Consider the following 72089-nt stretch of genomic DNA (forward strand, 5'->3'; position numbering starts at 1 on the left):
TTAATATGCAGCGATTCAAAAATCTAACTAGCGTACCATGCAGGTGAAACTAAATAATTCACCCCTGATTAGGAACTTGTAATATGTCACAAAATCGGTTTACTTTCCGAACAAACGCAAACGCGAGAACTGTGGCTATTAGATATTAAATTAACACGCAGGAACTCAAGAAAGTAAACTATTAAAGCACACAGATGATACTGTAAAATTCGATCCTGGCTAGGAACTCGTAAAAGTCACAATATCGGTTACTTCCCTGTTGCTGTTTGTGTCTTGGCAGGCTACTGCTGCCTGACGATGTATCTCAGTGCATCTCACTTATTTGTCGCTTACAGATGGAACGTAAATACATATTTCGCAGATATGTTAGTTGTTATTTACACAATAAAAAAAAGCATCGAACATAAAATGAGTGAGTGGATGTGCGTCACGAGAGAAAGACAACCACCTAAAGTAAGTTCAGCCAAAAGAGTGGTGGATTTGGGATTTCACATCATTTGCGGAGGTCATATTAATGATGTTTCTCATAAGCGGAGGCAGATCACAGCTGGTCAAAAGGCTTTTTTTTTGTCACCAGCGTTGCAACTGGTTTGATGCGACCCACCATGAATTCCACATCCGTGCCGTTCTCTTCACTGCAGTGTGGCACTTGCTGCCAACGTCACCAGTTCTTTGTTCAGTGTACTCCAATATCTTTCTTTCCGTACAATTTTTACCCTCTACAGCTCTTTCTGGCACCATATCAGTTGCACCATGATTTATTAACGTATGCTACATCAACCTGTCTCTTCTTTTTATCAGTCTTCTCCACATATTTGCTTCGTCACCGAATCTACGGAGAAGCTCAGTGTATATTCGGGGCTGTTTCTTTAAGCTTAATCACCGTTCATCTGGAGCAATGTTACTAAACTCGCCAAGTATATATCACACTGTTTGGAAAGAAATACACGTAGCGGCTCCAGTTGTGAGGATTATGGTGAGTGTCTAATGATATGAATAAAAAGAACCATAATTATTGATCACCAGTAACAACTTCAAACATGTTACTCATTTACAAATAGTACGTACTGAGTGTAACAGAAATACTTTGGAGGTGAGACTTCCAATCAAGTGGACATGGGATGGATCCGTTACTTACAGGTAAAAGTTAGCCAAAATGGAACTCTAGAAGTAAATGAAATGAATTATCGTACTACCTGCAGGCAAAATATCTATCGCGTAGGTATGGGCGTTGAGCACTCTTTAACGCCTGGAGTAGTTTCAATTAATTTTGACTCGCACGTCACTTAGCAACTGAAAGAAGAAAATACCTATGCGATGGTAAACCAGTAGTACCCGTATGAAGGGATTGTTAATGAGGAGAAGGTGTACTGAAAATCTAAACGCACCTTGTGGACATCTGGGAACAATTCAGCTGAGCTTGTAAATTAAGTAATTTGTACTACTATATAAAGGCAACACGTTTTTGCCAAAAATCTCGAGAATTTCTTAGCGAATTTATTTCAGATATCTGGAACACTAATAAAAGTTCATACGGACGTAGGGTACACATTTTAATACATATAGTGTATAAGTATATAGACTACGGAAAGAGGCAATTTTGTAAGGTCTCGAAAAGATCTTGACCCACTGACATTAAAATTTTACACAATATTCCAATAAACATCTGGACGGACGCAATTTCGCACAGTACTGTGAAAAATACAGACTGGCATAGCCCACAAAATTTTTCAACAACAATGCACAAATTTCCAGATAAAACCGATAGTGAGAAAGAAAATACTGCTGTGTTGCGAAAATGTGCGATTTCGTTTTATTTCTCGCTATCAGATTGAACTGAGATAACAGCATTTGAACCATTAGTTTCTGTCACCTTCTCATATATTTTTCTCCTTACATATAATTTAAAACAAAAAGTATTTACACATCTATGTGCTGCTTTGTTTTCTGCCTTACAGTTGTTTTAACAGGAAACAGAAAAGTTTTATTTGTGGCTTATCAGGCTATGGTTAGAACATCACCACAGAATTTGAATTGTCCCAGCTTTGTAATCCTACCCGTTTGCTGACTAAAACTATACGAAATGCTGTCGTTAAAGCTACGATCCTCACAGATTCTGCAGTAAAAGAAGTCTCTCGAACCCAGTACATCAATGCTGCAAACAGAGTTAACCATTTATTTTAAGTGACTTTGCCGGCCTTTGTGGCCGAGCGGTTCTAGGCGCTTCAGTCTGGAACCGCGCGACCGCTACGGTCGCAGGTTCGAATCCTGCCTTGGCCATGGATGTATGTGATGTCCTTAGGTTAGTTAGGGTTAAGTAGTTCTAAGTTGGTTGATTGTTTTGGGGAAGGAGACCAGACATTGAGGTCATCGGTCTCATTGGATTAGGGAAGGACGGGGAAGGAAGTCGGCCGTGCCCTTTGAAAGGAACCATCCCGGCATTTGCCTGGAGCGATTTAGGGAAATCACGGAAAACCTAAATCAGGATGGCCGGACGCGGGATTGAACCGTCGTCCTCCCGAACGCGAGTCCTGTGTCTAACCACTGCGCCGCCTCGCTCGGTAGTTCTAAGTTCTAGGGGACTGATGACCTCAGATGTTTAGTCCCATACTGCTCAGAGACATTTTTTTTGTAAGTGACTTTGGTTGGCAATAACAAACAAGGCTCAACGTGTGCGAGAGTGGGAGAGAGAACGTTGCCAGAGGGTGATGGGAGATGGGACAGAGAGGGAGGGAGGGGGTGATGGGACAGAGAGATGAAGAGAGAGGAAGTGGACATGGGATATAAGAGGAGAGAGTAGGGGGTGACCAGACATAGAGAAGAGGGGAGAGGAGGGGGAGATGGGACTGAGAGGAGAGAGGAGGGGCAGATGGGACAGAGAGAAGAGGAGAGAGGATGGGGAGATGGGACAGAGAGGAAGAGGGAAGAGGAGGTGGAGAGAAATAGGTTGAGGAGGAGGTGGACAGAGAGGGGGGGACAGACAAAGAGATAAATAAAGGGGTGAGAAGAATTACAGAGAAATAGGGGGGAGAGGAAATAAGAACGTACATCTAGTTGCCAAGCTCATTCAGTAATTGTGAGGCATTGCCTGGTTCGCTTGTTTACTACCTAGACAGAAGCACCCATCAGCTCGTGTTATGACGGACTTCATGCAGCTGCCGCGCGGTGTAGCCATGCGGTCTCAGGCGCCTTGTCACGGTTCGCGCGGCTCCCTCCGTCGGAGGATCGAGTCCGCCCTCGGGCATAGGTGTGTGTGTTGTCCTTAGCGTAAGTTTGTTTAAGTTAGATTAAGTAAGGCGTAACCTTAGGGACCGATGGCCTCAGCAGTTTGGTCCCATAAGACCTTAGAACAAATTTCCAAATGTACTTGATGCTGCATGATGCTCTAGAGCATATGCAGCAGGAGTCTTGTGTTGACTTGGCACAATGCGACAACTGGTGAAGGAACTAATTATGACCACTGCCCAAGGCGAGACAGAATGCCACCTGATAGCACGACCCATACTTGACCATGCGCATACTGAATGCCATCGTTAGTTGGGATTACAGTGGCCAGTGGATCATCGAAATTGGATAGTGAATTAATTGAAATGTGTCGACTGGTAGGGTAAAGCGCTTTTTTTGTAACACTAAGGTGATCCTCTTGTGTGGATACGCTGTCATCGAGGCTATAGGCTGTTCGAATTACGCAACGCACTACGGACGCAGGCCAGTACAGGGGTAGACAGTATTATTATACAGCGGACACTCACCTGGCCTGGCGCGGACTTATGGAGAAATCGAAAGCATCATGACAGTTGGGGACTACGTGAGCATAACAGTAGACCACCAGCACCCATTCACCCTTGATGTGTTCCCGACGGTGATTCCATCTGCCAGCACAATACTGTACGTCTTACAAGGCCGAAATCATGCTACAGTCGTATGAGGAGCACGATAGTGGGCTGATGAAGTCTTCGCCAACAAATCGCCTGATCTGACACCAATGTGATACATCAGGGGCCCTATCTGACGTCATTTTCGCGTGCATAAACCACTCACCCGTAATTTATGGGCTTTGTTCATCGACATATGGCGCCATATTCCTCCAGACATCAACCAGACAGTCATCGAATTGTATGAAGATGTTATCTGTTACCGAAAGAACAGATACCACTGATGACCGTGCAGCTTCTCTAGAATGAAATGATAATTAAATCGAAACCCTTAGCTGTCGACAGGTGTTGTTGATATACATCAATGGGGACAGCTGAAAATGTGTGCCTCGACTAGGACTCTTCAGTGCGAACGCGCACACTTTGCCTGAACTCTTACGGGACTCATCAGATTAGTTTGGCACGAGTAATGAGTGAATGGGCAAATATCTATTAGAAACACTACGAATGTAGGTTGTAGACAGTTGGAAATGTGTGTTTCTGACGGGAGGCGTGCCGGAGATAAGTCCCTGTAGTTGCGCTATCCTCTGTATCCTCGGTGGCTCGGATGGATAGGGCGTCTGCCATGTAAGCAGAAGATCCCGGGTTCGAGCGCTGGTCGGGGCACACATTTTCAGCTGTCCCCAATGATGTATATAAACAACACCTGTCGGCAGCTGAGGGTTTCGGTTTAATTATCACTTATCTAATTTATACCACACAGAATCCCTGTTGTACTGCGCTCCAAAGGTGAAGCAACACGCTATTATGCAAATGTTCATAATGTGTCTCTCATTATTGTAGGTTGTTGAAGGTGCCAAGATAACTCAAAGGTGATGAAGCATATTCGCGAGCCCACAGATAAAACTGTGCAGCCAACAGTTCGACTGACAATTGGGACAGACTCGTGAAAAAACTGGGCCAGGGTTTTAATTACCATACACATCATCCACCATATGGCAAACTTTGTTACCACTAAAAAAAACCAGTACATATACTAAGAGAACCAATTTCAGAGGGAGTTTGCTGTTCGGGATAACAGGCATAGTAATGGATTTATCCGCCGACACCAGGCAAGCGACTTTCAAGTAAAATGTCTCTCCTGTACGGCAATATATATAATACACTGAAGAGCCAAAGAAACTGGTACACCTGCCTAGTATCGTGCAGGACCACACGAGGACGCAGAAGGACCGCAACACGATCTGGTGAGGACTCGACTAACGTCTGCTGGAGGGAACAGACAACATGAATCCTGCAGGGCTGCCCATAAATGTACAAGAGTACTAGGGGGTGGAGATCTCTTCTAAACACCACGTTGCGAGGACCCCCATATGCTCAATAATGTTCAAGGAGTTCGGTGGCCGGCGAAAGGGTATAAGTTCAGAAGAGTGTCCCTGCCGCCACTCTGTAGCAATTCTGGAAGTGTGGGGTGTCGCATTGTCCTGCTGGAAATGGAATGCACAATGGACATGAGTAGATGCAGGTGATCATACAGGTTGTTTGCGTACGTGTCACCCGCCAGAGTCGTATCGAGGGTCCCATATGACTCCATATGCACACGTCCCACACCATTACAGAGCCTCCACCAGCTGGGACAGTCCCCTGCTGACATGCGGGGTCAATTATTTCGTGAGGCTGTCTCCATAGCCGTACACGTCCATCCGCTTGATACAATTTGAAACGAGACTCGTCCGAAAATGGTTCAAATGGCTCTGAGCACTATGGGACTTAACATCTGAGGTCATCAGTCCCCTAGAACTTAGAACTACTTAAACCTAACTAAGCTAAGTACATCACACACATCCATGCCCGAGGCAGGATTCGAACATGGAACAGTAGCAGTCACGGACTGAAGCGCCTAGAACCGCTCGGCACCGCGGCGAGCAGACACGTCCGACCAGGCAACATGTTTCCAGACGTCAACAGCCCAATGTCGGTGTTGGCGGGTCCAGGCCAGGCGTAAAGCTTTGTGTCGTGCAGTCATCAAGGGTACACGATCGGGCCTTTGGCTCTGAAAGCCCATATTGCCTATGTTTCACTGAATGATTTGCACGCTGGCATTTCTTAATGACCCAGTATTGAAAACTGTAGCAATTTGTGAAATGGTTGCACTTCTGTCACGTTGAACGCTTCTCTTCAGTCGTCGTTGGTCCTGTTCTTGCAAGATCTGTTTTCGGCAGCAGCGACGTCGGAGATTTGATGTTTTAGCTTATTCCTGATATTCACGGTACACTAGTGAAAGGGTGGTATTGGAAAATTACCACTTCATCGCTACCTCGGAGATGCTGCGTCCTATCGCTCGTGCACCAACTGTAACACCCCGTTAGAACTCACTTAAATCTTGATAACCTGCAATTCTAGCAGCAGTAACCGATCTAACAACTGCGCCAGACACTTGTTGTCTTATATACGTGCTGCCGACCGCAGTGTGGGATTCTGCCAGTTTACATATCTCTGTATTTGAATACGAATGACTATACCAGTTTCTTTGGCGCTTCAGTGTAGAAGTATGAGTACAGGTCGTATGGTTGACGACATTGGTATGGATATGTCCAAAGTGTCTAAGGCGACGTGTAATGCGGGAAATGCGGGTTCGAGTCCCAGGCCGACACAAATTTTCACTCACTGTCGTCGTTCCAGTATGCAGCCGATGGTTGTCAGTAGTCGAAAATGTGAATACATTTCATAACGGCTGTAGTCGCCACAGTGCCTGTTCTTTCGGACATGCATTTATATCTGAAGGAACACCGCATCGTCATTCGGAATAGCAGACACTGCCATATCATGTGAACAAGATTGAAGAACACATAGAATGCAAAAGATGGATCAAAATTTTTAATATCTTTAGGAACACCTAAAGATGGAAGAAATCGTTTCCCCGCACCTTTATATTCTGACAAATTGGTATAAATTTGTAACTGGGTAAAGCGAGTTCATCAGATAACAATAGAAACAAAAAATAATCTCTTTGTTCAGCATCTGTTATCTTCTCTCGGCCTCTCGTATTTCTAAAGTTTCTAACAGCCCCATCACTGACAATAGGTAATATGCTCGTGTGAGACTTGCCCTTCAGAACTTTCCATTCAGTGGGCTCTTAACATCATTTTACTACCGAGGTAAGTGGCATAAAGCACAGACTTGTTAAAGCCTTCATAACACAAGCGTTCAAGGTGAAATGCTATACCAACGTGTAGTAATTCTCGGGAAAGCTTTGTACAGAATTACGCGTCTCGGTATATGCCATGTTTACTACCGTAAAATGGAGCTATAATGTTGCATATGGTATTAAAGTTCCCCCGCCTGCCCTAGCATTTACTACCGGCGAGGAAATAAACAGTTTTAACAGCCAAGTCACGCCACTAGGAGGAGGAATCAAAATTCCCCACCCGTGCAGGTGGGGATATGAATAAATGGGCCATTATACATGCGCCACGTTCCGCCGATCGTCTGTTTCGGCGGGAGACACGGATATGGGGGGGATATCGACAGCTTCTCTTTGCCTCCCACGCCTAGCGTCATTGTGTGTGTTAAGCAAGTACTGTCAGAACAGTTTGTGCGACACTGATGTACGAGTAAAAGTGTTAGTGTAATTACTAAGCCGTCCTCTCTGTATTCAACCTCTTACAGTAGCTTACACTTTGGAAATAACGAAATGGCGGTATTCTACTGACACAAGCACACCAACATCTTTTATCATCTTTTCTTTGAATTATATGCGTGCAATGGGTATAAGTACACACATTTCTGTTGGTGTGTGAGGATCGTGAACTGAACTATATTGCAACAGTCTTTACATCTGGAAATGACTGATTAAATTCATTACCAGCTGTAGGTTTTTATGTTGGATAGTACCCCCAAGTAAATTTGGCAAGATCAAGCCATTACTGCTAATTTTCCCCGGGGGAGCAGGTAGCGTGTTGAAGTAGTGACGCGTGGATGTAAACAGTTAGTCTGCTCTGACAGGTGTGGTCCTCATAGTGTTGCAGTGCGAGCGTGCATAAAACATCAGCTGGTGAAGTTTGTGACCTGTTTGTGGGAAGATTGTTCGACGTAGAAAAAAAACAACAACCACACTATTGTGTGTACATATTAAGGTACGACATAAAAAATATCAGCACCCCATCACACCCCATATATTCAACCCTCACGTCACACAAATGTTAACAATAAGGGTTTCGATTTTTAGCCCGTAATTTATAGATGATTGTCCAAAAACAAGGAAAACATAGGATAGTAAAATACTAGGCAACTAAGTTACAAAGGAATCTACATCTACATCTACATCTACATCTATACTCCGCGAGCCACCTTACGGTGTGTGGCGGAGGGTACTTATTGTACCACTATCTGATCCCCCCTTCCCTGTTCCATTCACGAATTGTGCGTGGGAAGAACGACTGCTTGTAAGTCTCCGTATTTGCTCTAATTTCTCGGATCTTTTCGTTGTGATCATTACGCGAGATATATGTGGGCGGTAGTAATATGTTGCCCATCTCTTCCCGGAATGTGCTCTCTCGTAATTTCGATAATAAACCTCTCCGTATTGCGTAACGCCTTTCTTGAAGTGTCCGCCACTGGAGCTTGTTCAGCATCTCCGTAACGCTCTCGCGCTGACTAAATGTCCCCATGACGAATCGCGCTGCTTTTCGCTGGATCATGTCTATCTCTTCTATTAATCCAACCTGGTAAGGGTCCCATACTGATGAGCAATACTCAAGAATCGGACGAACAAGCGTTTTGTAAGCTACTTCTTTCGTCGATGAGTCACATTTTCTTAGAATTCTTCCTATGAATCTCAACCTGGCGCCTGCTTTTCCCACTATTTGTTTTATGTGATCATTCCACTTCAGATCGCTCCGGATAGTAACTCCTAAGTATTTTACGGTCGTTACCGCTTCCAATGATTTACCACCTATGGCATAATCGTACTGGAATGGATTTCTGCCCCTATGTATGCGCATTATATTACATTTATCTACGTTTAGGGAAAGCTGCCAGCTGTCGCACCATGCATTAATCCTCTGCAGGTCCTCCTGGAGTACGTACGAGTCTTCTGATGTTGCTACTTTCTTGTAGACAACCGTGTCATCTGCAAATAGCCTCACGGAGCTACCGATGTTGTCAACTAAGTCATTTATGTATATTGTAAACAATAAAGGCCCTATCACGCTTCCCTGCGGTACTCCCGAAATTACCTCTACATCTGCAGATTTTGAACCGTTAAGAATGACATGTTGTGTTCTTTCTTCTAGGAAATCCTGAATCCAATCACAAACCTGATCCGATATTCCGTAAGCTCGTATTTTTTTTCACTAAACGTAAGTGCGGAACCGTATCAAATGCCTTCCTGAAGTCCAGGAATACGGCATCAATCTGCTCGCCAGTGTCTACGGCACTGTGAATTTCTTGGGCAAATAGGACGAGCTGAGTTTCACATGATCTCTGTTAGCGGAATACATGTTGGTTATGATGAAGGAGATTTGTATTATCTAAGAACGTCATAATACGAGAACACAAAACATGTTCCATTATTCTACAACAGATTGACGTAAGCGAAATAGGCCTATAATTATTCGCATCTGATTTATGACCCTTCTTGAAAATGGGAACGACCTGCGCTTTCTTCCAGTCGCTAGGTACTTTACGTTCTTCCAGCGATCTACGATAAATTGCTGATAGAAAGGGGGCAAGTTCTTTAGCATAATCACTGTAGAATCTTAAGGGTATCTCGTCTGGTCCGGATGCTTTTCCGCTACTAAGTGATAGCAGTTGTTTTTCAATTCCGATATCGTTTATTTCAATATTTTCCATTTTGGCGTCCGTGCGACGGCTGAAGTCAGGGACCGTGTTACGATTTTCCGCAGTGAAACAGTTTCGGAACACTGAATTCAGTATTTCTGCCTTTCTTCGGTCGTCCTCTGTTTCGGTGCCATCGTGGTCAACAAGTGACTGAATAGGGGATTTAGATCCGCTTACCGATTTTACATATGACCAAAACTTTTTAGGGTTCTTGTTTAGATTGTTTGCCAATGTTTTATGTTCGAATTCGTTGAATGCTTCTCTCATTGCTCTCTTTACGCTCTTTTTCGCTTCGTTCAGCTTTTCCTTATCAGCTATGATTCGACTACTCTTAAACCTATGATGAAGCTTTCTTTGTTTCCGTAGTACCTTTCGTACATGATTGTTATACCACGGTGGATCTTTCCCCTCGCTTTGGACCTTAGTCGGTACGAACTTATCTAAGGCGTACTGGACGATGTTTCTGAATGTTTTCCATTTTTGTTCCACATCCTCTTCCTCAGAAATGAACGTTTGATGGTGGTCACTCAGATATTCTGCGATTTGTGCCCTATCACTCTTGTTAAGCAAATATATTTTCCTTCCTTTCTTGGCATTTCTTATTACACTTGTAGTCATTGATGCAACCACTGACTTATGATCACTGATACCCTCTTCTACATTCACGGAGTCGAAAAGTTCCGGTCTATTTGTTGCTATGAGGTCTAAAACGTTAGCTTCACGAGTTGGTTCTCTAACTATCTGCTCGAAGTAATTCTCGGACAAGGCAGTCAGGATAATGTCACAAGAGTCTCTGTCCCTGGCTCCAGTTCTGATTGTGTGACTATCCCATTCTATACCTGGTAGATTGAAGTCTCCCCCTATTACAATAGTATGATCACGAAACTTCTTCACGACGTTCTGCAGGTTCTCTCTGAGGCGCTCAACTACTACGGTTGCTGATGCAGGTGGTCTATAGAAGCATCCGACTATCATATCTGACCCACCTTTGATACTTAACTTAACCCAGATTATTTCACATTCGCATTCGCTAATAACTTCACTGGATATTATTGAATTCTTTACTGCTATAAATACTCCTCCACCATTGGCGTTTATCCTATCCTTGCGGTATATGTTCCATTCTGTGTCTAGGATTTCGTTACTGTTCACTTCCGGTTTTAACCAACTTTCCGTTCCTAATACTATATGCGCACTATTTCCTTCAATAAGAGATACTAATTCAGGAACCTTGCCCTGGATACTCCTGCAGTTTACCAATATTACGTTAACTTTTCCTGTTTTTGGTCTCTGAGGACGGACGTTCTTTATCAACGATGATAATGTCCTCTCTGGTAAGCCGTCAGGTATTTTATCGTTTCGCCCAAGGGGGGGTCCCTCTAACCTAAAAAACCCCCGTGTGCACGCCACACGTACTCTGCTACCCTAGTAGCTGCTTCCGGTGTGTAGTGCACGCCTGACCTGTCTAGGGGAGCCCTACAGTTCTCCACCCAATAACGGAGGTCGATGAATTTGCAACCATTATAATCGCAGAGTCGTCTGAGCCTCTGGTTTAGACCCTCCACACGGCTCCAAACCTGAGGACCGCGATCGACTCTGGGCACTATGCTGCAGATATTAAGCTCAGCTTGCACTCCGCGTGCGATGCTGGTTGTCTTCACCAAATCAGCCAGCCGCCGGAAGGAACCAAGGATGGCCTCAGAACCCAAGCGGCAGGCGTCATTCGTTCCGACATGTGCTACTATCTGCAGCCGGTCACACCCAGTGCGTTCAATAGCTGCCGGAAGGGCCTCCTCCACATTACGGACGAGACCCCCCGGCAAGCACACCGAGTGCACACTGGCATTCTTCCCCGACCTACCCGCTATTTTCCTGAGGGGCTCCATAACCCGCCTAACGTTGGAGCTCCCTATAACTAATAGGCCCGCCCTCTGTGACTGTCGGGACCTTGCCGGAGAATCGGCCACTGGCCCAACAGGCGAGGCATCCTGTGGTGGCTCGGAAACGATGTCATCACCACTAGGAAACACCCCGTACCTGTTGGAAAGGGGTAAGGCAGCTGCCACGCGGCCAGATCCCACCTTCGCCTTTCGGCCAGGCACGCGCGAGCCCACCACTGTCCGCCATTCACCCTGGAGTGATGGCTGACCGGTAAGATGCTCACTGCCGGAAGACGCAGCGACATCAGGGGTTCCATGTGATTCCAAGGCCACCGAAGTAGGCATAGATCTCACCACAGTTGCCCCAACGCCACTACGAGCCGACGCCTGCGCCTCGAGCTCGATGAGCCTAACAGACAAAGCCTCCACCTGCCCCCGAAGAGTGGCCAATTCTCCTTGCGTCCGCTCACAACAACCACAGTCCCTACACATGACTATGTTTACCCTAACGTCCATACACAATTATATCTACGTGTGTGTCAGCTACGAACATTCACGTTATATTTCTTTCCAATTAAAAGCACAAATTACACATTTTCATATGTGTTGAGCAAATACTCAGAAAAACTGACGAATCTTTGTAGTCTTAAATAATCAGTAAATTTCTTTTCAACTGCATTCGTATATCGTTCACGTGCACTATGATCAGGCTAGTATTTCACCAGCATTTCTTCGTCCTAAGCTATCTCCACCTGGTGTTGCAAATGTGCCATTACTCTCTTCAGCCTATGTGCGTGTCAAAATCTCTTCAGAGTCCCTGAGCGCCAACTTTGTCAGATAATTCATCTTCCGTATCGTCACTGTAGGCCAACAAATCGCTATTGCTTCATCATCAGAAATCATACGAGTAATGCAGCCAGCATCATCCTCATTTCAGAGCCAGCCACTTAGCAGTGTAACACCACCTCAGCTTACTGGGTGCTTCACTAACGCCTTGACATCAAATTCTGAAGCAATGCTTTTCTACCGTTCTTTATTCATCCTACTCTGGACAACTAAATTTTTTTTTCACTATCCATTTATTTCTCTTTGATGCCAATTTTCCATCTATAAAAAACGGGGGCGATACAGTACTTAAGTGGTTGGTAAGGAAATTTGTCTTCTGTAATTTCCATGCGTTAATTTGCCAATATGGGAATTTATTTCCAAAATAAACTTATTGCATTGTTCTTACCGATATTTTTCATGCAGAGATAAAATGATAATGAATGCAACCTATAATTTGAGACTTTGTATCTGCAAATGTATTCCTTTCTTGTAAAATTATGCGTTGTAAATTTTACGGCATATATTGTTTCATACTATGTCCATTAGGTCAAAATTTATGTGTGTGTGTGTGTGTTGTAATTGTAGGAGAGTGGAGACAGTTGAAGGTGAAGGCGATGGAAGTCTATTATTGTGGAAATTGTCCTGTTATGCTGTAAAAGAAATATTTTGAAGTAATATTTAGATTGTAGTTGGTGAAGAAATGTTCGGAAATAAACACTGTAACGAGATGAGTTAAAGTGAAGTATGAATGTAATTAAGAGTTCTGCAGGAGACTGTGTACTGGCGTCATCGTAGGGTTTGTTGGTGGACATTTATTGGCAGAGTTACGCATATAAATTCAATTCAATTCAATTCAATTCAAAGACGATGGAGGTGGCCCAAGAAAGGAAGAAGGCAGATGGACTTTCTTGAGGAATATTTTCGAGAAAGGACAAAGAATGCAATGAATAGAAGGTAGGGGAATTCGTTTAAGGATGGTAAGCAACTACATCGAGTTTGAAGGAAACTTAACTGCTTGAACTCTTATTGGAGATGTGCGGGTGTAAACAGGCAACAACAGACAAGAATAATTTTATTTGTCCTGTCTTTACAGAGAAAGACTTGTGCCTGAAGTGTCAAAACGTGGCGTAAAAATAAAAATTTATATTATCTTGGAAATTCTACAAAAAAGTTAGACCTGTTTATTTTGCGAGAGCATAGCAAATATTTCTGCTTGAAAGTAAAGCTAAATGAGTATGTACAACATATTCACATTTTGAAGACCATATCTACATATTAGTTAAAAATTACGTCGAACCCCAACACATATTAGTCGATGAGGAATTTAAAACATCACTTTCTAGTGATGGTGATATTCAGAACAGTATTGTGCATTGAAATTTTAGCTTCATTTAGCTAAATAAAACTGGAGTCTCTGCCATTTTTCCCAGTCTTCTCAGCTCGGCGATGACAGGGTGGTACAGGAATGCACAGCATCCAACGACAGAAGACGCACTACAACCAGAGGCAGGAGAATATTAGTTCATCTTTGGTTACCGGATATTAACTAAGAATAAAACTAGTTAGCAGAATTAACCAACTAAAGAAATATATGTTAATGAAGCTACACTGCGAAACATAGGGCCCTCTGACAAAAACATTCAAGTTCTTGGCTTGCCACACTGACATTATATGCACAGTCCTATCACATTAATGTGACTATCTGTCAAAAGCCTGAATAACCACCTTCTGCAGCGCATAATGTTGCGATCCACACAGGAAGAGAGTCAGCGAGGTTCTGGAAGATATTGAGCCCCACTGACTCCAATACAGTGGTCAGCTGTGCTAGGTTTCTCATTTGAGCATCCAAGCTGTGAACAGTACAATCGAAGTGGCCACGCAAATTCTCGACCGAGTTTTATTCAGGGAGTTTGATGGTCAGCTGCCTACAGTAAACTCAGCCTGGTGCTATTCGAACCACACACGTACATTGCAAGCTGTGGGTAGCGTTGCGCTGTCTTCCTGGTACAGGGCTTCGTGGGGAGGGAAAGCACATTGTAGGACTGGACATGGTCCACAGCAGTAGATGCACAATTGTATAAACCCCTCATGCTTTCCAGAACAGCGCGATCATCCAGAGAATGCCATCCACCCTGCACCTATCTGTCGATTCACCCTCCACTGTTAATGCTTCCACCTGGCATCAGTTTGATGGAGTAGAAAATGAGATACATCTGAAAAGGCCACCTGTAGCCACTCAGTGGATGTCCAGTTCAGGTACTGGCATGTAAATTCCAGCCTTCGTTGCCGATGAACGGCAGCGATTATGGGTGCATGGACCAGGCGCCTGCTGCGGAGGGTATATGTACCGTCGGTCTCTGATTGGTCGTTGAGGAGACACTGCTCGTAGCCCCTAGGTTCGTCTCAGCAGTCAGCTTCTCAACTGTGCACGTCTATTCGTCCGTAAACATCTCCACAGCCGTCGTTCACCTCTGTCATCCATGGCCCGTGGTGCACCGTAGTGACCACGGCGCCAGTTTTGGTTCAAATGGCTCTGAGCACAATGGGACTTAACTTCTGAGGTCATCAGTCCCCTAGAACTACTTAAACCTAAATAACGTAAGGACATCTCATACATCCATGCCCGAGGCAGGATTCAAACCTGCGACCGTATCAGCCGCGTGGTTCCGGACTGAAGCGCCTAGAACCGCTCGACCACAGCGACCCCAGTTTCGGATAGCGCCATTCTGCCACACATGATGTATTTTAGCCACGGCGACACGTGATCATTTCACTAACTTAGCTGTTTCGGAAATTCTTCCACCCTTGGCCCGAAAGTCAATGATCACTCTCACTTTTGAATGTCAGATAAGTCGTTCTGTTTCCGCCTTGCGACAAGGACTGGCATTCCCACCACGCGCTTTCTCTATACCCTCCGCGGCTAGTGTTGCCAAACGCCTTGTGTGAATGGATGTAGCACGTTGACGTCGAATACAGGCGGTGGTCTCCATGTGACTGGAATATGTAGCTACGCTTGTACTTGGATTTGTTCCACTGCGGTATAATAACGTTAATGTTTGATATTGGTTTGCTGCAGTGCAGGCAGTGAATACATATAGCAGCGAAATGTGCTTAAAATGGGAAAAACAACATACCAGACCACCTGGAAGCACATGCCAGTCATGCCAAGAAAGTCTAAAAACCGATATCGAAGTTTAGATCTCTATAAATTCAGTAGCAGGCTCCTGCCTCTCTCGACATTTGCGATAAACAAGACGTAAACTCACGGGCTGAAACTGCTATGATACTTGTTTCCGCGTTGGGTTTCAGCCACGACTCGGGAACGAGAGGCACTTGCTCTTGTGCAGCCACTAGGAACTCAAATCTGGCGAGAAGTCTTCACGCACCCTCGCAGGTGCTATTAGCCCTCCTTAAGGGGAATTTCCGCAGCGAAATTGCCCGTAGCCACGCGCATTATCTGAGAACAATAACCGCCCCGCAGGTAAACAGCGCGCCCGCATCTTCTCCTCCGCGCCCTTCTGGCTTATCTCGCGCGCCCTTTGTTCTGCGAGAACCTGCGAGCACTGCACGCCCCCTGCCCCCCCCCCCCCCCACACATACATACACACCATGACATTTCACTCTCGAGCGCGCTGTCTCTTCTTTCCGTCACACACACACACACACACACACACACACACACACACGGGCGCGCGCACACACAGAATTTGGGCATTACCAAAAAGGTACGAGAATCACTACCGAGCACCGCCACATGAAGACCTTTATAAATACTGTGGGATTGCCCAGGTCACATCAGTACACACATAGCAAACAGAAGCAATATGCTAAGCTGTAGACCCATGTCACTGTCATCGATTTTTAGTACGATTTTGGTACACCTACGGCGTTCGGAAGTTGTGAAATATCTCGAAGATAAACTATCTATTAACACATAACCAGCATGGAATCAGAAAGCACCGTTCTCATGAAACCCTGCTGGCTGTTCATTCACACAAGGTAACGAGTGCTAACAGCAGGGGATCTCAAGTACATTTCATATTTGCATATTTTCAGAATGGTTTTAAGAAACTCCTCAGATTTAGCATCTAAAGGAATTGTTTGACTGTTATCTTTTTGTGCGTCTGGATTCGTGATTTTCCGAACACAGTTCGTAGTAACTGAAACCAGCGATTGGAACGGAAGTTATACAGTAAATGGTCTTCTCCAGGGAAGTGTTACAGGCCTTCTACTGCTCCTAATCTGCTTAGGAGACAATGTAAGTAACCCTCCCAGTGATCAGATGATGCTGTCGTTTAAAGTGTAATAAAGTCATCAAGAAATCAAAACAATTTAGACAAGACGTGATGTGAAGAGAGGTAAGTGACCCTGAAAAGAAAAGTCAGAGGTCCTCAAAATGAGTACTGGAAAAAATGGGTTAAAATTTCGTTACACGATGAAACGTACACATTAAAGGTTATCGTTTGAGAGATTAGAAGTACAAAAACAAAAACCATCACAGAAAATGTTACGCTGAAGACGTTGTTTCACTGGCATAATACTTAGAAGATGCAACAAATGCACTGAAGCGACTGCTTACACTAAGCTTGTCCATTCTCCTCTGGAGTTTTGCTACGCAGTATGGGATCTTTACCAGATATGATAGACAGAGGACGTCGAAAAATTTCAGAGAATTTCGTTTCATATTGTCACGAATAGGGGAGATAGTCTCATGGATATAACACGCTAGTTTAGGTAGAAATCATCAAACCAAAGACTTCTTTGTTGCGTGTAGGTGTTTTCGCGAGATGTCGGTTACGAACTTTCTCTTTCGAAACATTTAGTTGACTCCTGCTTAGACAGAGATAAATGACCATCAAAACAGAACGAAATGAATCAGAGCTATTGCGGAAAGAATGACGTTTGTTTTCCCCCACGTGCTATTCAAGAATGGAACAGTCGAGAAATAGTCACAAAGTGGTTCTATGAACCCTCAGCCAAGCACTTAAAGAATTAACTGCAGATTATCTACACAGATGTAGACTCATTGGCTCTAGTGTGACACTAAAAGCACTCGGAAACGGTAGTTTATTGTATATTTGTCGGCTTTTAAAATGTGTGACAAAGTTGACGATCCTGTGCAATATGAGGTTTGCAGCTTAGTAAGATATCTGAATGCGGAAGTTCAGCCTCCAAAAATTACCGACAGCTAACCAAGTCCTAAAATGTTGTATAATGTTTAAAGGCAAACTAATGAATATTCGCGACGAAGAACAATCTGACCTTGAGTTGTGGCGGATGAACTGAAGGATTCAACAAAAAAATACACGGGGTTCATGTTACAATACAGATACCATGACTTTATACTTTCCTCAGATTCGTCGATCAGTTCATTATCAAACTGTTATTTGTGATTTGGTCGAAGTGTGTGCTATTCACGTCTAGCTGCAAACTCACGAAAGGGAGGCGTATGACATTGCATAAAATCAGCGTTATCTTCTGTACTGTTGGAGAGGAATGCGCTTTGTGCTGGCACCATTTCTCGCTAAATCCATACCAATAAAAAGTCAAGAGACCGTTGTATGATGTGGACATTGTAATGTGACCGACGGCCATAGGCGTAAACATATAAGAACTTGAGAGGTGGCATGAGCCCCCTCTCATATTTCTATCTTACGATTTTCGTCTCTAATTGCATGCGGTGAAAAGTTGCTATTCCTTCACACGCGGACTTCCCACGCAGCGTCTCTCGTCACCCAGGTGGGCCGGTGACAGGCGGGCTCTGCGGATCTCGAGAGGGCCACTTTCTGGCGGGCTACCAGCGAGGCGTGGGAATGACTTGTGTACCCAGGCAGTTGTGGCAGGAAAATTCCCGCGCTTTCTGCAAAATAGTAACTGTGATTGGCTTGCTCAGGGCATAGCTCCGTGACGTAGCAAAATCAGCGCAGAAATTGGCGCCAAGAATCTCCATTGGTGGAATGGTAGTGCTCCAGCAATGGAGTGGAATTTTCCAAATTCCGCCGGTTTTCGAGTTGCTGATTGGAACGTTTAACCACGGCCACTGTCGTGGGGGCGGGAATGTTGTGTGTTCGGCCTGTACGGGTGCTCTAGGTAGTCGGCTCTCGCCTTTCGGTCGAGGACGTCGAAGCAACTAGCCATCGCCTCCGGTACGCCAGATCGTGTTCTGGCAGTTAAGAAGACAGTTTGGTAATGTATGTCCGCAGCACCGGCAGATAGGGATTTTCCTAGGTGATAATCAGAGCTCAGCAGAGCGCGCCTGTTCGTCTTTTTCTAACTTTGTTCTGTCTTGAGTAGCAGCAATTAATGTTGGTTTAGCTGTGTGTCTCTCTTAAGATTTGAGTGGTAAGGAATTGGCTCCACATACCACTTCGTCATAAATCTCACAATCTAGTTTAGGGACAACTTCACCTTCACAGCGTTTGTTTGAGTATCCAATTTGAGCCAATTTGATGTATTATAAATGTTTCATGTGTTTTTGTTTATTATTTTGTGTTTAGTCTTAATAAATCATATTGTTATTTTGGACAGAACTTTCATTCTGTTAATCGGTAGAGCAACCCATCATTTCTCACTACGTTAGTGAAACCTTCCTTTATTTAACTTATTTATCAAATTAAAATATTGCAGGTGCCAAACTCTTTTCTGCTCCACTTGCAGGGTTGATTACAGTCAGTTCGAGTATATTTTTTAATCCATGTGCAACAGTAAAAGTCGGAGTTAGAATAGGGGGGGCTTAGAGCATCATTTACATACGTAGATTCTAGAAGAATTTAGTGTTAAATACACTGCTTCCCCGGCACCTCGCAAACTTACATCGTTGCAGAGGGAGGAACGATGCAGGGGGTAGGACGAAAGGAAGTTAATGGTTAATGAGGAGGGTGGCGGATAGTGGTGGGGGGGGGGTGCGGCATGCCTCTGCACCCAGTCTCAGGGCCGTCGACGTAACGCTGTGATGTGTGCTGCTGGAAAAGGAGGACTGTCACATGGCGGTATCGATAGCCTCTCCTTTTTCTGATGTCGAGATTGATACTGGAATCCTTTAGATCATGAGTACTCTTAACCGTTTTTGAAATGGGAAACCAAAACAACGTGTAATGTAAAACACAACGCTAGACTGAGTACACAAATCTTTTGGTACTGGCTGCCACGGTTGCTTATTGAGTATGCTGATGCTATAAACGAGCTAGTTCGAGGTGGGCAGACTGATACTGACATAGAGAAAATTCGATACACCGTTAGACAGACAACCCTACTTGCTTCTACCGCACCTGGTGTGAGTGGCGTAAGTTAGGTTTCCTATGTTAAGCGCATAAAATATTTTCCATGTCAGCCTGTACTGATAACTCGCACAACTACTGTTCAAAGTTTCTTGAAAGACATCATGTTTACGCCAGTGATTATTAAACTTTTTATTTCCACTATTGCAGTTTCGGCCATAGGCCATTATCAAGTGCAGATGTGCTGATGTGCTGTTTTACGATATATGGACATGCGTGCTCGCACTACTTACAAGGGAACCTCCCCATCGCACCCCCCTCAGATTTAGTTATAAGTTGGCACAGTGGATAGGCCTTGAAAATCTGAACACAGATCAATCGATAAAACAGGAAGAAGTTTTGTCGAACTATGAAAAAAAATAAGCAAAATATACAGATTGAGTAGTCGATGTGTAACATAAAACGCATGAAGGAAGCCGTAATTTGAGGAGCGCCGTGGTCTCGTGGTTAGCGTAAACAACTGCGGTACGAGAGGACCTCGGTTCAAGTCTCAGTCTGCTTTCGGCCGGTGAGCGGCGAGGACGTCTTGTTTACGTCCCGTCCGCAGTGTCGCGGTCCCGTCGGCAGAGTCGCGAGCGCGCGTAGTTTGTTTACTTCGTCGCCGCAGCTAATACTCGCGTCCGTTAACACTGAGTCGCCATGGCTCATTCCTACAGGAAAGCTACCATCAAGATCAGCTTCCAGCCCGACTACGCACGACCACGAGCCTTTGAAGTCGAACGATTCATCCGTGACGAAGTTCAAATACCAACACAGCACATCATCGGTATCCACCTATCCATCACAAGCAGCGTCGTTTACGTCAAGATGGTCGATGACGAGTTATGTCACGCAGTTGTGAACAGATGCGCGAACACTCTCAAGTTCAAACACTCCGATGGTCACATCGGAGAGGTTACTGTTGACCATGCTGGACTAGGATTACGCACACTAAGAGTCTTCGAACTCCCTTTCGAAGTACCACCGGACGTCGTTATCTCAGCTTCCCGCCCTTATGGGACGGTAATTAGCCACGTGGCCGAAAAATGGAATACCTTCGAGACGTACCAAGTCCTCAACGGCGTCCGACAAGTGAAAATTGAATTAAAGAAACATGTGCCGTCCTACTTAGTCATAGGTGGCTGTCGAGCAATAATAATGTACGACGGCCAACCTCGTACTTGTTCTGGTTGCGGCCAGGAGGGTCATGTCCGCTCAGCGTGTATTCAACGTCGGATTACACAACTTCCATTGCATGACACGACACCACCTCCTCCGCTCACGGCCCTCACCCTCAATTACGCAGAGGTGACACGATCGACCGTCATGACAGACGACAACCCCCCCGGAAGACAGGAAGCGTTAGAATGCGCACCTGTCACCGGTCCTGGATTGACCAACACCATTACGGTGTCTGCAGGGGTTGAAGAACGCCGCCCATCGACTCCACAAGAAGATTCAGACGAGAGAATGGAACTCGACGCTAGGGTTGTACCGACCTCTGCCTTTCTCCCTGAGGGGGATGCTATACGGGAACCACAAACTCTTTCGGACTCAGAAACCCACGTCCGCAAACAAAGGTCACCGAGAAAACATAAAAAGCGACGTCGCACACCCTCAGACGATTGCCTCCAGCGGACGTCTTCTCCAGTTGACGACCGGACGGCCGACGAAACGACGAGAAGAATGGATGACACGAGATCGCCCTCACTTGTCACTTTGTCTGATTTTGACAAATCCGTTTCCGCTCCCTCGGACAAACGGATGGCCAGCACAGCGCCCGCCGTTGGTACACAACCGGAAACAACTGCGGATTCCCCCTTAGTCACTCAGCCCACAAGTGTTCTGCCGCAGCCACCGTTAACTTGCGGACCTTGGGCGGATGACATTGAAGACGATTCTACGGCCGCTGTGGTGGATGAGGAGAGGGGTCTCTCCTCCCACACCTCGGCCCCTCCCGAGTAGCAACAGATGACGGCGCGGACGCGGCCAACAGATCACAGGCCCCACCTTTTACGGCGACACTGACGGCAGCCCCCACCGCAGGAGACGATCTACAAACCTATCGCTTAACGACCATCAACATTAACACCATTCGGACACGTACGAAGTTGTCGCTGCTCCAAGACATGCTCAATGCAGCAGACGTTGACATTGTCTTTCTCCAAGAAGTCTTCGTCGAAGATTTCCCGGGTATGTGTGGTTATACGGCTCATGTGTCCCACGCCTCGCCAACTAACAGTGGAGTCGCCATTCTCCTCAGAGAGGGCCTCGAGGCGGACGAAGTCCGATATCTTCCCGACGCTAGAGGAATGGCCGTAACGGTGCAAGGCGTCCGGTTTATCAATGTGTACGCCCCTTCCGGAACGAATCGCCGTCGTGACCGATCGCTCTTCTTCGCAGAAGGAATAGCACCGCTTTTTCAGGGCAGGCACGATGACTTGATATTAGGGGGCGATTTCAATTGCACCCAAGCACCTAAAGATCAGCTGCCACGCCATTCACCGTGCCCCGAACTTGGGACACTCATCGGCGATCTCCAGCTAGTAGATACATGGGAACATGTCCGAGGAAATAGACCGGGATACACCCATTTCACGAGTCACTCGTCTAGTCGCATCGATAGGATTTACGTCTCCCGTTCTCTCGCGGCAACGGTGAGTGACGCGGAGGTGTGGCCAGTAGCCTTCTCTGATCACGAGGCATATATATGTGCCGTCACCCTTCGTCGCCAACGGGTGTGGCGCAGCCGACATCCCTGGAAATTAAACCTTGCTCATCTCGCTTCTCCGGATTGTCGACGCGCCATCGAAGACACGTGGAGTTTGTGCTTCCGCCGCCTCCCAACGTATCCTACGTCGATTAGTTGGTGGTTAACCTGCGCCAAGCCGGCCCTACGGCGAACCTTTATTGCGTATGGTCGTGAGACTGCTGCTTGGAGGCGGCAGACCCTTGATTTTTATTTCACCGTCCTTCGCGAATGCGCCTCCTTGCCACCCACACCGGAACGACAGCTGACAGTTCAGCGTGCGAAAGCACAGATCGTAGCCCATATGCGCAGACACCTCGAAGGGACGATCGTCCGAGCGCGGACACAAGACAGACTCGCAACGGAACGACCCACCATGTACCACGTCATCCGAGAACGTACACTGCGAAGACGGGCGCTGATACATGCCATCACCACTGAGGACGGCCTTCATCACACCACACAACGCGATATTGCTGCAGCCTTCTTCGACCATTACGCACGACTTTATTCTGCTCAATGTTCCGACCCGATGACGGTGACAGCAGTCTCACAACTGGTTTACGGCATTGTCCCACAGGATTTACAAACTGAATTATTGAACGACATTACGGAAGACGAAGTTATCGACGCCATCGGTAAAGGAGCGGCGAATAAGTCTCCTGGCCCCGACGGGCTCCCTGTGGAGTTTTATAGAACTTTTCAGTATTTACTGGCTCCCAAGTTAACAGACATCTGTCGGGAGCTTATGTCCCCCGCGGTGCCGCTCCCTGCGACCTTCGTAGAAGGAATAATTATACCGGTTCACAAGCCGAAAGGTGGGGCTCGAATACAAGATTACCGCCCGCTAACACTCGTCAACTGTGACATGAAGATATTCACCAGACTATTAGCAAACCGTCTACGACCGACCCTACCTTACGTCATCTCGCCAGATCAGACTTCCCTAGGGGGTATCAACAACATCCACACAGCACTGTGTCGATACCGTGACTTAATAGCCCTAGCCAGGGCACGCCGCGTCCCGGGAGCGCTGGCATCACTAGATTTTAGCCAAGCTTTTGATCGAGTGGATCACGCGTACCTAACGTCCGTTCTCCAGCACATGCAGTACCCACAGCAATTCACAGACGTCGTGATGCGCCTCCTCCGAGCGGCGACTTCCAAAGTGCTCGTTAATGGGCGTCTCTCGCAGTCCCTCCCGATTTTCCGCTCCGTCCGTCAAGGCTGCCCCTTGTCGACGTCACTATATGCTCTGGCACTGGAACCGCTCCTCTGTGGTCTCCGTCAACGCCTCACCGGTCTTACCCTACGTGACGTTACATTTCGCTGTACAGCATATGCAGACGACCTGGTTCTCGTGTTCCGCAATCGCGATGATGTCAACAGAGCACTAGAATGGATTACCACGTACGGTGTGGCTTCCGGCAGCTGCCTCAACGTCACCAAATCGGTCGCCATGGCCATAGGAGACGGGTTGACCCCAGCGTGTGTCGAACCCCTACAGCTTCGTGGCACTATCAAATGTCTCGGAATAGAGTTTCACGACGACATACGGCACACCGCGGCTCTTAACTACCGCCGCTTATTACAACAAATTCGGGTCCAGATCTTCAACCTTCGTCTGCGGACCCTCGACATTCTCCAAAGGACACACTTCGTTAATGTTTACCTCGCATCGCGCCTTCCACACATAGCGCGTGTTCTCCCAATACCGTTACTGATGGCTCGACGTCTATTTGCGGCATTCGGAGCCTACGTCAGTACAGGCATGCTCTTCAAAGTCAGTTATGAGTCACTGACCCTTCCCCCAGAAAGGGGAGGTCTTGGCCTAGTCCATGTCCACGACAGAGCTGTGGCCCTGTATGTCAGCTCACACATCAAGCTGTGGCGCCACAACCCGGAAAGTTTGACAGGTTTGCTGTTGGAGTCCTTAGCTCCGCCGTCCATTATGCCCCCACTGACGACGCAAGACATACCCCCACCCTTCTACTACTTCGGGAACTTTTACATTGAACACAGCTATTTCCGTATCGCAGTACCACCGACGAAACAGGCGTCGGCGCGGGATATATATCATGTCCTACAGCAGAGGCGCCCACCAAACATCGTGGAGACGAAAAGCCCTCAGGTTAATTGGAAGGTGGTGTGGAAGACGATTCACGCGATTCCACTGGACACAGCCGTCCGATCCACATGGTACATCACAGTCAATGGTAAACAGATCACCCGATCACGCCTCCACAAGATAAACATGGCGGAATCGCCTCTCTGCGTAGACTGCGGGATACCAGACACGGACGAACACCGTCTCACATGTGGCGCGGCAGAAGACGTATGGCGCTTGGTGCGACAAATTTTGTCGTATTTTCTACGAGTGACTCCGGAACACATTACACCTCGGTTTCTACTATTTCCGGATCAACAGTATTTCCCGCGCGCCAAGACCAACTCTGTCACGTGGATCCGTGCGCATGCGGTACACTACTTATTTCACGATGGACCTAAAGATGTATTAGACTTTTGGAACTACCTACAAGAACGTCATTGCAAGATCGTACGGAACCCAAAATACAGACAGTATTTTTCTAATTACTTAGGGAGTGCCCTACGTGACCCTCCACGCAGCTGGATCATCAACAGGTAGGAGAAGATACCCATTGAGTGAGATGACATGACTAAGTTCGATTCTCGGTGGAACAACATGATATACGTGAAGACGTACCTGGATGATGAAGCATAAGGAGAGTAGCGACACACCCTTCTGTATCCTGTATGAAGCACTTTTTTTTTTCGTTTTCCCCATATACATTACCACGGTGTAGGAACGTGCCGAGATATTGTTTTCTTTTTCTCAGAGCACGATGCGGTGCTAGATACATTTATTTTTGTTGTGGTATAAAGTAAAACCACATTAAGAATGTATTAAAACAGTAAATAAAAATAAATAAATAAATAATAATTCCCACAAAAGATTTCCCCTTCCCATCCCTGATTCCTTGACGGACGAGGGGGACACTGCGACCAGGCCTCGGGTTACGACCCCTGATCGCTCTGCCTTCCGCGCCCTCCCCCACCTTCTTATAAAAAAACAAAAAAAAAAAAAAGGCGCTGCAGTCTGGAACCGCAAGACCGCGACGGTCGCAGGTATTTAAAAAAAAATATTAAAAAAAAAAGTCTTCCCTCGAGTAAAAATTTTAACTTTTTTATTTTCTAGCAATTGACGTGTGTCAATTATCAAAGTTCAGGCACTCACACAATCAACTTCGCTCTCGAAAATTCCAGGACATGTTCAGATTTGCTTGGACATATGCAGGATTTGACGGTCTACACACGGAAAAAATTGGAAAACGTTAAAAACATATGTTTTGACTGAGCACAGGGAAAACTGTGTGACTGTGAAACTGTTGCATTCATTTGTTGCAGTTTATGTGACAAACTCTTATGTTTTCATCACTTTTTTGGGAGTTATTCTCACATCCACAAGAAAACCTAAATTGGGCAAGGTAGAAGATCTTTTTACCCATTAGGTGGGTCGACAACATATTTTTGTCATGTGACGCACATGCCGTCACCAGTGTCGTATAGAATATAACAGACGTGTTTTCCTGTGGAGGAATCGGTTGACCTATGACCTTGCGATCAAATGTTTTCGGTTCCCATTGGAGAGGAACGTACTTTCGTCTACTAATCGCGCGGTTTTGCGGTGCGGTCGCAAAACACAGACACTGAACTTATTACAGTGAACAGAGACGTCAATGAACGAACTGACAGATCATAACTTTGCGAAAATAAATAAAGTAAAATTTTCAACCGAGGGAAGACTTGAACCAAGGACCTCTCGTTCTGCTGTTGTTCACGCTAACCACGGGACCACCGCGCTCCTGCGCTAACACTCTGCTTAATATTGCTTATCTTGCACATGGACTACTCAGTTTGTATATTTTACTTATTTTTTCCATAGTTCCACACAACTTCTTCCCGTTTTCTCGATTGATCTGTGTTCAGTTTTTCAAGGCCTGTCCACTGTGCCAACTTATAACTAAATCTGAGGGGGGTGCGATGGGGAGGTTCCCTTGTTAGCAGCGTTACGAATGTATATAACAGCAAATGACAACGACATATAAATGTGTCAGCTTGCATAAAGTAGACATGGCTTAAAGCCAAAACATCTGCACTTGATAATGGCCTAAGGCCGAAATTGCAATAGTGGAAATAAAAAGTTTGATAATCACTGGCGTAAACATGATGTCTTTCAAGAAATTTCACATGACTGTGAATCCCAGTCATGAAAAGTTAATTAACTGTTCAAAGTAATCCCCACCTATGACTTCAGTATTTATGTGTGCTCACGACGACGCCACTCTTTACAGTCATCCACGCATCATAGGTGCACACCTTACACTTGATAATAGGTGGGACAAGGACGGCGAACGACCTACACTACAACCGCGGACAGGACGTCAATACGGGATTGCTTGCAACTGCCGCCAAACTCATTTCCTTAATGTGGGAATAATATTGAGTACAAAGGTATACTTACATATTTACATAAATACATACATACCCAACGGTTACAGTCCCTGCAGACCACGTGCTTCTTCCACATATTTCCTCCATTCCTGTTTGTTTTGTGCCCGGTTACTGCACGTGTCTTGAACCTCAAGGGCTCCCTGGTCCTTCGACAGGCCATCCATCCAGTGCTGCCTTGCTCGTTCTGTGGGCTCATCTGGTGGTTCGTTTCCTCTCAAATGCTTTCTTCACCTATCGCCTAGCGCTCGGACTACATGGCCTGGCCACTGGATTCCTTACCTCTTCACCTTATGTATTATTGGTGGTGGTTGCATCAAGAGATAGATTTCCTCATTACTCTTCCTCCTCCGATATCCTTTAACAAGGGGAGGCCATGACAGTTTGGATCACCGATTCACTTCAAAATTTGTACACCAACAGTAGGCCATTAAGACAACGTAATCCGCATGCAGTGAGGTGCTCCACTGTGAAAACTCCGAAAAAATCTCAAGAGAAGTTTTACGTGTATCTTAGGTAGCTGATGTATCTGTGCGAAGGGGCTGGCTCTAAGAAATCATTATATTGTAACAGTTGTGTTACTAAACGTGACACTTCTGTCACTAAATGTAACTGGGTTTTCTCTTTTGATGCTGTCAATTGTCAGGATGAGCATTCTAAAGCATTCTGTCAGGGTGAAAATATTAAATAAATTAACTTTTCTCTCTTAACAACATGTGGGCAGGGTGGGTTTTTCCTTGGCTCGGGTATGAGGTCGAATGAAACATTTTTACATAAGATGACTTTTATTGAAGATTTGTACAACTGTATCTTACGGGATGTTCTGGGTCGGAGTGCGGCAGCTGTGTCGTTTGTGAAGTCTTCTGCTGCGGCAGCGGCGGCGGCGGCGGCGGCGGCGGCGGCGTCTGATTACGCGTAGCGGTGTGTATCTCGTGTCACCGTCTCGCCCAGTTGACTGGAGACGCGCAGCGCGAGGTGGCCCGTTTAATTATTGCGAGTGAAGTCGTGCATCGGATGGTGATACCTTGGATGTGGCGTCCCTGTGTTTCTCTTCTCTAAGCGGCCGCGTGTGTTGTGCGTCGACCAGCGGAGCGGCGCGGCGGGGCAAGGCCAGTGTCCCGAACTCGAACCACGGACTCCCGCTTGCCAGTCTTCGGCCGTCAGGTCTTCATCCCAGCTCACAGGTGACTGCTGAGGTGAGGCCGTCTCCTTCCCGTCCTCACGAGTCACCCGGGTACGTAAAAATCAGACTTCAAATACCTTTCAACTTCTGTCTTCTGGCGCCGCGGCTGCTGCTTGCTATTCCATTACAGCGGCGGACTTGGTGCGTCTGTGCATGATGCAGTCTCTTCTTGCATGACGGACTTCAGCACCAAAACTGACTGAAAACTACTGCTACTCTTCTTTTCTTCCTTCGTCTCTCGTCTTCGTCTCTGTCCCTGTCTCCGTCTTTGTGTTCGTTCCCGTCTTCATCTGTCGGGCCCACCACGTCTCGCGTATTTATTCACTTCAGTTCACTGGAGGTGAACGACTTCACGGCCATTTCCTCTTCTGTCACGTTGAAAAGCTTCTCGAAGAATCTTCTTAACGTCGGTCATTGGCTCTTGGAATGTAGGCGAGGGCCTTGGCTCACATGCGACAACTGAGAAACACGTGAGCCGGTCGGGCGATGCCCTGACGGCTGAATCGACAGCGCCCGCTTATGTGGAACTCGCTGACTTCATGGTCATTGTCTCTTCTGTTCTGCTGTTCTGCCCACTGAATGCGAGTATGTAACTCTCTAAACTAAACCAAGTTTTCCATTTATATTCTAATTTCTAGTTCACTTTGATTTCACTAATTTATTTACTTAAGTACCACTCAACAATATTATAATTACGACTCCAATAGCCAATTATGGACATTTATAGGCGGAAACTGATTCATATAAGGACAGAATTGTGCGAGGCATCGCAAACACAAGACCTCACTTGGCACCCAAAGCTTCCAGAAATGTATATCAGCCAGAATTAATGGTTCGTCGTAAGCGCATGTCTACACACTGGCTTCACGGCAAGTTGTGGTGTCACACGCCCTCCTCTTTGTCACAGTCGTTGTTAAATGCGTTCATATCACGTTCGGCACCATCTTTAATGTTCAATATAGATCGTCCAGGCAGTCTCTTGGCAATCGCCATCTCATCAAACGGTGTGCCTCGGAGAGGAAGTGACTGGTCCGTCTTTTGTGTGACGTCATAAGCGAGTGACTGCGTGTGAGATCGCTCTCCAAGTTTTTATATATTTTTAGGTTTCGGATACATATTTTAACGGTTTTTGTGATAATATTTACTATATAAGTGGCTTATTAGTGGTTTCTTCATTCACCTCTGCCTTTCTTGTGTTGTACCCTGATATTTGTGAGTGTTTCGTATCGAGCAACGTAACCTCTTACCTGTGTTTACATTCCGCGCTGACCAGTTTCAGCTGTAGCGGCGCATCGAAAGCTAAGTACTAATTAACTGTTTGTGTGTAGCGGTTTATTTAGGAACTTTTTTAGTCTTCAACCGGAGTTTGTGTTTTCTGGTGAAGTAATTTCAGAAGAACCTCTTGGGAACTGTTTTCAGCTTCGTTACTGTGTCATTAGAAGTTTGATTCTCTTTCTGTATTAGTCTTTTGTTATATTCACATTTGTTGTTTATTAATACTGTTAATAATAGTAGTTACTTCCCTTGTAGAGTAAGTTTGTGTTTATTGTAGTCAGGTTTTTTAATATCTTCTTATTGTAGTAGCGGAACTTAGGAAAAGTAAAACTTTACCATGAGTGAGAAGTGTGGGCTTTGCCATAGGTTCGTGAGTAGTGGATTGCGGTGTGAGACTTGTTCGAAGTATTTTCACTGGGGGGAATGCAGTGGGGAAGCCAGTGGGCATTCTGGTGAGATCCTCTCCTGGAACTGCAGGTTATGTAGCAAGAGTAAGTTGATAGAGGAGCAGGAGCGTAAGATCTGTGCCCTTCAGGTGCAGTTGAAAAACGCACAGGAGGAGCTAGATAGGATGAGGAGGGAGAAGGTGGTTGGGGAATGGGAGCTGGCTGTTGGCAAGAGATCTGCTAGGAGAAGAAGGTTTTCAGATAGTTTTACTATTGGTATTTACAATAGATATGACCAACTGTCAGAGTCTAGGGGAGAGGAATCTCTAGTAGCTGTAGATGTAGGAAGTATGCAGCAGACCTCAGTAGTTACGGTGGCTAGAACAGTTGCAAAGTCGAAGAGGAAGAAGAAGGTTCTGCTGTTAGGTAGTTCTCATGGCAGAGGTGTAGGCCAGCAGTTGCAGGAAGTGCTGGGGAGTGAGTACCAGGTCGCCAGCATTGTGAAGCCTAATGCAGGATTGGCTCAGGTGACTGTTAACGTAGGGGGGTTACGTAGGGATTTTATTAAAGAGGATCAGGTAGTGATTGTGGGTGGGGCTGGTAATAGTACTGATAGGCATGGGGAGTATGACATAGATGGTGACCTGGAAAAGATACCCACTCAGTGTGGCAACACGAATGTGTATTTCGTGGCACTGTTTCAGCGTCACGATCGGCCTCATCTTAATACAGCCGTCAGGCGTAATAACATGAGACTTGGGGGTGCGCTGATGACAGAAAGCATGGGTGACATTTCAGTGGTGTCGGTGGAGTCTATCAGCAGGACGGGTTTCACTAGACATGGCCTGCACCTCAACAGGTATGGGAAGGGGAGGTTGGCAAAGCTTATAGGTGACAGCATAGGTGGGGTTGGTGGGATCACTCATGGGAAAATTCCTGCAGTAGTGGGTGTTAGAGCTGCACCTTTTTTAGATTGAAGTCAGCTGATAGGTATTCCTGCTTAAGGGAAGTCTCTCTAACAAAGGAACCAGTTTGGACAAAGCTTAGGTATCCGAGTAATGAGGGATTTAGTATATTTCATCAAAATATACAAGGTATTGGAGATAAAGTTAGTGAACTGCTTATAGATGTTGACTCTGAAATTATTGGTATACCTGAACACTTCTTAAATAAGGAGATAATTCAGAGGCTTCCTTTACCAGGATACAGGTTGGCTGGCAACTTTTCGAGGAGCTCTTTGCGGTGTGGGGGAGTAGCCATACATGTGAAAAACGGCATCCCATTTGAGTCAATTGATGTTTCAAAGTACTGCACTGAAAAGGTATTTGAATGTTGTGCAGGTGTGGTTAAATTTAACGGAGCTAAACTTATAACTTGTTATTTATAGATCCCCAGACTCCGATTTCACAACATTTTTGCTAAAGCTAGAGGAGGTTCTTGGTTCACCTTATAGGAAATACAAAAAGTTAGTTATATGTGGTTGTGCAAGGAAGAGGATGCTGGTAGACCTCCTTAATTCATATAATCTTATGCAAACCGTATTCTTTCCAACGAGAGTGCAAGGGAACAGTAGAACAACCATAGACAACATTTTTCTTCAGTCCTCATTACTAGAAGGGCATTCTGTTAGCAAAAAGGTGAACGGCCTTTCAGATCATGATGCACAAATTTTAACTCTAAAAGATTTTTGTGCTGCAACACGTGTTAAATATATCCATCAGCTATTTAGCAAAGCTGATCCTTGCAGGGTCTTTTACCGGCCGCAGTGTTGTCGGAGATTTTATGTTTCACCGGATTCCTGATATTCACGGTAGAATTGTGAAATGGTCGTACAGGAAAAAACCCCCTTCATCACTGCCTCGGAGGTGCTTTGTCCAACCGCTCGTGGGCCGAATATAAAACCACGTTCAAACTCACTTAAATCTTGATAACCTGCCATTGTAGCAGCAATAACTGATCGAACAACTGCGCCAGACACTTGTTTGTCTTGTATAAGCGTTGTCGACCGCAGTGCAGTATTCTGTCTGTTTACATATCCTTGTATTTGAATACGCTTACCCATATCGGTTTATTTGGCGCCTCAGTGTAGTTTAGCATATGACGTCAAGGTCTCACCAAGAAGGTGCGTAACACACATCCTTGGAAACGAGTATCATTGTCTCTTGCCCTTGGCCGACCTTCACCAAAGTACCGTATTACTGAGCCTGTGATGCTCAGAAGTACGATTCAATGTTCCTGCAGGCATGTATGTGAGCAGAACTCACCACCAGACCCACTCTTCCATATGTCGTCAACCACCTGCACTGCTAGTTCCATTATGTATATTCCCGTACTGGGGAAACATTTTGAATGAAGGTAGCTAGCCGCGCGGGATTAGCAGAGTGGACTTGGGCGGCAGTCATGGACTGTGCGGCTGATCCCGGTGGAGGTTCGAGTCCTCCCTCGGGCATTGGTGTGTGTGTGTTTGTCCTTAGGATGGTTAGGTTAAGTAGTGTGTAAGCTTAGGGACTGATGACCTTAGGAGTTAAGTCCCATAAGACTTCACACACATTTTCTTTGAAGGTAGTGTCAGAGGATAAATACGATATTGCAGTGTCAGCATTACTCAAAATTTTGCTGCAATGCTCCTTCGAACATGCATGTAATACACGAAACGTATTAGCAATTGCAAATATATACAACCATCAGCTGTATAATGGAATAATGACTATGAAAAACTGTGTCGGACCGGGACTCGAACCCGAATTTCCTGCTTATCGCGGGCAGTCGCCAAACCATTAGGCTACCCGAGCACTCCTCAAGGTCAGACCCAAGTTTGCATATGTCGTCAACTATGTGTCTACAGCCTGCAATCTTACATCCATTACGTAAACTCCCTTGCAGGAGAGACATTTCAATTGAAAGTTACTTGCCCGGTTTTGGTGGATATATACGATATTGCAGTAATTGGTAGTCACTTCAAGCAGCGGACAAATCGGACGTAAGGAATGGCTGTACAGGTAAACCTTATTGTTTAATTTATTGATATTGCACTCTACAGTCAAGACCATCTTCATGCTTTCATTGCACAGAAGCAACTCATAGCTTCAAGGCTTCATTCAGCATCCATTGCTCACACAAAAGTTGTTTGGGCTATGGTGCTCACTAGTGCTCATCAACATCCAAAATTTCGTCGGTGGAATCACTCAGTATAATATGAAAACACTACACGTTTCTAAAATTTTAAAAGCTGTCAACGAATTGTAATGGAAAATACAAGCTCGCACCCTCCACCACTGGGAACCAAATCTAGGTGGAAAGTCTTACCCCAACACTTTTCAGTTTATTCAGTCATACACATAAACCAAGACTGGTTGAAGCTTCACCAGATATCCTACAGTTTTGTGTGCATGGAATGGCCTAAATTTCTTCATGTGTGTCAGAGCTGCGCTTACATACAACTATGTACTCATCTACGTACATACTCCTCAAGCTACCCTACGTCGTGTGGTGCACTAACTGTGCCACTAGTAATAACTTTTTCCTGTCCCACTAGCAAATACAGCGAGGGGAAAACAACTATCTGTATGTCTCCATCACGGTACTAATTCCTCTTTTCCTATCTTTGTAGTCCTTATGCGAAATTTACGTTTGCTTCAGAAAAAATTTTTCTGCAGTCAGCTTCAAATTCCGGCTCTCTAAATTTTCTCAGTAGTGATCCTCGAAAAGAACGTCGCTTTCCCTCCAGGAATTCCCAATTAAGTTGCCAATGCATCTCCGTAATTTCTTCGTGTTGTTCGAACCTACAGCCAGCCTCTGAATTACTTCGGTGTCTTCCTCTGATTCGACCTGTTGCGGATCCAAAACACTTAACAGTATTCAAGAATGGGTCGCGAAGTGTCCTGTATGCGGTTTCCTTTACAGATGAACCACGCATTCCTAAAATTCAGCCAATAAACTGAAGTTGACGATTCACCTACCCTACTACAGTTCTTACATATATGTTGCATCTCACATAACTTCGCAACGTTACGCGGACATAATTAATCCATGTGACTGTGTCCAGCAGCACACTACTAACGCTGCATTCGAACATTTTCTACTCATCCGTATTAACTTACATTTTGCTACATTTAGAGCTGTGTGCCATTCATCATAAAAATTAAAAACTTTTGTCTGTGTAATCTTGTATTCTTCTACAGTAACTGCATGATAACACCTTCCTTTACGCCACAGCATCATCGGGAAACAAGTGCATATTACTAGTGACCCTGCCTGTTTGATCGTTTCGGGTCTAGGCACTACAGTCGGGAGCCGCGCGCCCGCTACGGTCGCAGGTTCGAACCCTGCCTAGGGCATGGATGTGTGTGATGTCCTTAGGTTAGTTAGGTTTAAGTAGTTCTAAGTTCTAAGGGACTGACGACCTTAGAAGTTAAGTCCCATAGTGCTCAGAGCCATTTAAACTTTTTTTTTTTGCTTGATCGTATATGTATAACAAATAAACCTGTCGGAGGAACATCCGCAGCCGTGCGATATACCAGAGGTTGAAAATACCGCTACACCAATATTTATGTATACAGATGACAACGGCGGTCCTATCACGCTTCCCTGAGGCTCTCCTGACGGTAGTATCATCTCTACTAAACATTCGCTGTCGGGGACTACATACTGGGTTCTATTACATAAGAAGTCTTCAGACGACACAGCTCTCAGCCTATCCCCTATGCTCGTACATTCGATAATAGTCTGGAATGGCGCACCATGTCAGTACAGGGATATGTAGACAGGTTGTATACTGCGCTGCCGTCGGCAACGCATATACGAGGGCTGTTCGGAATGTAAGGAACGATTGGTCGCGAAATGGAAACCACAATGAAAAGCAAAACTGTTTTAGTTGCAACGGTTAGCTACTTCTCTACACAGTCGCCGCTCAGACTTGACATCTGTCGTAGCGTTGTACCAAATTTTCAATTCTCTCGTTGTAGAAGACAGCTGCCAGTGCTTTTCGCCAATTTCCTACTCTGGCCTGCAACTCGTTGTCTGTGTCAAAATATTGTCTTAATAGCCAGCGTTTCATCTGAACAGACATGAACCTCAGGGGTAGCCAATTATGGGCTGTATTACAGGTGATCAAAAACTTCCCATCGAAAACGCTGCAGTAGCGTCTTCATTGCCCCTGCAGAGTGCGGCCGAGAATTGTCGTGTAGAAAGAACCACATGACAGTTATGTGGATTGCATAGCTTCAGGCGAAATCTTTCGCCAGGCCCTCATACTTGGTGGGAGACTCTAATTTCTAGCCATCTTTACGTTCTCACTGTGAGCTCAGAACTGAAAAGAGCGACATGATGCGATCAACGGGCGTACTAGGCACAGTGCCAACGCATCTGTGTAATGCTTCATCAGATTTTCAATGTATTTTCCTTTTCGCGACCGTTCGTTGCTTAGTTTCCGCATAACCCTCGTATAACACGAAAAGGTCTGGAGCCGTTGTTAGATGGGTTACTGCTGCTACAATGCCAGGTTATCAAGATTTCGGTGAGTTTGAACGTGGTGATATAACCAGCGCTCGAGCTCGAGTGATGAAGTGGGGAATTTCCCGTGCGGCCATTTCATGAGTCTATCGTCAATGTCACGAATACGGTAAAAAAAAAAATGAAACTTCTGACATCGCTGCACCCGGAAAAAGATCCTGCAATAACGGGACCAACGACGACTGAAGCGAGTCGGTCAATGTGACAGAAGTGCAACCCTTCCGCGAATTGCTGCATATTTCAATGTTGGGCCATCAGGAAGTGTCAGTATGCGAACCATTCGACGAAATATCATCGATATGGGCTTTCGGAGCTGTACGTTTGATGACTCCACGACACAAAGCTTTACACCTCGCCTGGGCACGCCAACACAGACATTGGACTGTTGACGACAGAAAAAATGTTCAGTGACGGACGAGTCTCGTTTCAAATCTTATCGAGCGGATAGATGTGTTCGGGTATGGAGGCAACCTCATGAATCCATGTCATGCATGTCAGCAGGGGACTGTTCAAGCTGTTGAAGGCTCTGTAATGGTGTTGGTCGTGTGCAGATGGGGCACCCGACACGGCTAGATACGACTCTGACAGTTGACACGGACTTAGGCATCCTGTCCGATCAGTTGCATCCATCTATTTCCATTGCGCAGTCCGGCGAACTTGGGCAGGTCCAGCAGGACAACGCGACATCCCACACGTCCAGAATTGCTACAGAGTTGCTCCAGGAACAGTCTTCTGAGTTTAAACACACCCGATGATCACCAAATTCCCCAGACAGGAGCTTTATTGAGCATATCTGGGATGCCTTGCCACATGTTCAGACTCGATCTCCTCCCCCCTCCCCCCTCCCACCCTCCCACTCGTACTCTTACGGATTTATGGACAGCACAGCAAGATTCATATGTAAATTCACTCCAGCACTACTTCAGACATTCGTCGAGTCCATGCTACGTCGTGTTGCGGCACTTGTTCGTGGTCGCAAGAGCTGTACACGATATTATACAGATGTATCAGTTTCCTTGGCTCTTCAGTATTGCTGAATAGAGTGATGAGAATCATGTGTCCCGGTTATCTGCAGTCATATCAAGAAGCAAATAGCTTACGAGCGGAAGGAGGCAAGGCAGTCGGGTTGTAACCTTTCAAGGGCGCTCTAATCAGCGCACCAGTTTGACGATCTAACGAGACCATTCGACAGAATTTAGCACGATATCTCTTAGCTAGATATTAAAAAATTCTGTCAATCAATGCCAAGCCAAATAACTGCTTACATAAAGGTCAGAGGTAAACCATTACGTTATTGGCTTGTTCAGTTTATGAAGGTTTCCTTCTTTAATACACTACCGTCCATTAAAACTGCTACGCCAAGAAGAAATGCAAATGATAAACGGGTATTCATTGGACAAATATATTATACAAGAACTGACTTGTGATTACATTTTCACGAAATTTGGGTGCATAGATCCTGAGAAATCAGTACCCAGAACAACCACCTCTGGACGTAGTAACGGCCTTGATACGCCTCGGCATTGAGTCGAACAGAACTTGGATGGCGTGTACAGGTACAGCTGCCCATGCAGCTTCAACACGATACAACAGTCCATCAACAGTAGTGACTGGCGTATTGTGACGAGCCAGTTGCTCGGCCACCATTGAACAGACGTTTTCAATTGATGAGAGATCTGGAGAATGTGCTGGCGAGGGCAGCAGTCGAACATTTTCTGTATCCAGAGAGGCCCGTACAGGACCTGCAACATGCGGTCGTGCATTATCCTGCTGAAATGTAGGGTTTCGCAGGGATCGAATGAAGGGTTGAGCCACGGGTCGTAACACATCTGAAATGTAACGTCCACTGTTCAGAGTGCCGTCATTGCGAACAAGAGGTGACTGAGACGTGTAACGAATGCCATCCCATACCATCACGCAGGGTGATAGGCCAGTATGGCGATGACGAATACTCGCTTTCAGCGTGCGTTCACCGCGATGTCGCCAAACACGGATGCGACCATCATCATGGTGTGAACAGAACATGGATTCATCCGAAAAAATGACGTTTTGCCATTCGTGCACCAAGGTTCGTCGTTGAGTACACCATCGCAGGCGCTCCTGTCTGTGACGCAGCGTCAAGGGTAACCGCAGCCATGGTCTCCAAACTGATAGTCCATGCTGCTGCAAACATCGTCTAACTGTTCGTGCAGGTGGTTGTTGTCTTGCAATCGTCCCCATCTGTTGACTCAGGGATCGAGACGTGCCTGCACGACCCGTTACAGCCATGCGGATATGATGCGTCATTTCGACTGCTAAAGACACGAGGTCGTCGGGATCCAGCACGGCGTTCCGAATTACCTTCCTGAACGCTCCTAGTCCATATTCTGCTAACAGCCATTGGATCTCGACCAACGCGAGCAGCAATGTCGCTATTTGATAAACCGCAATCGCGATAGGCTACAATCCGACCTTTATCAAAGTCGGAAACGTGATGGTACGCATTTCTTCTCCTTAAACGAGGCATAACAACAACGTTTCACCAGGCAACGCCGGTCAATTGCTGTTTGTGTATGAGAAATCGGTTGAAAACTTTCTTCATGTCAGCACGTTGTAGGTGTCGCCTCCGGCGCCAACCATGTGTGAATGCTCTGAAAAGCTAATCATTTGCATATCACAGCATCTTCTTCCTGTCGGTTAAATTTCAAGTCTGTAGCACGTCATCTTCCTGATGTAGCAATTTTAATGGCCAGTAGTGTAAATCATCCGATTGGTCTGAAATTATAATCAACTCTTTGTATTTGTCCAACACATCTAGGAATTTTCGTCTCGTTTGAATAATTTCTTCGTGGTGCTTCGTCTTTTTTTGTCGTCTTAGAGTGTATAATAATGCGATAAGTCACCGAAACAATTGTACATGAGTTTGGTGAGGATTTTTGCAGTTTGTACTCATGTAAATAAAAAATCACTTGACAGTATTTTAAGGAAAAATGTGAAGAGGTATTTGTCGTGTCTATTGCTGTCAGCGACGCTTGTTCCCGGTTGTGTACAAATGTACACCGGTGACGTGGGTCAGACACTGTATGAATGGGAGTGGTTGGGGGCGGTGTTGGAGGGTGGGCAGGGGGTGGGTGGACAGCGGTGTTCTGTCCAGCCGTCTGTGGTGAACAATCGGCCACAGCTGATTTACACAGCGCTTCCGCAGTGATGAACAGAGGCCTATTGTACAATGCCGTGTCGGACGCAAAACTGGAACACGGGCCGTACATTCAGCTCTCTCTCTCTCTCACCAAGAGAAAGGACGGACAAGGTAGACTGTGGAAACCAATACGAGGATGTAACAAATGCGTCTTTGAGGACGAGTCTTTACTTGAGTTATCTGAGCACGGGTGTTATTTAAAGAATAGCCAGTGACAAATCGTATATGAATAATTACCCACATCTCGATGGCGCCATCTACTGCTCGTTTGTATGTACTCGTCGATTCAGTGGTGAACATTCTTGTGTCTTATTGGTGTACGTAATTTCTAGCTTGTTTCCCCCTACCGAAGGACGACGGTTCAAATCCGCGTGCGGCCATCCTGATGTAGGTATTATGTGATTTTCCGAAATCGCTTCAGGCAGATGCTAGGATGGTTCCTTTGAAAGGGCACGGCCGACTTCCTTCGCCATCCTTCCCTAATCCGATGGTACCGAAGACCTCGCTGTTTCTTCCCCTCCCTCAAATTGACCAACCTAATCATCTTTCCCTTGTTCAGACTATTATTTTTTTCCGGTGTTCCCTTCCATACAGTCATCTATTCAAAATCTACATTCTCTGTAATTACTTAATGAAATTATGGTCTACATTAGACAGTACCACATTCGTTTCGAGTTGAAACGAGCGTTTCTGTTAGCATGTACGCATGGATCTTTATTTACAATCATTCGTTGATTTTCCAGTATTATTGTGTAAAATATCACGTATGATTTTAATGTACGTCTTGTGACAAACTGCAGAATTATATTCTGCTATCCAAAAGCGTAAATATCATATATATTATTTGTCAAGTCAACATCCCTTTTTCTCAGCACATAGTCATCACACACGGATAAATGAGGTACAGTTAGGAGGTTTATTTACCGGTTTCTGACATGGCTGCCTATTTTCGCTAAAACGGACTACTAGTGGGAAACTTCAACATAAAAGAGACTTTTAAATATAATTGGGAAAAGGACATCTTGAACGCCCAGCGTCATACATAATACTTACAAAAGGTTCAAATGTGTGTGAATTCCTAAGGGACCAAACTACTGAGGTCATCGGTCCCTAGACTTACACACTACTTAAACTAACTTAAACTAATTTATGCTAAGAACAACACACACACACACTCATGCCCGAGAGAACTCGAATCTCCGACGGGAGGCATAATGCTTACGATGCTAACTTATTAATCACGAATGGTATTATCTTATTACAAGTAATATTTTATTTGTTTTAAAGCACTTATTAACTCCATAATTTGTACACATTGACATAGACAATATGACGGGAAAAGGTAATGTGCAGTGGTCACTGTCATAATAACAGCGACCACTGCTTAGAACATTTTCTCTAATCGTCGACAAGGTGAAATTTCTAAACGAATATGTTTTCGAAATGACAAACATACTGTGCCCAAGAAATGAAGACTGCACTACAATAAAAGAAGAAATTGTGAAGAACATTCTGGAGGGCAATGAAAAATTTATCGAAGTCTTGACTCTGTACAGTCCGACGAGGGAACTGACAATCAGTTGTGTCCTGTAGAATTCTTACATCTATTAGATCTGTCGGGATTACCGACTCGTAAACTTGTACTAATGAAAAACACTGCTGTCATGTCGATAAGAAATCTAAATGCTAAACAGGACATAGTCGATGGAGCACACATGGTTGTAGCAAAATTCAATGATTTTACAATTAATGCTGTTCTACTGATCACGGCAAAAGTGTTGTAATACCAGCGATAAGCATCTGGTCGAAGTATGCCTTTTCAATTGACAAGAAGACAGCTGCCCATCAAAGTCGCATTTGCCGTCACTATAAAAAGTCGCAGGAACAAACGCTTTAAAGAACAGTGTTGTATTTACCAGATCCAGTCTTTACTCAAGGACAATTGCATGTAGCCTTTTCAAGGGTGACTAAATCAGTTACCATTTTTGTATCCCTTGAAGAAAATGAATAAAAAAAAGTACTCGAAAATTACAGGATGCCGTGTTTAAATACGGGCAAATGAATATTTTTTTCAAATTCAAATTTATTAAAACAAAATACAATGAAAAATCATTTAATATATAACTAGTGGTATCATTTAGGAGTAACGTTACTCGACGTAACCCCCTTCAGCAGCTGTGGCCGCATCGAATCGCTTCCTGAAGCAATCGCACGAGCCACGCGAAGTGGCCGCGCGGTTTCAGGCGCCATGTCACTGACTGCGCGGCCCCTCCCGCCGGAGGTTCGAGTCCTCCCTCGGGCTTGGGTGTGTGTGTTGTTCTTAGCATAAGTTAGTTTAAGTAGTGCGTAACTCTAGGGACCGATGACTAAATATTTTGATCCCTTAGGAATTCACACACATTTGAACATTTTGCAATCGCACGTGCTCTTTAAAACAGCGCTGTCCGCATTCACGAACGCTGCTTCGATAACTGTGGTGTCACCGCCAGACACCACACTTGCTAAGTGGTAGCTTAAATCGGTCGCGGTCCATTTAGTACATGTCGGGCCCGCGTATCGCCACTGTGTGATTGCAGACCGAGCGCCACCACAAGGCAGGTCTCGAGATACGAGATAGCACTCGCCCCAGTTGTACGGACGACTTTGCTAGCGACTACACGGATGAAGCATCGCTCATTAGCCGAGCAGATAGTTAGAATAGCCTTCAGCTAAGTCAATGGCTACGACCTAGCAAGGCGCCATTGGCCTTACATAGTTTGATAGTTATCGTATGAAATGTCTCATCAAGAACGTTGTAAACCAACAAGGATAATTAAAAGTTAAGTATTCGAGGAGCTGCATACTTTCCTTAATAGAATTCACTACTTATCCTGTTCCAGAATTCACGCCCGTCTGCGTTAGATAGCGTGCATTTCGGCTTCCTCTACCTACAAGGTGTTGGCACATTTGCCAACACATCAATAACGATGAGTAAAGAAGCGACATTTGGGTGTCTAGTCTCTTTGGACGACGCTCCAAACATTGTAGACGAGGGGGTTCAAATTCTGGATGTTCAGGGGTCAGACTTCCTTTGACCAGAACATGTCAACCTCAACAGAGAGCCAGTTTTGGACTAAATGACTATCCGAGGTCACAGTTACTATCCACGATTACAACACATTCGTCAAAACTTGTAGATAAATCTCTTTTGTGACAGTTTCATCCTTTTCAAAGAAATATGGGGGTGTGATATAATCCTCACTGGACACAAGACCTAGGATGTGAACCCCAAACTTCTCCGAAGCATTACACTTGGCGCGATATCGTAAATGGTTGATCGTAGGAACACGAAGGATCAAACTACCTGAATTGGCGAAGGCCCGGTGCAAAGACTTTCGATGATTGCGACTCCTCGATTCTACTCCACACTTGTCCGTAACACGTCGCCAATTTTGAGGTTCTGACTGTCTACAATATGCCTATAACTTCCAGGAACGTCAATCGCGACCTTCGGTGTAACTGCGATATGGCGGGAAATTCGAACTGAAATTAGTCCGGATTTAACCGTCAGACCCTGTACATTCTTACGTCAAACATCTCCGTTTTCATCGAGGTTCTGTAATGCTTTCGAAAGAAAAAAAATAGTTGAAAATGGCTCTGAGCACTATGGGACTTAACATCTGTGGTCATCAGTCCGCTAGAACTTAGAACTACTTAAACTTAACTAACCTAAGGACATCACACACATCCATGCCCGAGGCAGGATTCGAACCTGCGACCGTAGCGGTGACGTAGTCCCAGACTGAATGGCCTAGAACCGCACGGCCACACCGGCCGGCGTTTTCGAAAGAATTTTGTTCAGAATTATACATGTAACTATCATTAATTTACGATTATTATTTCACGGATTTCGCTTCATTTTTAAAAATATTTTTTTCTCTTCATTCACCCAACTACCCATTTCCCAACGACTGCACTTATTCCAAATTCATTTAAAACTATAAAAGTGGAGATGTTCCGCACTGGTCCCCTAGTTGTCCATATAGTAATAACTATATGATATAACAGTATCATTCTACACTGAAACGCCAAAGAAACCGGTATAGCCATGCGTATTCAAATACAGAGTTCGTATACGGGCAAAATATGGCGCCGGGTTTGGCAACGCCTATATAAGACAAAAAGTGTCTGGCACCGTTGTTAGACCGTTTACTGCTGCTACAATGGCAAGTTATCAAGATTTAAGTGAATTTGAAAGTGATGTTATAGCCGGTGCAAGAGCGGTGGGACACAGCATCTCCGACGTAGCGATCAAGTACGGATTTTCCCGTAAGACCATTTCACGAGTATATCGTGAATATCAGGAATCCGGTAAAACACCACATCTCAGACATCGCTGCGGGCCGGAAAAAGATTCTGCAAGGACAGAATCAACAACTACTGAAGATAGAGAGACAAAAGTGCAACCAGTCCGCAAACTGCCGCAAATTTCAATGCTGGGCCATCAACAACTGTCAGTATGTGAAATATTGAACGAAACATCATGAATGTCTACTTTCGGGGCCCAAGGCCCACTCGTGTACCCTTGATATCCGCACGACACAAAGTTTTACGCCTCGCCTGGGTCCGTCAACACCGACATTCGACTGTTGGTAACTGGGAACATGTTGTCTCGTCAGACGAGTCTCGTATGAAATTGCACCGAGCGGATGGACGTGTACAGGTATGAAGACAACCTCATGAATGTTTGGACCCTGTAAGTCATCAAGGGACTGTTCAAGCTGATGAAGGCTCTAATGGAGTGGGGTGTGTGTAGCTGTAGTGATATGGGTCCCCTGATACGTCTAGATACGACTCTGACAAGTGACACGTACGTAAGCATCCTGTCTGATGACCTACATCCATTCGTGTCCACTGTATATTCCGACGGACTTAGGGCAATTCCAGCAGAACAATGCGGCACCCCACACGTCAGAATTGGTACATAGTGGTTCGAGGAACACACTTCTGAGTTTAAAGACTTCCACTGGCCATCAAACTCTCCAGACATGAGCATTAATGAGCATACTTGGGATGCCTTGCAACGTGCTGTTTCAGAGGGGACCTTCACCCCCTCTTACTCTTACGGATTTATGGGCAGCCCTGCAGGATTCATGGTGTCAGTTTCCTTCAGCACTACTTCGTACATTTTTGAGTCCATGCCACGTTGTGCTGTGGCATGCTCTCGGGGGCTCTGTAGGATATTAGGCAGGTGTACTAGTTTCTTTGGCTCGTCAGCGTACATGCAAGGTAATGTAATGTAATGTGTCAGTTAGAGATATATCTTATCTATGTACAATATTGTGGGACCGACAGATTGTGAATTGCCTTCCCGGGAGATTGCTGTGAGATTATTTGCTAATGGATTTTGGCTTGAAGTGTGAGTAGTTTAGTAAGGTGATCCGCAGAGACTACATGAACTATTTTCAGATGTAGGCGGAAATATTTGTCTTTATCGCAGGGCCATTCGCTGTGTGAACGTCCTCATCTTCAGAAATCCTCCAGTGCCGTGAATCAGTTCCTCGGCTGTGTTATCATTGTCGTCTGTGTTCGTGGTCGAACTCTTTTCCGATGAGCATCAGCCGCGACTTTGCGGGCTTGGTCAAATTGGTGGCACAATTTCACTACTGCGGGACACTTAATTGCACTTGCAAGTTAAATACCCATTGGGATGCTTCATTTCGGTGACTCCTCTTGCCTCTCACAATTTGGGTGCTTGACACCAGTTTGATGGGAACAGAAAAGAATTAAATACATATTATCGTTCCTGGATCATGCTAAACTTAGTTCCGAACCAGGCAGTAAGACAGCGAACCACATTGTACTGCCGCGCGGGGTAGCCCGCGGCCTTGGGCGCTTCGCCACGGTTCGCTCGGCTCCTCCCGTCGGTGGTTCGAGTCCTCCCTCGGGAATAAGTGTGTGTGTTGTCCATACCGTAAGTTAGTTTAAGTAGTGTGTAGGCTTAGGAACCGATGACCTCTGCAGTTTGGTCCCATAAGACTTTACCACAAATTTCCAAATTTCCCCATTGTAACGTACAATCAAATTTGTAATAATAAACTAAATTTTGAAAAAAAACGTCGGAACAGAAAGGTTTATATTTACCTCTTAAGTTAAATGAAGAATCAAATGCGCTGGTTTTTAATTGCAATAACAGGCACGCTTGGTAGTTGTTGTAGAGAATCCGAATATGCAGTAAAAATGGCGAGTTCCCATTCAAAAATGAAGCTGATCCGGCCCACGCAGTGGGGAGTTCTTAGGAGAAGGCCAGATGTAACACAGACAGATGTCTGCTCTACTAATATTAACTTTTCACTTAGAAGATTTTGTTTTCGTAGGTGTTGTTTTCGAGATATTTAGCTGTCTTAAGTTAAAAGACACACCGGTATATGCACGGTCGTCAAAAACAGCCTGGAAAGTTTCTAAGGACGATGTAGGGTAGTGTGTGCTAAAGAATAATTGCCCAGAAAATATTTCCATACACTGCACCGTTTACGACTGTATTGGCGTTCAAGTTAGCCGTTCAGCCCATTAGGCACGCAAATTCAAGTGGCCCGCCAGAGACGCTGTCGCCAAAGGCTCAAAATTTACAGAAACCAGAGAAGAGAGCGACACAAAGGTAGTAACGATCGAACGCGTGACAGAGTCTGATCAGTCCCGTGCGGTATCGTCTTCGCTATAACAACAACTGACACTAATTGTGTTTGGCGATCCGCTTGAATTTGCATGCGACAGCCTGGGCTAATTAACTCGGAAACGGCGGAACGTAACGAATTTCCTTCTGAAGAGTTATTTGTCACCATAACCCACACTGCAATACCCTTACTAGCTTTTCAGATTCTTCCTGAACACACTACACAGGGTGATTGGTTGCTCCTACCACTGTCGTTTCATACAGTCCGCAATGTTATATCTAGTCTTCATAAACTATGCGATCTTTTCACATTCTCTCGCTCGATATGCGTTAACTATTAGTCCTACAGAAAAAATGAACAGTATTCCTTTTGTAGGAAATTCCCCATTCAGCTCCCACCCCTCAGGTTTTCAAGTCTGTTGTTCATTGCAGTCCCTATTACCGCTGTACAAGAATTTCCAGCTTCACGAATTATTTCACATATTCGACATAATTTGGTCTTCACTGACTGGCCTTATTATGCCATCAACTTGGTCGAGCACTTACAAAGTGTAAAATAGGCGTGTCTGTAAATTTTACATAATAATTGTCAGTTTTTGTATCGTTGCATTCATCAGGCTTTCTGATTACAGAACTACTGTGCTTGTAAGCGTTACACTTGGATCGAATTAGCTGTAGCGTAAGGTTTACTAAAGTCGTGTTTCGTCCATTAGCCTCATGGTCAGCTTTAAATTGATAATGCAGATGAAGCTGAAAGGTGGCGGAAGTGACGGTTTCGTTGACATTCACAATATCGATATATACAGAATATTCCTTTATTTTTACTGAACATTATCCGATAGGGATTGCCAATAATGAAGCGCTTGCAGGCGTCCTATTCCACCATTTTTTTTTAAGTCTGTAGGTCCATAATTTAGCGTTAATAAAAAATCCTTGCGCAACACATGAAAGCTTACAGACTCTATTAGTTATCTATATACCGATACAGGGTAATTGCCTAAAGGCGTAGGCGGTGGGTTAATACAAAGTAGCCGACTATGCTACTGGCGTAATAGGGAAATTAATAAGAGACCAAAAAAGTCGAATATCGGAAAATGTTATTGTAGTCGGAGGTTTTTATAAGAGTGGTAGGAGACAGTGCCTCGAATAACGTACTATAAATCATGACAAGTGAGGGATGAGTGTTGAGTGGAGGTGTGTTTGAAGCTCACTTTTTTACGTTTTTCTTGAATTACTCTAAATGCGTGGCCTACAGTACAAGGACGTCCTACCAATTTTTTTCTGTAGGGTTAACAGTTTGCGTATATGGTGTGAGATAATACGAAGACCTCGCGCTTGATTTATGAACAGCGGCTATACCTTTTCGATTTGCTTAAAACGACAGCGGTAGGGGCAACTGAATCACCCTGTATGTAGTACATTCAAATGAAACACAAGTATGTCACAATTACTACTGCAAACAATACTCAAGAGTAAACTAATTACATGAAGCGATAGTGCAGTGGTGGCGTGTAGAAAGTTCACCTTCTCTAAAAACAAACTACAATCAGAAATCAAAAAAAGATACTAATTCCTTACACAGATATGAACTCTATTCTAAGCACAAAATTTATAGCTGATTTCAGCGAAATCTAGCCTTTCGTTACATCATCTTTTTTATTCTTTTATTTGTGTGTAGTGTGAGCTGAAGAGATCGTCCTTGATGACTTATTCTTCAACATCATTTCCCACCCAACTCCCTCTTAAAAGAGCCCACTGCTCTCTTGGAGCGCTGTAGACGGTGCAAAAGTGGCGCGTGTTTTCTAGTCGCTTTTGGGTCGCGCAGTTAAGATGAGTGATGTGGATACATGATCGAATGACAGGGAGAAACTGCTGTTTCTCGGTCCTCTAGAGCACACTATCAGTAAAGTAGCCCTGCTTACTGGGGTATCAACGCAAAACTGTCCAACGTGTCTACAAGAAGTAGTGTACCACACATGGATATGTGGCACACCGTGAGAACTGGTAGTAAAAAGATTGTTGTGTACATAGTTCCGCGCAGTCAGCGCGTACACAACTTTCCCACTAGAGCGCGGCCCGCTAAGCACAACAGCGCAGGCGCAGCGCTCGTCCGTCTCCGCACTACGATATGGCGCTGCCTTAGAGACGGACCAAATTCTGCTTCATCCGATCTGCGTATTAATATGTAACACAGCCAATTAGATTGCTGCTAATGTAGAACCTTTCCTCCTCGCGGATCACACTCACGCGGTGATACCTGAACGCTCGAGGTATTATAATGAGTGTACAGACCTCCAATTAGTCAGTCTGCATTAGTCTGTACCAGCCTGCATTAGTCTGTAGTCAAGTTTCAGTCTGGTCTGCATTAGTCTGTACCAGCCTGCATTAGTCTGTAGTCAAGTTTCAGTCTGCGCCTAATAAGATTATCATATTCCTGTACATAGCCACGAAGAGGAATGTATAGACACTTTGTCAAGTATCAGCGATACATGAGAATAAGATTAACGTACCAAGTCAAAAGGAATTTCAGATTGTCAATTGTAAATAGCATCCAGAACCAACTTAAGTTATTTCTATGCTTTTCATTATTTTAATAAATGTGTGTGAAAATTAATCAAGTTCTGTTTAAAGTTGGTCACCGTCAATCTGCTACTCTAAGCGTGCAAGTAGCATTTCTATCGTCTGACCTAACGGCAGAAGATGAACGCGCCACGATAAGACCAAGAGACATATTTCTGACAAGCGCCTATTTCGCTAGAGCGACAAGTCAAATAATCTGATGGTGTGCGTACCGAAGGTCTTACAGCACGCACACCACAAACATACTAACCGATCGGGCCAGAAACGTGTCCGAAACATTGTAAACGACTATCACCTCTAAACTAGGCAGGAATTTCCGTAGTCGGTGAGTGGAGGTGCAGCTCAGCCTATTTCTGAACATAGCGAACGGAATTGCATACCGCGGGCATCTGTAATAACAAATGTCTATTGCCCGCAGCGGCACATAAGGATGCAAGTTCTCAGTGCGTCGAATAATACCTACGCTGTACAGCAAGTGACTGGAGTTATTTCGTACGGTAAACGAAGGCATTAGGACAACGAATGATGAATACACGAATGTTCTTCTGTTTGTATGTGATATTGTGCTTACTCTAATGAAATGAAGATGATCTCCACTGATCAGTATACCATCTGAAAGAGGTATGTAAGGAAGACACTAAGATGACAAAAGTCATGCGATATCTCCAAATATCGTGTCGAACCTCATTTTGCGCGCCGTAGTGCAGCAACTCGATGTGGCATGGAATCAACATATCGTTGTCCGCCCCTGGCAGCCTGAGTGGTCAGCGCGACGGTATGTCTCACCTAACGGCCCGGGTTCGATTTCCGGCTGGATTGCAGATTTTCTCCGCTCAGAGACTGGGTGTTGTGCTGTCCTTATCATCATCGTTTTATCCCCATCGACACGCAAGTCGCCGAAGTGGCGTCAAATCGAAAGACTTGCACCTGGCGATCGGTCTACCCGACGGGAGGCCCTAGCCACACGGCATTTCCATTATGTCGTTGGAGGTTCCCTCTAGTAATATTGCTGTCTCCATAGCCGTCCACAATTGCGGAAGTATTGCCTGTGGAGAATTTCCGCACAAATCGTCTTCTAGATTATGTCCCATAAATGTTGGACGGTGGACGGAATTCGGGTGAGGCGATTTTTCATTTTTTTGTTTTTGTTTTGTTTTTGTTTTAGGGTGCAAAATCAGCTAGGGTCATACGCGCCCATGTCAGAACCTTAGAACACTAATACAAAACAGGAGTTAAAATGACTACACGTTAAGTAAAATCGATGGGAAGGAAGAGCTAAGAACAAGGACTTCCTTTTGGAGAAATATTCCGAACTAAAGATGAAATAAATTCGTCGTATTGCTGCCTCGAATAAAAAGTTCAAATGGTTCAAATGGCTCTAAGCACTTAACATCTGAGGTCATCAGTCTCCTAGAACTTAGAACTACTTAAACCTAACTAACCTAAGGACATCCCACCAATCCATGCCCGAGGCAGGATTCGAACCTGCGACCGTAGCAGCAGCGCCGTTCTGGACTGAAGCGCCTAGAACCACCCGTCCACAGCGGCAGGCTGGATAAAAAGTAAAACGCGACTTTCGCTAAAACAGCCGATAACTCAGACGGCAAACATACATTAGAACGTAAGTGGTTAAAAGAAGGGCGTTCGGTAAGGAAATGGCGAACTGTCAAAGGATGATGACAGTGACACAAAGTGGTGGGGACCACCACTTAAATGGCGATGGCTAAAACGACAGTGTCCAACACGCAAGCTAGCTAAAGTGATCTCCTCCCATGAAGGGAGGACCAGCGGTGATGCCGAAGTGACGCCGCCTGCTGACAAAGGAATGGAAGAACCAGCGGACCGAGGTAGGAGGACTTCAGCCTTGGGAGCAGCGTCAGCAGCCTCGTTTACCGTCAGACCGATGTGACCACGGATACATATCAACATCACAGTGTCTCCCTCACGAGTGAGCAAGTGGAAGTTTTCCTGAACACGTTGCACTAAGCGATTGACTACGTACAACACACAGAGTGTTTGGCGGCGGGTAAGAGTTAATCATTTGTTTGTTCGCCGTTATTCTCACGCGGGCGTGGCAACTAATTTTGTGATCAGCCGGAAAGCGAAGGGAAGTAAAATGATTTTAGTTTCCACATTCTGCTCCAGCCCACTGAAATAAAAAATTTCTGTCCTCATTTTTCTTTGCGGGATCAGGACTATGATTTTAAATAAAAGTATGAAGTCCCAATCAAAATTGTATTGCATGAAGTTTCTAACATACAACACTTGGAAATTCACTGTTTTCAATCAAATAAGTATTTCTATTCTAACAGCACATTTAGCAGTTCAGAGGCGACCTCTACGGTACGTTCCTACCACCCTGACTAAAATTACTCAATGAAAGTTTGCAATAAATGTTCAACCCTAATGCTCGTCATAAAAGTGGAATTAAAGTCACCACTTGCCACGCGGAATTGTAATTCACACGGACGGCACTCTATCAGTTACTTAGGCGAATTCTAAGCGATCCAGGACGGTGTACAGTCCTCGCGAGTTCACTATCCGTTTTTACCGCAAAATACGCGCTTTGACACAGTTCGGCTCTGACATCATCCGAGGCAGTACGCGATACGACGTTTTACAGACGTGGATGTTACCGTCGCTGGGTGCGAAGCGAACCATACTACTGCCTCTCGGGCTGCATTTAGGTGCATATAAGTGCCGGAGCGGACGGCCGAGGGAACATCTGTTATCTATGGCTATCTGCATACTGGAGCAGCCCCCGAATGATCGCTTTCTCGGACACATAAACGTTGATTACATGGTTACAAATTAATTCAGAAACTTATTAATTTTTAATTGTATACAATTAAGCGGTTTGAAATCACAGAAAAAGTTTCAGCATGCTAGACTGAAAAATTTACCTTCTAGAATTTTCAGATTCTTACCTCTGAACCATATCTTTACTAGAACTTATGTCAGCATTTATTAATACTACAACTCTCAAATTTGGTATAGCTCTATCAATTGGTATGTTTTATCATTCATTTCAACCAAAATTCTCTATCATTAAAATTACAGATACTTAATCTACAACAATTGGGTTCATTTTGGCTACAAAACTGGATTTTACTTAATTACTCAAAAACTGTAAGAGGCAGCTTAAAGTAGTCTTTAAGTTATTATTTTTGGGGTGAACTAAAGCATAAAAAAAATTTCATGTTTCTAAGTCCATTATTTAGAACCTCTGATTTTTCCTAAAAACGTCGGTTCCGGCGTTATTTTTGTAATATGGTTTACGAAACCTGCCCCATTTATTTATGAGCTCTAACTGCACCTTCTGACCAAATTTCGGCTTTCTAGCTTAATTATTTAGTGCCACTTATTTTTCTCTTAAGACAGCATTTTTACGTAAACTATTAAGTCTAGAACATAAAGACTTGGTATTTGGAACATTATTGAACTGAATTATACCTAAACAAAGTTTTAAACATAAATTTTCATTTTTAATTTAATTGTGATGAAATACTTGCGCGCTACGTGCAGACGCGTTAAGTTGACGTGGTGCTACTGGCAGGCCGGCCGGAGTCGCCGTGCGGTTCTAGGCGCTACAGTCTGGAACCTAGCGACCGCTATGGTCGCAGGTTCAAATCCTGCCTCGGGCATGGATTTGTGTGATGTCCTTAGGTTAGTTAGGCTTGATTAGTTCTAAGTTATAGGCGACTGATGACCTCATATGTTAAGTCGCATAGTGCTCAGAGCCATTTGAACCATTTGCGACTGGCGGTGAGCTGGGGTAAGTCCCGGCACACACGCTCGCCTCTGTATCACACACACGATACAGCGCTTTGCTTGCTTCAAGATGTATGAAGAGCACAGGGAGTCCGGCGATCTGGGTGGTGAAATCAATCGTTCATGTTTTCCAGTATGTTCTTCAAACCAATCGTGGCCCTATGACATGGTTCCTTGTCATCCGAGAAAAAAAACCTTTGTGTGGGAACATGGAGTCCATGAATGACTGGAAATGGTATCCATGTACACGAACGTAACTACACTCCTGAAAATTGAAATAAGAACACCGTGAATTCATTGTCCCAGGAAGGGGAAACTTTATTGACACATTCCTGGGGTCAGATGCATCACATGATCACACTGACAGAACCACAGGCACATAGACACAGGCAACAGAGCATGCACAATGTCGGCACTAGTACAGTGCATATCCACCTTTCGCAGCAATGCAGGCTGCTATTCTCCCATGGAGACGATCGTAGAGATGCTGGATGTAGTCCTGTGGAACGGCTTGCCATGCCATTTCCACCTGGCGCCTCAGTTGGACCAACGTTCGTGCTGGACGTGCAGACCGCGTGAGACGACGCTTCATCCAGTCCCAAACATGCTCAATGGGGGACAGATCCGGAGATCTTGCTGGCCAGGGTAGTTGACTTACACCTTCTAGAGCACGTTGGGTGGCGCGGGATACATGCGGACGTGCATTGTCCTGTTGGAACAGCAAGTTCCCTTGCCGGTCTAGGAATGGTAGAACGATGGGTTCGATGACGGTTTGGATGTACCGTGCACTATTCAGTGTCCCCTCGACGATCACCAGTGGTGTACGGCCAGTGTAGGAGATCGCTCCCCACACCATGATGCTGGGTGTTGGACCTGTGTGCCTCGGTCGTATGCAGTCCTGATTGTGGCGCTCACCTGCACGGCGCCAAACACGCATACGACCATCATTGGCACCAAAGCAGAAGCGACTCTCATTCCTGAAGACGACACGTCTCCATTCGTTCCTCCATTCACGCCTGTCGCGACACTACTGGAGGCGGGCTGCACGATGTTGGGGCGTGAGCGGAAGACGGCCTAACGGTGTGCGGGACCGTAGCCCAGCTTCATGGAGACGGTTGCGAATGGTCCTCGCCGATACCCCAGGAGCAACAGTGTCCCTAATTTGCTGGGAAGTGGCGGTGCGGTCCCCTACGGCACTGCGTAGGATCCTACGGTCTTGGCGTGCATCCGTGCGTCGCTGCGGTCGGGTCCCAGGTCGACGGGCACGTGCACCTTCCGCCGACCACTGGCGACAACATCGATGTACTGTGGAGACCTCACGCCCCACGTGTTGAGCAATTCGGCGGTACGTCCACCCGGCCTCCCGCATGCCCACTATACGCCCTCGCTCAAAGTCCGTCAACTGCACATACGGTTCACGTCCACGCTGTCGCGGCATGCTACCAGTGTTAAAGACTGCGATGGAGCTCCGCATGCCACGGCAAACTGGCTGACACTGACGGCGGCGGTGCACAAATGCCGCGCAGCTAGCGCCATTCGACGGCCAACACCGCGGATCCTGGTGTGTCCGCTGTGCCGTGCGTGTGATCATTGCTTGTACAGCCCTCTCGCAGTGTCCGGAGCAAGTATGGTGGGTCTGACACACCGGTGTCAATGTGTTCTTTTTTCCATTTCCAGGAGTGCAAAAGTATCAAGTAAATAAATAATCCTAATCCTGCAACAAAACCGCTGTTATCTCAGAATCTGATGATTTGGTTTATAAGATAAAAGGTAAATCAAAATTGTGGTCAGCTTGTACTGGGGTGTCACTAAGCGCTCTTCAGTCGCATTGAAGGCAGCGTGCTCAATTTCGGTCCCCGCGGACTCTTGTCCCTTTCTTCGAAATAAATTAAAAGTGGCTGCCAGCTCAGCGAATTTCGGGACGAACTTACGAAAGAACTTTATCATACCGACAAACTGGGCGATTCTCTGTTCAGTTCTAGGAGGACGATAACCGTCACTAGCCCGTGTTCTGGTAACGCCCATTCTAATCCTGACAAATGAAACTGAATGTCAAAAAAATAAAATCTCTGACTGCAATAAGTCAACCGTTCAAGGTTTAACAGTTGAGATCGCTTCTAACAACCTCACCAACACCTGTCCGCCTCGGAAACGCAGTGGTAGCCTTACTGCCTACCACGGAAGAGGGGCCGGTCTCAATTCCCGGCAGGGGACTGGGTGTTGTGTGTCTTTCATCATCATTGACACGCAAGTCGCGAAGTGGCGTCAACTAAAGAGACTTGTAATATGGCGGCCGAACCCCGAAGGGGATACCCCAGCCAATAAATGCGATACCATCATTTCATTCTCGACTCGCGACACCTGACGCAGGTCACACCAGATGTTCGGGAAACGTCCTGCTGTAAATGATCATACAAATAGCTCAAAAAATGGTTCAAAATGCTCTGAGCACTATGCGACTTAACTTCTGAGGTCATCAGTCGCCTAGAACTTAGATCTAATTAAACCTAACTAACCTAAGGACAGCACACACATCCATGCCCGAGACAGGATTCGAACCTGCGACCGTAGCGGTCGCTCCGTTCCAGACTGCAGCGCCTAGAACCGCACGGCCTCTTACAAATAGCTGTAATGAAGCTGGATCCTGATATCATCCAAAACACAGTCGAGCAAGCAGGACAGAATCGCTGCTCCAGTGGACAAGCCGAAAGGGACACGCCTGGATTCGTACAAGTTCCGATCTGTAACAAATGCCGTCGCAGCCTTTGATTCCTCAGTCAGGGGAATTTCATAAAGTCGTTGTTCGAGGTCCAGGACGGTGGAATACCTTGCCCCGACGAACCACGTAAAAAATGGTGCAGACTGGGCTAGGGAACAGATTCCAGAGCGACCTTGTCATTCAAAGCACGGTGATGAACGAAGGGCCTAATTTTCCCAACCTGCGCATGAGTCGCTTTCGCTTTAGCAGTGCCAATGACGTCAGAGGCCACACGCTCAGGTCACAAATGTGGTAGACTTCTCTGCAAACAAAACTCGCGAGCTATCTTCTTCATTAGTGCCCTGCATGATGGTAGTCACAACCTCTTATCAAAGCTGCACACAGAGAACAAGGGCTGCAGCACGCACTTCAAAAATGGCTCTGAGCACTATGGGACTCAACATCTTAGGTCGTAAGTCCCCTAGAACTTAGAACTACTTAAACTTAACTAACCTAAGGACATCACACACATCCATGCCCGAGCAGGAGTCGAACCTGCGACCGTAGCAGTCCCGCGGTTCCGGACTGCAGCGCCAGAACCGCTAGACCACCGCGGCCGGCAGCACGCACTTGCCACATGTTATCGGTAAGTGTTTCGTCGACCTGCTGCATGCGGAAAAATATTGGTTATCAGCTCGTTCCGGACCGGGTCCTATATCTCTGCCTAGGGATCACAGAACGAGCAAATATTTTTCTCTTGAGGGCAGGCTGAAATAAACCGCTTTCAGCTGTATATGAACTTTTAAAGGAACACGACCGGTTTCGTTATATCAAATCACATCTTCAGGTGTACATTTACAAGATAGGAACCGAACAGTCGATCTTATGATTAAATAAGCACCTATCCTAAGCTATGCTCGTGACAAATAATATGAAATACTCACACTTCACTATAAAACTTACGCCCTGATACGGTCCGGTCAGCCGGCCGGAGTGGCCGAGCGGTTCTAGGCGCTGCAGTCCGGAGCCGAGCGACCGCTACGGTCACAGTTTCGAATCCTGCCTCGGGCATGGATGTGTGTGATGTTCTTAGGTTAGATAGGTTTCATTAGTTCTAAGTTCTAGGCGACTGATGACCTCAGAAGTTAAGTCGCATAGTGCTCAGAGCTATTTGAGCCACGGTCCGGCCGTTCAGTGGTGTCTGTCTGGACTCCAGGTTACATCGGAATCCTAGGCAACGAACTTGTCGACAGCCTGGCCAAACCGCTTATGGTGATCGGCTTCTCTGCAGCTTACCTGCGTTCAGTACTACGCTGTAAGGTTTAGCGACTTTGGGAGACGAAATGGCATAACCTCAGTACGCACAACAAACTGCGTGCCATTAAGGAGACTACGAATGCGTGATAGTCCTTCATGCGGGCCTCTCGCAGGGACTTGGTGGATCTCTGGTGGCTCTGCATTGCCCTTGTTTGGGTGACACACGGCTACCTCCTGCGCCGTGATGACCCACCTCAGTGTCGGTGCGACGCCCGGCTGACAGTGGCCCATCCATTGGTGAGCTGTCCTTGGGCTGCGCTGCCACGAACTCTTCAGTTACTGGTCTCGTTGCCATTAATTTTAGCTGACAATGCCTCATTGGCTAATTTAGTTTTATGTGGGTTTGATCATTCTATAAAGGTTTTAGCGCATGACCTTTGTCCCTCTGTGTTCTCCATTCTAATGATTTTAGGGTGCATGTTTTAATGTGTCGCAGAGTGACTGGCTTTTCCTTTTTATTCTCGTGGTCGGCCAGCAATCGTCATCTACTCTATTGTTTTTACCACTTTTACCTGTTTTTTTTCTTCTCTCTATGGTTTTGTTTTCCTGTTTTTGTGCATAGTAGTGTTGGTGGTCCTTCTGTCGTTCTTCTGGTTCTTCCTTTCTCTTGTCATTGTGCTGTACGTCTCCTTTCTTTTCTTGTTTCCGTTGTGTTATTATTTTACTGGGAACAAGGGACCGATGACCTCCCAGGTTGGTCCCTTCCCCCCTCTTTTAAACCAACCAGCCCACCCACCCTGATACGGGAAAGTGGGGACTCAGATTTCGCTAAATAAAATACTATTATCCGCAACAAGCAGTTAAAATGACCAGTTGAGAAACTGAGTGTTAAAAACGCGTTTACCTACAATGAAAAGAGCAAAGTCAGAAAACAAGAAAGATAAGAACCTCAGCTACCAACATAATGACGATTGTATGTTTCCTGTTGTAACATACCAAATTATTAAAATCTTTCATCTGGTACTGAATGCGTAGCTTGCAAAAGAGCCGAGGCCAGAGCGGACTTTGGTTCTCACGCTCGCACAGCTGACGCTGGCTGCCGGGCCGAGCGAGCAGTTGTACTTGCTTAACGCTAGGTGCAGTACGTCAAACATACTCTCTTTGAATCTGGAAAAGTGCCGTTAAATATTACTCGATATTTTTCGTACTTAGTTTACCAATTCTATGGATAACAAAACCATACTGCTAAAATTTCAAATCAATAACTTCAATACTTTCGGAGATATAAATTTCTACCTAACATACATAATAAACGTGCTGGCATTGTGAAACTGACTAGGGACTGGAAACTACAACCAAGAGGATGGGTTCATATAATCCAATTTTCTGACACTTTCGTTAGTTTCAGAATTACGAGCTTTCTATTCTGAATTACTTGTGGTAATCTGATTGGCTGACATTAGAAATACGGTACTGCGAGTATAGAAGGACTCGAGATGATCTGAGTTGCTTAACATACTAGTCGGTAGGAATTCAGCTTTTCCCACGCGTATGAGTAGGACTTCGTGCCTCAGATCTATGAGTCGAGACAGTCGCTAGGGAGCTGTCTTCTCGTAAACACCTATGTTAAGTCGCGTTGTTCAAATCTGTACCAAAATGAAGAAATTCGCGCGCTTGATAGGTTCTCGTGTCGTTGTAGAAGAGCGACAACCGTATTGAGTATTTTGTGAATGTTTGAGTTTTGTGAGCGCTTTATTTAATGAGATATTCGCGTGTGAACATTTCATGTCGTCCATAAAATCCGCGTGGCGTGTTTCGTGCAGAATACGAGACATTATGGCGCATACCTCTGTACAAGAAGACTACTGTATGACTGAATGTACTAACTCGCAAGTAGTCGTGGGTCAGTGACTGTTCAAGGCGTTGGAAATATCTGGTCGGGCTACATAACTTACCGAGAGAGGTGGCGCAGCGTTTAGCACACTGGACTCGCTTTCGGTAGGACGACGGTTCGATCCCGCGTGTGGCCATCCTGATTTAGGATTTCCTTGATTTTCCTAAATCGCTCCAGGCAAATGCCGGGATGGTTCCTTTGAAAGGGCCGACTTCCTTCCCTGTCCTTTCCGAATCCGATGAGACAGATGACCTCGCTGTTTGGTCTCCTACCCCAAAACAACCTAACCAATCAAAACTAAATACCTTTTGACTGCTTTCGGATCTGAACTTGGAACAGAGACAATCAACAATATTTCATAATTGATATCAGGATATTAAATACGGTGTTTATAGCCGTTCGCATTTCTTTAAAGGCAATAAACCACCTGAAACGAAATTTTTAAGAGCTTTTTGAAACGACTCATACAAGAATCCCGAACGGTCAATAGTTTAACTTTCAGATGCTGCCCATGGTTGGGGTTACATGGCCTTCGCATGGTAGGTCATTAGCTGACTTTTCGTTAATGCTGCTTTTATCGACTAAACCAGTATCTAAAATCGTAGAGTGAAGGGGCAGACAACATGAAGCCTATCCATGTAGGTGGAAAGATTGTTTATAGGATAGTGAGAGCGATCCGCTCCGCCGTACAAGTGAAGATATGATCTGGAACTACAAAACCGATCGTGTTCCTGTAAAAGTTCTTATACAGCTGAAAGTGGTCTATTTCACAAAAATCATTGAGTGTAGCTCAAGTAAATCACCCTAACTGGCCAGAAAACTGCTGACAATTCCAGTTGATGAACCCTTACACAAGGGGTAAATAGCCCGAAAATGTAAATCTCAAGCAAACTTGACAGCTGACTTGTTTTTCAGGATTTACAGAGAACCACAAAAATTTCACTAACAGTATTTATAGCAAGATAATCTCTTCCGTTGATGACATTAAGGAATGGATTCAGAAGTTTGGCGAAACAGATTGCCTTTTACACATATTCCGTTCTACTGGACTATGATTCTTCCCTTTACACTCTTCTGTCACACTGCTTCCCCCACTATTACGGGATCCACCGTCCTATTCAGAGGCGCTCAACACTTTTGCACAGTTATGATCCCAAGCAGTAATTCATTAAGTTTAGCTCTGTTTGGGACATCAGATTACAGATCCCACATCTTCCACTCGGTTAGACGAACGCGTGATGTGTGTCTTCAGACCATAAACTTGGACACGAAACAGTTTAGACTGTTTAGAGTCTGTCATGGTTTAGAACTTGGCAAGCGCGTCACTAACCTGCCCAGTACGCTCCGCCGTGATTTGTACGGGAAGGGTCAGCGCTTAATGAAGACGGATATAACTCGCTGACATCATCTCCTTTCGTTTTAGAGACAAACTCTCAACTCTCAACTGCTCCTTCTTCAATGTCCTCACTCCAACTGCGATACAAACTTCCACGTTACGGGGGATACCTGAAACATAAACCACCAGCAAATAGTCTCCAAACACAAAAACGGGTACCCGAAGAAAAGAATATAAGGGAAGTAATTCCCCGAACAAAAAAATGGCTCTGAGCACTATGGGACTTAACATCTGAGGTCATCAGTCCCCTACAACTTAGAACCACTTAAACCTAACTAAACTAACGACATCATACGCATCCATGCCCGAGGCAGGATTTGAACTTGTGACCGTAGCAGTCGCGTGGTTCCGGACTTTCACCGAACAACACAAGATAGACTAGAACGCTTCCACGTCTAGCTACCATTCTGATACGGCCTAACAAGATCGTCCATTAATGAGAGGACAATCAACAGTTGCTAATGGAAGCACTGAGTAACAGACTTAAAATCGTTTGTTTCTCATAAACAATATCTTCACAAAATTAGTTTGCACAGTCCAGTTCACCAATATATCACAAATATTTATAAGTTCCTTCTTTGTCAGTGAACAATTTACTAGTTGAAAGAATTAAATTTTTAACATGAAAGCAGCGCAATGGGGGCCCCTTGAACACGCATAAGTGCTGAAACACGTCGTGGAACGGAGTCGACTAATGCCTGAAGCAGTGCTGCAGGGAATAGACACCATGAATTCAGCAGAACTGTCTATAAATCCGTAAGAGTACGAGGTGGTGGAGATCTCTTATGAACTTGAGCATTGCAAAGCATCCCAGATATGCTCAACAATGTCCTTATCTGGGGAGGTGGGTGGCCAGCTAAAGTGCTTACATTCAGAAGAGAGTGTTCCTGGAACCACTCTGTAGCAATAAGGGAAGTATGGGTGTCGTACGCACTGTCCTGCTGGAATTTCCCAAGTCCGTCGGAATGCGCCATGGACATGAATGGATGCATGTGATCAGACAGGATGCTTACGTACGTGTCACCTGTCACAGTCGTATCTAGACATATCAAGTGTCCCATATCACTCCACCTACACACGCCCCACACCATTAGAGAGCCTCCACCAGCTTGAACAGTCCCCTGCTGACATGTAGTGTCCATGGATTCATGAGGTTGTCTCCATACACGTACACATTTACCCGCTCGATACAATTCGAAACGAGATTCGTGCGACCAGACAACAAATCTCCAGTCATCAAAAGTCCAATGTCGGTGTTGATGGGCCCAGGCGAGGCGTAGGGCTATGTGCCGTGCATTCATCAAGGTTACACGATTGGGCCTTCGCTCTGAAAGCTCATATCAATGATGTTACGTTGAATGTTTCGTATGCTGACACTTGTTGAAGATTCTCTTCAGTCGTCGTTGGTCCCGTTCTTGCAGGATTTTTTTCCGGCCGCAGCGATGTCGGAGATTTGATGTTTTACCGGATTCCTGATGTTCATGGTACACTCGTGAAATGGTCGTACGGGAAAATCCCCTCTTCTTCGCTGCCTCGGAGATTCTGTGTCCCATCGCTCGTGGGCCGACTATAACACCACCTTCAAACTCACTTAAATGTTGAAATCTGCCACGGTAGCATCGGTAACCGATCTATAACAACTGCACCCGACACTCGTCCTATACAGGCGTTGTCCGAAGCGCCGTATTCTGCCTGTTTACATATGTCTGTGTTTGAATATCCATTCCTATAGCAGTTCGTTTGGCACTTCAGTGTGTATACCCTTTATGTTTCAAGCATTTCTAGCTAAACAATTTACTTAAAGAGGTTCCTTATACCAGAATCAAATAATGATTGAGCACGACAAGAGATCATGGTGGGAGCCCTCGGACGGCTCTGATTCCCGATACGCAGCGACAAGGCATGAAGTTAACACTTGCTCAACTTCAACGCCGGTAAAACCTCTTAAATAGAGAAGGTATAAAACAATAGTTCATTGGCCTATCTCAATAGACATTGTACTCGAGGCTAGATTAGAGGTGGGCGCAACAGCATTAAAACACGAACATTATTCTCCGAAAAAATTAATATTTAATTTCATCAAGCATGTCAAATGATGCGACGTACTTTTTCGCAGTGCACGCATCAGCTAACGGTTTCCTCAACCGTGAATGAATGCTCGGCTAGGAAATTTAAGGTAACCAGCTTACAAGTAAAAAGCACTTCAGTACTGCATGTCCGAAGGATTGCTCAGGCGATTATTAATTAAAACTTGATAAGAATTACAAATTGCTGATGCCACCGCACAGCAGTTGTTACTACAACCAAGTGGAGCGCTGTATTTTACGAACAAAAGCTGAACATTAATTTATCAGAACATTTCTCTAGGAGAATAGCAGTTTATTTTTACTTTAAAATGAACATAAACAGTGAAACCAGCAAGAAACTATTATTTTAGGTTACCTATTTGGGTCTGTTTTAGACCACCTTCAGACCTCGCAGCATGATGGTGATGGTGTAAAACAGACTGAACCCGGTAATCCAAAAAAATTGTTTCTAACGGTTATAACTGTTTAAGGTCATTTTAAAAGCTGAAAAGTTAAAGTACAACGGTTGCAAGAACTTTTAAAGGAACTTAAATGATCTCCCCGAAATTTTTGCCTTTTTCGTTTAAGAGGAATTGGCCTTAATAGATGCAGTTTCGAAGAGAGAGAAGGTTGAGCACACGTGACCAGAGCTCAGAAATACAAATTATCAAAACAAGACTGCAAAACGGACGGCGGAGACTCGAGCACCAACTGGCTGATAATCACCAAACCGGAGCCGCACACAAAAGAACAACCGACCGGGACGAGTGTCATACAAATGTCAAAGAACGCTCACCATTAAAACAGGTAGAGGCAAATCCCAAGTTCTGTCTTCGACCAAGCGTGGCGAGCAAGCTGGCAAATGTCCTGTTAAACTGCTCACCAAACGATCCGGCCGGAATACACCAGTAACGCGTAGCACACCGCAATAACTGCCGCAGAACTCTACACCGTCAGTGCCGAAAGACGGGGCGGGCTGCTGGAATATGCGCACACCGGGAAAGCTGGCCACGCTAAGCAGAAACAAGTCCGCTGCGTCTCGAGCCCCGTCCTCTAGAAGACTTGCCCCAGACCTCGGCTCCTCCCTTCCTCCGCCAGAGAGCGCCAACTCCCCCGACACCTGAAGATGGTGCTCAAGTTCTCCGGGTACGAGGTACCGACCTCGCCCCACGCCTCAGTGACGAAAGATAAAATGTGATTTCTAGTTTTTTTAGGTATTTTGTTAAAGCACAAACTAAAGATTCACTGAGACAGTTTGGTACTGCTTTTATTTAACAATGTACTTTATATAATGGTCAAGGACTTACCAGTGTATTGCGAGTGGCACTTGCGAGTGGCACCTACAACTACTTCAGAAAACAAAGTCTACTGTCCAAGTTGGGTGTAGGCAGGTGTCATGAAATCTGCTACCTCTTCAACACTCCCCTCCCTACCAGTACTCGCTTCAGTCCCGTCTAAAATCAATCAAGTTAAACTGTCTGGACTGTATCTACTGTACGTAAATCACCTGGTCTCATTATTTTTCAACTGACAAAAATTTCAAGACTTCAGGCTGTCAATGTGTTATGTTTGACCACTTCACTACTACAATAATAATAATAATAATACCATGTACGCCTTACAGCAGTATAGTTACACTACTGCTGTTGTGCTGCCAATTAGTCTGCTTATCTGTTCCAGAGTGAATAATGAAGCAATTTCTGGTCCATTACAGGAACTATTTGCAGTTCGGACATTGCTTATTTATCAGATATTTAACCCTAGACAACTGAACCCTCGTAATAGTTAAGAACAGAACATACCAATGGTAACATACCATTGGAGATCTAGCAGTTGTAATTAAGTAATGCATGACCAATATTTTATGATTCCCTGTGAATGAAATGTCCGTTTAGCGTTTGAAGTTATGCATCTGTTATGTACATGTCTCAGTTCTACTGTCATGGATGAATAATACGAAGTACAAAGGGCTATTCAGCTGCGCCTACCACTGTCGTGGTAGCGGCATGTTATACCTGACCGTCAAAAATTAGTCCCACAGAAAAAATTAATGTAATTTCTTGTAGGGAATATAATGAACTTAAATTGTGTACTGGCATACGTTTTCGATGGAGTCCACTGGCATACCTTTACGCTGGAGGTCACGGTATTCGAGTTACGCAAGGAAAACGTACAAAAGTGACCTTGAAATGCTCCTCCACCCTCACACTCATCCTTCACCAGTCAGGATTTTCTGGTACGTTTTCGTGTCACTAATTCCTACCACCGTTCTAAGATACCCGACTGTATGAGCTATGCCCGATATTGGACTTCATTTGGCCTCTATTAATTGCGCTATTGCGCCATCAGCTTAGTCAGATACTTCGTCAACATAATTAAGTTAGACGTGCATGTGCGGTTATTGGAAGAAAAAATACTTTTGTAAACGTTACGCCAAGACTAATTACGTCGACAATTCAATCCAAACTCATCCCTTCCAAGCGCAATAGTTTCGTAATCAGAAGGCCTGACGAATAGAACGGAATAATTGTTAATTTTATGCTCTTATAATTTACAAAATTTATAGAAACATCAGCGTTAAAATATGTAAGTGCTCGACTAAGCTGGTGATGTTATAAGGCCCATCCTTGGACACCAGAGAGGGTTAAATGTGGGAACACAGTTCTCTGTACAGCAGCAGGAAGGAGGGTCATTAACAACATACTAGAAAGCGTGACCAGCTGGGTGAGGGGGGAGGAGGGGGGAGGGCTGAGTGTAGGACTGGGGGTGAGTTTGAAGATCACTTTTTCTTGAATAACTCGAAAACTAAGGCCTCTAACGAAAACATAACCTCGTACAAAATTTAACTGCATTAAATTTCTTACAAAATGAATCCTGTTCGTTTGTTTAACTACGACTAACAGTTTGCGAGCAGCGAGTGAGAGAATATGAAAATTTCGCGAGTACGGATATAGCATTGTGGCTTGCATAAAATGACAACAATAGGGGAAGCTGGCTAACCATGTATTGTGGGGGTGATGTGTGATGCAGAGCTTGTACATACTTTCATTTCATAGTCTGTAACGTTCACCACATTCAACCACATCTTAATGCTAATACTTAAAAAAAAAATAGTTCGTAAAGTAAGTAATCAGTATCACAGCCCTGTGATACACTCATGTTAGTAATGATTTTCAAAACGTTGTCTAGTTTCGTGGCCAAAATATAAGAAAACCTTTTGTTTTTACTTCTCAGGAAAATGCATTTTATCCATTAGGCAGTAATTACCGTCAGGTTTGGAATCACTGTACCAAATGCTTGACTACCGCTAGTTTTCACATTTTGTCTTAAGTGTGTGTGGTGTTCGGGCTCTTTATCGGAAGAAATGATTTGTTGTCAGGAAACCGTGGTATAAGGACTACGTTTTTCAGTCAACGCAATATAAAAGACTTTGGCTAGTAACAAACGTGCCCGACTGCATCCACACTCCGGAAGTGTTTACAGTGACATGTTGTTGTGGCAAAGTACACACACCAAAAAAGTTTTGCATCACCCCGGTTTCGAGAGCTCTCAAAGATGGACGTTGGCTGTGGATATTGTATCACAGACACAGTCCCTTTGCCTGTTCAAAGATGTCACTAAATCCTCCCAAAGATGTAAACAACCATGCATGAGCAGCGCCTATTAGACGGAGGGGGTCCGACAGTCGACCAGTTTCAGTCATTCCACCAGGAAGGAGGCGCACGGCTCGTGTTGTCTGTAGTTCAACCATGTCTAGGCGGACAATACCACGGTTCGATAGCGTCCGAATTGTTACTTTGTGCCAGGAAGGCCCTCAACAGGGGAAGTGACTAGGCATCTAAGAGTGAACCAAAGCGGTGTTGTTCGGACATGGAGGAGATACAGAGAGACAGAAACTGTCGTTGACATACCCCAGGCCGCCCAACGGCTACGACTGCTGTGGATGACCGCTACCTACGGATTATGGCTCGGAGGGACCCTGACAGCAACTCTACCATGTTGAATAATGATTTTCGTGAAGCTACAGGACGTTGTGTTACGACTTAAACTGTCCGCAATAGGCTGCATGATGCGCTACTTTACTCCCGACGTCCTTGGCGAGGTCCATCTTTGCAACCACAATACCATGCAGGGAGTTACAGATGGGCCCAACAACATGCCGAATGGACCACTCAGGATTCGCATCACGTTTTCACCGATGAGTGTCGCATATGCTTCCAAGCAGACAATCATCGGGGACTTTTTTGGAGGCAACCCGGTCAGGCTGGACGCCTTAGACACACTCTACAGCGAGTGCAGTACGGTGGAGGTTCCCATGCACGCCGCTGGTGGTCATGGAAGGCGCCGTAGCGGCTGTACGATACGTGAATGCCATCCTCCGACTGATAGTGCAACCATATCGGCAGCATATTGGTGAGGCATTCGTCTTCATTGAGTTAGTTAGTGTTCCATTGATCAATCTCACGGTACAGGCGCCGTTATGATGTGGAACGTGTCAAGTGCACAAGAAACGCACATACGAAACAAGATTTTTTTTAATAAATATGTATTACAATACAAAGGATTAATATTTCTATTATTTACTCCATTCCCTTAAATGGCATAAAATGCATATACGAGGGCAGTTCAATAAGTAATGCAACACTTTTTTTTTCTCGGCCAATTTTGGTTGAAAAAACCGGAAATTTCTTGTGGAATATTTTCAAACATTCCCGCTTCGTCTCGTATAGTTTCATTGACTTCCGACAGGTGGCAGCGCTGTACGGAGCTGTTAAAATGGCGTCTGTAACGGATGTGCGTTGCAAACAACGGGCAGTGATCGAGTTTCTTTTGGCGGAAAACCAGGGCATCTCAGATATTCATAGGCTCTTGCAGAATGTCTACGGTGATCTGGCAGTGGACAAAAGCACGGTGAGTCGTTGGGCAAAGCGTGTGTCATCATCGCCGCAAGGTCAAGCAAGACTGTCTGATCTCCCGCGTGCGGGCCGGCCGTGCACACCTGTGACTCCTGCAATGGCGGAGCGTGCGAACACACTCGTTCGAGATGATCGACGGATCACCATCAAACAACTCAGTGCTCAACTTGACATCTCTGTTGGTAGTGCTGTCACAATTGTTCACCAGTTGGGATATTCAAAGGTTTGTTCCCGCTGGGTCCCTCGTTGTCTAACCGAACACCATAAAGAGCAAAGGAGAACCATCTGTGCGGAATTGCTTGCTCGTCATGTGGCTGAGGGTGACAATTTCTTGTCAAAGACTGTTACAGGCGATGAAACATGGGTTCATCACTTCGAACCTGAAACAAAACGGCAATCAATGGAGTGGCGCCACACCCACTCCCCTACCAAGAAAAAGTTTAAAGCCATACCCTCAGGTTACAGTCTTCTGGGACGCTGAAGGGGTTATTCTGTTCGATGTCCTTCCCCATGGTCAAACGATCAACTCTGAAGTGTATTGTGCTACTCTTCAGAAATTGAAGAAACGACTTCAGCGTGTTCGTAGGCACAAAAATCAGAACGAACTTCTCCTTCTTCATGACAACGCAAGACCTCACACAAGTCTTCGCACCCGAGAGGAGCTCACAAAACTTCAGTGGACTGTTCTTCCTCATGCACCCTACAGCCCCGATCTCGCACCGTCGGATTTCCATATGTTTGGCCCAATGAAGGACGCAATCTGTGGGAGGCACTACGCGGATGATGAAGAAGTTATTGATGCAGTACGACGTTGGCTCCGACATCGACCAGTGGAATGGTACCGTGCAGGCATACAGGCCCTCATTTCAAGGTGGCGTAAGGCCGTAGAATTGAATGGAGATTACGTTGAAAAATGGTGTTGTGTAGCTAAAAGATTTGGGAATAACCTGGTGTATTTCAATGCTGAATAAAACAACCCCTGTTTCAGAAAAAAAAATGTGTTGCATTACTTATTGAACTGCCCTCGTACTATTATTCACAAATTTATTTATTCCTATTCAAGAATTCATCTTTGGTATAGTAGGAGTTGTCAAGGAGATATGATTTCAATTTATTTTTGAAGCTGTTACTGCATTCTGTCAGACATTTTATTTCATCTGGTAATTTGTCGAAAATTTTTATAGCAGAATATTTTACCCCTTTCTGCTGCCAAACATAGGTTGAGTAAAGAATAGTGTAGGTCTTTCTTTTTTCTGATATTAAAATCATGAATGTCACTGTTGTTTTTAAACTGGCCCATGTTGTTGAGAACAAATTTCATGAGTAAATGTGCTGTGAGGTTGTTTTAAGAATTCCCAATCTTTCAAAAAGATGCTTACAAGATGTACAACTACGAACCCTACACATTATTCTAACCACTTTCTTTTGAGCAGTGAATTCTTTTTGTCTAGATGTTGAGTTACCCGAAAATATTATTCCGTATGATGTCAGAGAGTGAAAGTATGCAAAGTATGTTAGCTTACTAATTTCTATATCCTCAAAATTGGCAATTATTCTGATTGCAAAAGTTGCTGAACCTAGTTTCTTTAGAATGCCCAAAATATGAATTTTCCAATGAAGATTCTCATCTATGCATACACCCAAAAACTTAAAGTGCTCTACCCTGTCTACCGACTTATGTTGATGTGTTATATTTACGGAAGGAGCTGTACCTTTTGGAGCCGAAAATTGGATGTACTATGTTTTTTCAAAGTTTAGAGCAAGCCCATTTGCAGGAAATCAATTAATAAATTTTCCAAAGAACTTATTTGTATCATTTTCAATTGGAGTTTCTTTTACCGGATTAATAACGATGCTTGTATCATCAGAAAACAGTGTCAGTTCAGCTTCCTGTTTCAGATAGGAAGGGAGGTCGTTCACATATATCAAGAACAGAAGGGAACCCATAATTGAACCCTATGGAACACGTAATGTAATGTCACCCCAGTCAGATGAAGTGGAAAACTGATTTAATTCACTTGACCCATATAAGGAATCTTTTTGCTTCCTGTTCTGCAGGTACGACTTAAACCACTCATATGCTATTTCATTTATACCATAGAACTGTAATTTATGTAACATAATGGCATGGTTCACACACACAAATACTTTGTACAAGTCACAGAAAATTGCTATTGGTAACATTTTACTGTTTAAAGACTATTATGTAGACAGTGAAATTGTATATTGCTGTCTCAGTGGAACAGCATTTTTGAAATCCGAACTATGATTTACTAAGTATCCCATTACTGTTGAGTTGGCTAACCACTCTTGAGTACTTTACTTTCTCTAAGATTCTTGAAAATGCTGTAAGCAAGGATACTGGCCGATAATTATTGACATCTGTGGTGTCCCCCTTTTTGTAGAGCGGCCTGAAAATGGCATATTTTAATCTGTCTTGGAAAATACCTTGAGTTAATGATGCATTACATATGTGACTCAAAACCTCAGCTGTAATTTCTCCACATTGTTTTAATACCGTATTAGAGATGTCATCTACTCCAACAGAACATTTAATTTTCAAAGATTTGATAATTTTACTCATTTCACAAGAGATTGTTAGGTGAAACTTAAACTGATTAATTTTTTTCTAAACAGACTCTTTCATGTACTGCCTGGCTTTTCCTTTTGAACTGTTCTCACCAATTTTTTCTCCTACACTTAAGAAATGGTTGTTAAACACATTAGCTACTTGTGTACTGTTGGTTAGGATGGTCTCGTTCTCCTTAATAATAATACTACCTATCCCAGTTGTTACTTTTCCTGTCTCCCTTCTAACAACATTCCATATTGATTTTATTTTATTGCTGGAGTTGTTAATTTCTTATATAACATAGATATTTCTTGATTTCCTTAGAACTTTTCTGAGTATCTTACAATAATTTTATAGTGTAAAACTACTTATGGATCTTTACTAGTTCTTGTTGTCTCAAACTTTTATTTTCCTTTCTGAAGACACTTTAATACCTGTAGTAATCTGAGGTTTCTTTGAAGAGTGTGTGGTGTTACATTTATTAATTTTCTTTGGGAAATAATGTTCAAAAAGGGATATAAGTTTATCAGGAAATATGTTGCATATATCATTAGCATTTGACTCATTATATACAGGGCTATTACAAATGATTGAAGCGATTTCATAAATTCACTGTAGCTCCATTCATTGACATATGGTCACGACACACTACAGATACGTAGAAAAACTCATAAAGTTTTGTTCGGCTGAAGCCGCACTTCAGGTTTCTGTCGCCAGAGCGCTCGAGAGCGCAGTGAGACAAAATGACGACAGGAGCCGAGAAAGCGTATGTCGTGCTTGAAATGCACTTACATCAGTCAGTCATAACAGTGCAACGACACTTCAGGACGAAGTTCAACAAAGATTCAGCAACTGCTAACTCCATTCGGCGATGGTATGCGCAGTTTAAAGCTTCTGGATGCCTCTGTAAGGGGAAATCAACGGGTCGGCCTGCAGTGAGGGAAGAAACGGTTGAACGCGTGCGGGCAAGTTTCACGCGTAGCCCGCGGAAGTCGACGAATAAAGCAAGCAGCGAGCTAAACGTACCACAGCCGACAGTTTGGAAAATCTTACGGAAAAGGCTAAAGCAGAAGCCTTACCGTTTACAATTGCTACAAGCCCTAACACCCGATGACAAAGTCAAACGCTTTGAATTTTCGGCGCGGTTGCAACAGCTCATGGAAGAGGATGCGTTCAGTGCGAAACTTGTTTTCAGTGATGAAGCAACATTTTTTCTTAATGGTGAAGTGAACAGACACAATGTGCGAATCTGGGCGGTAGAGAATCCTCACGCATTCGAGCAGCAAATTCGCAATTCACCAAAAGTTAACGTGTTTTGTGCAATCTCACGGTTTAAAGTTTTCGGCCCCTTTTTCTTCTGCGAAAAAAACGTTACAGGACACGTGTATCTGGACATGCTGGAAAATTGGCTCATGCCACAACTGGAGACCGACAGCGCCGACTTCATCTTTCAAAAGAATGGTGATCCACCGCACTTCCATCATGATGTTCGGCATTTCTTAAACAGGAGATTGGAAAACCAATGGATCGTTCCTGGTGGAGATCATGATCAGCAATTCATGTCATGGCCTCCACGCTCTCCCGACTTAACTCCATGCGATTTCTTTCTGTGGGGTTATGTGAAAGATTCAGTGTTTAAACCTCCTCTACCAAGAAACGTGCCAGAACTGCGAGCTCGCATCAACGATGCTTTCGAACTCATTGATGGGGACATGCTGCGCCGAGTGTGGGAGGAACTTGATTATCGGCTTGATGTCTGCCGAATCACTAAAGGGGCACGTATCGAACATTTGTGAATGCCTAAAAAAACTTTTTGAGTTTTTGTATGTGTGTGCAAAGCATTGTGAAAATATCTCAAATAATAAAGTCATTGTAGAGCTGTGAAATCGCTTCAATCATTTGTAATAACCCTGTACATCTCCCCAATTAACGTCTCTTAAGCTTTCTTTGAAGTGCTCTATAGATACCGGGTTGAGCGACCTTACACTTTTATATAATGGTATTTGAACTGTACACGCTGTTAGGTTTTGTAAGTTAATCAGTTGTGCGTCATGATCTGACAATCCATTTACCACAGGGAAAGCATGTATTTGTTTTACATCCTCTTTCTGTACAAATACAATATTTATTAGAGTGTTACTGTCTTGAGCTATACGTGTAGGGAAATTGATCACTGAGTCTAAGTTATATGTTGTTAATAACACTTCTAGTTCACTTTTCCTCTCAGAATTAATTAGAAAGTTTACATTGAAATCACCACAGATTAATAACTTCTTCTTTTTGTCTGACAGACAGCATAATAGGGAGTTAAACTTTTTTATGAACAGCTCTCAGTCTCCTAACGGGGACCTGTACACTGTTGCTAATATCAGTACTACATTATCTAGCTGAAGTTTACATGTACAAACCTCAAAGTGCTGATCAACACAAAATTTGCTTACTTCTACAGTTTTGCATTTATACCCATGTTTTATGATAATGGCAACTCCTCCTTTATCCATCCTAGATCTGCAAGTGTAAGATGCTAAATTATACCCACTTATACTGACACTATCCATGCCCACAGTTACAGGCAAAGTATATTAAACTCATTTTTATTTTTGGGATCATCTAAACACACTAATAGCTCATCTACTTTATTTTTTATTCCCCTGATATTGTGATGAAGTAAGTTGATGCTGCTCTTAGCTTTACCCCTATTTACTATATATGAAGTTTCTTTTATCCTATTTGTCCTGATTGTCATCTATCTGGACTTTGGCTTTAACCTAAAAAACCTGTCTGCCTGGACCCATTAACCATGGGGGTCACCCCTTGTGTGACTGTGGACCCCCTTACAGTTTACGCTAATAGAGAGACTAACTTATTTTCACCCATCCTATTCAGGTGCTGGCAATGTGTAGTGTATCCCCACCTACCAATAGCATTTACTGGAACAACATTTATGTGAGATTTGGCCGATGTCTGGAGCATCCACTTCAGCTCAGTGTACACATGCCTTTCAGCAGTGTTTGCCCAGGGCTGATCATGGCGCTGAAAGACCTCCACAAACGCCACATTTGTGTGCTCAGTTTCTGGTCCTTTTTTATCCAGGTCACTCCTAATACTGTATCTTGGGTTCATAGCCAGGCTGTTTCCGGCTCCCCCAACTATAATTACCTGATCTTCCTTCTCAAAATCCCTGCGTAGCTGACCTAAGTTTTCTGTGACCTGGCCAAGGCTAGCACTTGGTTTCACAAAGCTTGTGACCTGGTACCCTGCACCTAATTTCTCTTGAAGCTGCTGGCCCATAACCCTCCCATGACTGCCGCCTATAAGCATAATAATTCTTTTCCTATTCTGGTTTTCTTCCGACCTGTCTTTTTCCTTTAAGCTAATATTCTGCTTCAGCCTACTTTCAACTACATCTGGATGAAGCCCTTCCTCCACTTCAGATAGCAAGCCAAACTGATTTACTAATTGAATTTCTGGAGTTTTTCCAATTGTTTCCCTATGTCGCCCCTTGCTTGCTACCTTTTCCCAGTTCCCAGTCTCTTTATCCTCTCTTAACCTACATAATTCCAAGTTCGCGTTTTCTAATTCAGCCTTAAGGGCACAAATTTTTGCCTCTTGTTCAGCGATTTTTCTGTCCTTTCTACATAACCTACACTGCCATGGAAGAGCCTCATTTTCTATCCTCGTTTCCTTGCCGCTACATTCGCCCCAATCAAGCCGTAATTTACAGTCTACACAGAACACCCCCTCTTTCAAATTTCTACGGCAAAAACCACATTTGTCACACATGGTGTTATAGAC

The sequence above is a fragment of the Schistocerca serialis genome, chromosome 10, assembly GCF_023864345.2.
Source record: "Schistocerca serialis cubense isolate TAMUIC-IGC-003099 chromosome 10, iqSchSeri2.2, whole genome shotgun sequence".
Classification (NCBI taxonomy): domain Eukaryota; kingdom Metazoa; phylum Arthropoda; class Insecta; order Orthoptera; family Acrididae; genus Schistocerca; species Schistocerca serialis.